Source organism: Leuciscus leuciscus (genome assembly GCF_965113295.1).
Source record: "Leuciscus leuciscus genome assembly, chromosome: 23".
Lineage (NCBI taxonomy): Eukaryota > Metazoa > Chordata > Actinopteri > Cypriniformes > Leuciscidae > Leuciscus > Leuciscus leuciscus.
In genome coordinates this window covers 14,361,200-14,422,147 of record NC_138747.1, presented here as the reverse complement: position 1 = coordinate 14,422,147, position 60,948 = coordinate 14,361,200, and the positions used below count along the sequence as shown (strand labels likewise).

At 37.5% G+C, this 60,948-nt stretch overlaps 1 protein-coding gene and 1 long non-coding RNA gene across 2 annotated transcripts; one reads left to right on the top strand and one right to left on the bottom strand.

Moving 5' to 3' along the window:
* Nucleotides 1-3,723: 3,723 nt before the first annotated feature.
* Nucleotides 3,724-47,855, bottom strand: mapkapk2a (MAPK activated protein kinase 2a). Its single transcript, XM_082156146.1, has 10 exons — nucleotides 47,171-47,855; nucleotides 13,487-13,626; nucleotides 6,719-6,783; nucleotides 6,525-6,604; nucleotides 6,304-6,430; nucleotides 6,132-6,207; nucleotides 5,872-5,996; nucleotides 5,652-5,737; nucleotides 5,459-5,539; nucleotides 3,724-5,332 (listed from the first exon to the last, which is right to left on the bottom strand). The coding sequence occupies exons 1-10, from the start codon at nucleotides 47,387-47,389 to the stop codon at nucleotides 5,183-5,185; spliced, it is 1,149 nt and encodes a 382-aa protein (XP_082012272.1). The 5' UTR covers nucleotides 47,390-47,855; the 3' UTR covers nucleotides 3,724-5,182.
* Nucleotides 10,206-12,395, top strand: LOC309488110. Its single transcript, XR_014202014.1, has 3 exons — nucleotides 10,206-10,560; nucleotides 10,598-11,229; nucleotides 11,597-12,395. It is a non-coding gene; the product is annotated as an uncharacterized lncRNA (long non-coding RNA).
* Nucleotides 47,856-60,948: the final 13,093 nt, after the last annotated feature.

Below are 60,948 nucleotides of genomic sequence, written 5' to 3'. Positions count from 1 at the left end.
TAGAGAGATTAAACTTTAAAGTCCCGCCCAAAAATCTTTCAAGTAAATTAGTTAGTTATTTAATTTGACCCATATAAGCTAAAAGCTAACATTTAAAGAAACTAGTAGTACACTACAGTAAAAATGTGCCTAGTTTCATTTATATTACGTGTAACGTGAACAATAAGCTGTAACTTTTTCAAAATGTTAAGATATCTTTATAAGACGAAAACATTAACGTTATATAGCCGTGCGTGTTTGTTGAGGAGATAAAGTAATAATATAACAGTATTATCACTAAGACAAAACACATAACTTACCAGGAATTCATGACCAATTACCATCTCTAAGCTACGGACAGTAGGCCTAACGTTACACCAAAAATCTTTTAAAAAAAATTTTTTTTTTTTTTGAGGTGCAGCTAAGTTATTCATATTAACTTAATAGAATTCTTTATCTACTAGTAAGCAGTAAACCCGTTGACACCTCACCTGAAAGTCTTTGACGTCGTAAGGATTTAGATTTGGCTTTATCTTCGGACTGCAGACTAAACATATAAATACTTTTACTTATTTCTGTTAATCTGAAACAACTCTTGAGAGAGTGGTGAAGCGTGGCGATGAACTAGGCGGGAAGTACCACTGTCTATGGGAACTAGGCTTGTTCGACTTGAACCGGCGCTGCACAGACCGATCGGTTTATGACATCAAAGTACCGCGAGAGCAATTCAAAAGCATAAAGAGCCGTCTGCTTTCTATTCGCTCTCGCGGTACTTTGATGTCATTCACCGATCGGTCTGTGGCTGTGCAGCGCTGGTTCAAGTCGAACAAGCCTAGACAGTGGCATAGTAGACTGTAACGTACAACTGGCTAATTGCGTGCGAAAAGGTTTCTGCCAGTTTGAAGGAACTGGCCAACTGTACAAACAAGCTCTGCCACTGGTTACATTTAAAAGCAAAAAGGAGAACCAGCGAAACTTCTAAGAGCTGAGTGAAATTGAAGAGGCCACAGAGAGAATAACAATTAAATATGAATAGAATATTAAGTATTAGAAACAATTAATTGCTCAAAAAAGGATAGTGGAAGTGTGCACTTAAAGGGATAGTTCACCCAAAAATGAAAATTACCCCAAATTTACTCACCCTCAAGCCATCCTAGGTCAGGTGTATATGACATTATTCTTTCAGACGAATACAATCGGAGTTATATAAAAAAAAATGTCCTGGCTCTTTCAAGCTTTATAATGGCAGTGAAGTCCGTAAAAGTTAATCTTTCCATCATAAAAGTGCTCCACACCTCCGGGGGGTAAATAAAGGACTTTTGAAGCAAAGCCATGCGTTTGTGTAAGAAAAATATCCATGTTTATAACTTTATCAACTAAAATAACTAGCTTCCGACAGACGGCCTTACGCATCGATTTACGGCAAAAGAGTAACGCCGCCTTCACACTGGCAGTTGAAATCCTAGATATCATATAATAAAGGCTAGATGACTTACGGCGGAGCCACTTCCGGCATCACCGGCGGCCATCTTACCACAGGGAAGCTGTGAATTAAGGTGAGTGATCAGCACGCACACAAATCCTCTTATCTCGCTGAAATCTTGACGGATTTACAAACGGTTTGATTTCTTACAAACGTTATTTACGTGGCTATAATTCTTTCAAATGGAAGTCCATTGTTATAATTATTCATATGTATGCAGTGTCATAACTACATCTCTGACGTTTATAACAAACCAAACCGTTTGAAAATCGGTAGAAAATTTAGCAAGTTATGGTTATTTAAAAGTACATGCACCATGTTACGAGTGAGCGAGCACCCTGTTGCAAGATGGCCGCCGTGTGCGGATGTCGACCTCCATTGGCCAGCAGCGCGCACGAGACATCTAGCCTTTATTATATGATATCTATGGTTGAAATCAGCTCCGATACGGCTACGAAATGACCGGAAGTCATCCATTTCCTATGGAGATTCGCAGACCGCATGCGAATGGGTTGTTTGAACCGTGAGAGGCGTCAAAGCTTACGCTACTCCTACATCCTACGTCATACATCGTCAAGTGTTACTCTTTTGGCGTGAGTCGACTTGCGTATCCGTCTGCCGGAAGCTAGTTATTTTAGTCGATTAAGTTTTAAATATGAATATTTTTCTTACACTAACACAACGCTTCACTTCAGAAGGCCTTTATTAACCCCCCAGAGTTAAACCCCACTTTTATGATGGATCCCCTTTAAATTACGAGACTAGTAGAGTAAACAGCAAGACCCGTTTTCAGAAAAAAACACTCAAGATGTTGGCCTTTAGCTTTCACAACCTGGATTCAGAAGCATAGCAAGGATGCAAGCCTATTCTTAACTTAAAGTCGACATGAAATCAAAATTGACCCTATTTACTTTGTTAGCGCATATTACTAGTCTTGTGGTGAACAATTAATCCGTGCAAGTTAATACACAGAAAAAAAAATTGTTTGCCGTGGTAATCTTTAATCAAAATCTGAAGTTACTTCCGGTCTGAAATGGCGTTCCTTTTCTGACGGCTTGGGTTGAAAAACGCTTAACCACTCCCCTCAAACCATTAGTCTGCTATGAGCAGCAGAGATGGAGAGGAGGAGCACTAAAGTAAAACGCTGCCCTCTGTTCAATATTCCGTTTCACTTGGAAATACGTCACAACACTGGAGAAAAGTCATTTGTAACTTCCGGTTCACGCGGACTTTAATGTTAATGTTAATCCCCTTAGCTTAAAAGGATAGTTCACCCCAAAATAAAAAACGTTGCAATTATTTACTCACCCTTATGTTAAGTTGTTCCAAACCTGTATTTAATAATTTTTTCTGCTGAACACAAAAGATATTTTGAAGAATATGTAACCAAACAGTTGATGGGGCCCATTTCCCCCCATACTACGGACGTCAATGGGGCCCATCAACTGTTCAAATTCATACAGGTTTGAAACAACTTCAGGGTGATTAATTGATAACATAATTTTCATTTTGGGGTGAACTATCCCTTTAAGGAAAATGCTGCATTTATAAAAAAAAGAAGAAAAGAAAAAAGGCCATCTTAGGCCATTTAAAAATCACAGTAAGGCTGGAAAGGTTAACAGAGGGTGAGAAAATGTGAAATCAGTTATTTAGATATCAGCAATTTATTAATTGGTTTGGGGGAGATGAGAATGATTACAAGATTTGCATGGTCAATTTCGTAGAGTGAACGAGAGGAAGAACCAAGTTAGTATGAGAATATAAATAGATAAAAAGACTTGTGAAAATACAGATCAGAAACTGTTCATACTAGGATTGGTGGTATTAACATAAATCTATGTTTAAATGAGACACAGGCAGTTGGGGTTTTTTTGTTGGTGTTTTAATCCAAAGTTGAAGCAGACCAAGACATACGTACAATAGTCAGATACTAAAAACAAGACATATATCTGCCTTTCCCTGTTAGTATAAAGTTCTGTGGGAATTCTAGTCTGTTTTTCAACTTGTCTGATACTGTAGTCTTTGCTTTGAAACATTAATGCATGAGGAAATCAAAGAAACTGCAAACATCAAATTTCCAGACTGACTAAAAAGATGCATTATTTGCAAGAGAGACACTGAAATCGTTTGGGAGATATCTGCTGTTTGAGAGTATACTCTGCATGTTCAACATTGTGAGCAGTAAATCATGTCCTTAAAAAAAAGAGGATCAATCACATGACCAATATGAAGTATAGTTGTTTTTTTCAAAAAAAAAAGAAAAAAAAATAGGAAAAATAAAACAAGACACAACCTTTCAGAGGACATCAATCAGTGCATCTAAAATCAATCCGTTGGATGCGTAGGATTCCCTTAAACATTTCATGAACATGAGGCCTAGAGGGCATTTCTTTGTTCCTTTATAAAACATCTGGTACCTAAAAGCTGCTCACATTCAAACACTTACTGCATGGTAGGCATGGAAAGCACACAAAACACAAACAAAAATGCACTGGCATAACGAAGAGTACAGTCGACGGTTATCACACTTCTCCAGCCAAAAGAACAACCATCTTGATCACTCTCACAAAGATCCCGTTTCATAATTCATTCATTATACACTTAAAAAAATACAAACGGGCTTTGCGGTTCAGGGTGGTGGATGAAAAACCAGTAGACTATATATATGTCTACTGATTATTTCAGTAGGTATTTGTGAAACTAAATGCCAGAGTATAGGTTAACATTCTTTACAAATCTCTGAAGAAAAAATAGCTGATAACAAATGCATAGGATTGATTCAAGGCAAATCAAAGCAGAGTGTGCAATCGAAGTATTTCCGAGCATGAATTAAGCAAAGGGCTGAAAAAATGTGCTAGACTGGCTTTCCATGGTAAGCTTGATCAAATACCAATGTGAAAGCGGAGCAAGCAATATGATTTTTTCCTCTCAATCTGATAACCAACATAAGGCTAATTGGATCTAAAGCTCAAAAAAGATCTTGTATTTTACTAGAGAGGACCCTGAACAATACTGACAGACAATTTCACAGTAAAGAACAGAGTGTGTTTACATTCAAAGAGTCATTTCAGAAATACATTTTCATCTGGACACTGATAGTGTCTCTTGGAACTAGTCTTACTGTAAAAGAGCATTCAAGTGCAGACATGAATGACAAACGTAATGAAGAACGAACAGGAAAGTTAGCACTTATGCATAAGCTCCTCAGAACATGAACAGTACAAAGGAAACTGAATAATCATGCTATTAAGGGGCAACTTATTTTACAAGAGGTCCCGTAACTCAGAATGGAACATCATTTAACAGTGGTAAATGCGTGTATAACTCATGAACTCATGTACCAATGGCTTTTGATTAAAAAAAAAAAAAAAAGAGAGAGAAAAAGGAAAAATAAAATGCAAAAGAAAGGTAACTAAATTAGCATTCTGATTACCCCACTAAACACCATGTGAAAAACAGAACTCGTGAACACTGTAAGGAGCAAATTAGTGGATGTCGGCTGCTTCACAACTCCAATATGTATAGTCTTGTTTCATAATTGTACAGCCCCTCTCTTTTGGTAGCAAAGTGGTGTATTAGTTACAAATGTTGAGTGATTAAAAAGAAATATATAAAATAAAAAAACGTTTTAACTCAGTTATTGCTTCCTTAAATCAAACATTTCAACTAATATACGAGTGTAAAATATGTGTGTGCATGTGCGACAGAGTGAACGTGTCCCTAGCAAGCAGGCGTCTCATTTTCAGGAGCCATATTATTAGCTTTCTTTCTCCTCTTCATCAGCAGCGGATTGGACGAGTCTTCAATCCTCTTGATTTTAATTTGCTCATAGTCGACTCTCATTGTTGCCAAGGCACTAGTCATTTCCTCCTGTGGAATACAGACATATTAACATGAATTAGAATGAAGATATGGATCTGAAGTGCAGTGATTGCAAAAAAATTCTGAAAATGGTCAGATGTTCTGAAAAGCCTTTTTTGTTGAGGGAGGCCTCACCTTGACATCCTCCCATGTGTCTTTCTCTTCTTTCAGAACACGGCTGGTGTGTAGGGGCGTCTGTGGTACCTCCATTGATTGCTATAGCCATGCAAAGCACCAAATAACATAGTAAGCCAAATATAATGTACAAAGGAAATCCATTTGTCTGAATCAACACAGTATCCATAAAATAATGCTAATATTCACTCACATTGATCCAGGGGTGGTTCATGAACTCTGTGATGGTCATCCTCTGTGTTGGCTCGGTTTTCAGTAATGTTCTGATGAGCTGTTTAGCTAAAATAGGAAGACTGAGTCACTCAAATCTATAATCATTCTTAGAAATGTGCAAAACAAATGACTTGAAGATAACAGTATTCTAGGAACGGTTTCTCAAGTCGCTTTCACAAAACAGGAACTTGACAAGATACCTTCCTCTGAGACTTCCGACCACTCAGGATTTGGAAACTCATATTGTCCCATACGGATTCGTTTCTTCATACCAGGGGATATAGCCAATCCATGGTTGGAATAGAAAGGTGGGTAACCACAGAGCCTGGAAGTTGAATAAAGTGAGAATTGCACTATATCAGACACACTTTAAAAGGTCAGGAGTCACAAAAACCATTTAAATAGAGGCCTACACAGAGAAAAATGGTGTATGCACAACAAACGAGACAGATTCACTTACAGAATATACATGATGACACCCAAAGACCACATGTCACAGGACTTGTCATACTTTTCTGGACCAAGTACCTCTGGGGCTATAACATGAAAAGTTTGAAAAAATGGAAAGGTTTCACGAGTGGGAACATATCTAATTATCAACATCCAAGTACTTATGATTATGATATTCTTACCAACATAATAAGGAGTATAGCAAGGGGTCGCCAGAGAGTTGTGTGTGGTCGTCTCCTTTGCAAACCCAAAGTCTGTCAGTTTGAGAAGGGCATTGGGCCTTTTAGAGGTATATAAGAGGTTCTCTGGCTGCAAAGTGGATTCACAGGCATATTCAGTTAAGAAAATGAGGAAGTCAAACAATTTTCCATCACTTCAATAGGGGTCATCATAAGACTCTCACCTTGACATCTCGGTGTGCGATGTTTATCGCATGTAAATACTGAATGGCCTCTCCTATACTCTTCATGATATCAGAAGCCTCTGAAAAGACAACAGAATAAGAAATCAGACAGAATATTCAGTGTTGTGAAAAAGGGCCTAATTACTATTTCAGTTGTTTGTATAAACTTTGCAAAGTAAGGGTAGACAACTTACCTCTCTCAGTGAATGCCTGGTCCCCTCTGTCCTGAATCCGACTGAACAGCTCACCCCCATCCATGCTTCAAAACACATTAAAAGCAAAAATCAGCAGGCATATTATAAAATACAAGTAACTTCATATTGGTGGAGATATTTTTTGTTAGATTATACAAAAAAGACAGTAAACTATATGACATTAAAACATAGTTAAGTGAAAAGACCTAAATCAAATTTTATTATTATTATTATTATTACTATTATTAACAACATTTGAAAATGAAGTAGCAGTAAATTCAGCCAAAGTGGATTTGAAATAGAAATAGTAGCTGGGGCAATGTTTCTTCAAGAGCAATTTATTATTATAAACTGCCGGATATAAGTCCTGACCTACCTCTGAAACTCTCATACAAATTACTTTGTTCAAATACATATAAAACCACATGAAGGGGGGATCTTTTCACCTTTGTCCCCATGTAATCATTGTGGTTATCATTTCCGATTACACGCAAACCGCTGCTAGATGTGCAAGTCAGGTGAGCTCCATTTCTTGAAAACTTGCCAGTTGCGAGAAATTGGGTCAGTTGGCTTAGAGAGACTTTCTCTCAACAGAAAAGAGAGGAAGATGGGGGAAGAGAGATAAAAGGGATACAAAGGAGAGGGATCAGCATAAGACTGCATGATTATGATTTTGTTAATGGGACAATGACTCAAAAAAACCATATTTAGTCTACTTGACTGGTTCTTGCACATCCATTATTGCAATAAAGCATGATAATACAATTGAAAGGAGTACACAATGTGCTGATAACTGTGTACATCTATGCAAATACGAAGAATCATACTGTTCTCATATCCCCACTACGGGTTACGGCGTGCAAGACGAGTTTCATTTCTACAGCTCACCTAGAACTGCAGTCAGTTTCACGTGAAATCATCAAACGCCTGACAGAGATAGAAAAACGCACTATGAGTTTGACAGACAGCTCACTGTGAGAAGGGGCTATGAACACAACCACAACACGTTTCACCACTTTCAATCTTACTAATCCCCAGACGTTGTGCGTCTCAGACAGTCGATATATATACACTATAGCTGAAAGTATTTTAAAAAAGAAAAAAGAAAAAAAAGAGAGCGTTAAGCGCTGAATATTGAAAGGCATGTGATTTATGGTACAAACCACTAAAGCCCCACTATAGTGTTGGGTTGCAAAATAATTTGTGTAATTTTTCTTAGAAAAGCCATATTTGAAGCTGAACAACAGTGTTGGCATTTTCCATTTCCATCACTTGCGGCACACTCAGTTCTGATGACCTGTAGATTCTGTTTCCTGCGAGCTGAGATGCCTATAGCTTGATTTCTTGTAATCTATTCATGATCTTCTGTAGTCTACGATATAGCCTACCTTCAACCAGCTTATCTTAATATTCGTACTATGACTAACAGGAGTGATATATTGATGATTCTATTAGATGATATCCTATGAGCCACAAATACCACACTATCACTCATGTCAGGAAGCTACTCACTCACTCATTTCTGTCATACAATTAGGGAAAGATTCAACGGTTTCTAAAGAAATACTACACTTCCCTATGAGTCTCTTACATTAAAATGATGTATGAAATCTTGCATCATCCATTAAACAATATTACTCTTAATAAAATACTATTTCTAAGACTGGCAAAAATAAAATGGACTGTAAAGCAGAAGCAAAGGAACATATTGATTCATTATTGTACCAATTAAATTAGCAATTGTGGAATTTAAAGGGATAGTTCACCCAAAAAAAAAAAATCCTGTCATCATTTACACACTAATTTAAAACTAAACAAGAAATTTAAAAGAATGTCAGTAATCAAACAGCTGACGATAGCCGGTCTGTCTGGTTACCAACATTCTTCTAATTATCTTCTTTTTAGTTCAACAGAAAAAACCAACTCACACAGGTTTGGAACATTTAAAAAAGAAAAAAAATTGGGTAAACTATCCAATAAACTATAAAAAAATAATAAAAAAATTGTACATAAGATTTTATTGTGTAGAAATGTACAGCAGGGAGAGGTCAACAAAAAACAGAACTGCCTCCTCTGTTCCTTAGTGCATTTAGATGAAGAAACTTTAGAAACTCAACATTTCTGGAGAACACGAGGGAGTGACCAACCTCCAGCACATAGGCGACCTTCCACAAAATTGTCCGCTAAAATTACTCTCCGCTAAATATCTGTAACCTTTATTGCACAATTAGTCAAGAGATGCTCCAGCTGTCGGTCATCAGAAGTCATTTGTCAGGATGCAGTGCTCCACATCATAAAGACTCCAGAAAACACTGTCTCTCCAAAAGACCTCACGAATAAACCTGTAGATTAGTATCATAAAAGGAATATTACTTACAGTAGCCAATTTGAATTCTGATATTATGAATTAACAGTAAATTTACATGCAAGCATCATCCGACAGACTTTTGACAGCTTTGTATTCCCGGCCACAGTCAATAGGATCGACAGAGGGTCAAAAGTGCATTATGAGTGTAAAACACCCCTCTGGAAGTTGTGTTGCATTGCCTCTTGTTAGAAAATGACTGCTAAGAATATTGCACTCCCAAAACAAGACAACCACCCATTAAAAGTCTAGTGAAGATTATCCTGGCCCATCTCTGATGACTAAAACAAAATAAAACAACTTAAATATTTCTAACCTCTAAGAATAATTTTCCCAAAAAGCCTAAAATTTTATTAAAAAACATCTGCTGATGAACAGTGGTGACGGGTGCAGTTTCTGACTTCCTACTACAAGACAGGCAGTAAAGAAAATGTCCTAGTCAGCGTGAGTGAGACCAAGAGAACGCACAAATCAAATAAATAGAAACTGGGAGGTGTGATTTCTGATCCTCGCATCATCATATCTGATACAATACGATAAGGTGAGCACAAGCACATCACTTTGATCTTTTCAATGAAAGCATGCAGTTCTGCTAGCCAAATCATGTTGAAACTAGACAAAATGGTGTCATGAACTTACATACAAGAAGATAATCAGCACAAAAGCAATAATAAAGAATCTAATACTAAAGATCTCAACCATGAAAATATTATGAATTTAGTGCAACGTTTGGGCACATACAGTATACACTCACCTAAAGGATTATTAGGAACACCTGTTCAATTTCTCATTAATGCAATTATCTAATCAACCAATCACATGGCAGTTGCTTCAATGCATTTAGGGGTGTGGTCCTGGTCAAGACGATCTCCTGAACTCCAAACTGAATGTCAGAATGGGAAAGAAAGGTGATTTAAGCAATTTTGAGCGTGGCATGGTTGTTGGTGCCAGACGGGCCGGTCTGAGTATTTCACAATCTGCTCAGTTACTGGGATTCTCACGCACAACCATTTCTAGGGTTTACAAAGAATGGTGTGAAAAGGGAAAAACATCCAGTATGCGGCAGTCCTGTGGGCGAATATGCCTTGTTGATGCTAGAGGTCAGAGGAGAATGGGCCGACTGATTCAAGCTGATTTGCAAAGAATGCTTTCAGCACCTTGTTGAATCAATGCCACGTAGAATTAAGGCAGTTCTGAAGGCGAAAGGGGGTCAAACACAGTATTAGTATGGTGTTCCTAATAATCCTTTAGGTGAGTGTATATTCCCATTTTGGCTGATGTGGTCTTTTTTTTGGCAAAAAATTAGCATGTTTGGATGTTAGACTGCATTTTCGGCAATCACATTAACTTTGTCCAAACAGTATATTAAAAACTTCAAGGTTTTGTACCTTTTTTTTTTTTTTTTTAACAGGTATACACCTATTTACAATATATACACAATGTACCTCATATAAAATGAGGGCAATATAAAATTTAAGTCCCCATGAAATAAAATTTTAGTATGAATGTGTTAGCCTTACTATTTATAAGCTAGTATGTTTCAAAACAACAACGAAATTAGCCTTTAGAAGACATAAGCCTTCAAAACTTAGTCTCTCATTTCTGCCAATGATTTTAATGACATCACTCTGCACTTCAGCTTCTCATCAGATTTTCTGTCCAATCAAGAACTCTCTCTCAAGAATCACTCTCTAGAACCTGAAGCATTCCTCCCCCTCAACTATAAATAGACCTTGAAGCTGCGGCTGAAATCGGTCACTTCTTCACACATTTACTATTTTCAATACAATGAAATGGCACATAATGCACTATATAGTAATTATGCTTTTCATTGGGACGAATGAAGTCTGATTTCACGTTAGTGTCACACGAACTTGCTGCAGCACACACAGTTTGCTTTGGTCCAGAGACACGATAACACAGAGTGGATCATGTGTGCGAGTCGGCACATTCCACAAATGTATCGGACCCATTTGAATTCTGCACAGAATGCTATATTTTAAAGCGATATGAAGGAGATATGCCATGGTTACAGATTAGGAGGAAACTTCGGCTTTACAGAGCTCAACCGCTCTGGCCGAGCTGTGACAAACTACATGCTATTGGCTATTTTAACAGTGCAGCGTTCTGGGTTGTACGTCAGAACGTAGGCTCACTATTGGCCGACGCTGATCATGTGTGTGATGCTGACCAATAGTGAGCCTACGTTCTGACGTATAACTCAGAAGCGCTGCACTACTCTACGTGAACTCACTCACTTGATTTAGAAGAGTTTCGGGAAGGAAAGAATGGTGGAGGAAAGAAGTGTTTTAGTAAAAAAAAAATTGACCAATAGTGAAAAACTCCATCAAGGTCACTTGCCACTGTTGCCTTTGGCTTGCTCAGTTGGGGATATTTTGGGGATATTTTATTTTATTTTATCAATCAATAAAATTCCTCTTGAAACAAACTTTGTTGTATTATTTTAATTTAATACTGTGAAGCTGCTTTGATACAATCTGTATTGTGAAAAGCGCTATACAAATAAACTTGACTTGACTCAGAGGCCCACACAGAAGAAAATGAATAGTTGAATAAAGTTGTTATTTTTGTTTGTTTTTTGCGCACAAAAAGTATTCTCGTCACTTGATAAACTTAAGGTTGAGCCACTGTAGTCACTTGGACTATTTTAACAGTGTATTTACTAACTTTTCTGGGCTGGCAGATATCAATTACCTTGCAGCCTATGCAGGAGTGAGCAAGCTCTCAGATTTCATCAAAAATATCTTAATTTGTGTTCCAAAGATGAACGAAAGTCTTACGGGGTTGGAACAACATGAGGGTGAGTTATTACTGACAGAATTTTCATTTTTGGGTGATCTAACCCTTTAAGTTAAATTTATTAAACACGGTTTTAGGAATTCAACTACTACTATTACTACTACCACTACTAATAATATAATATAATTATTATTATTAATATTAGTATTGTACTTGTTTGGCTTCCTAAAACACCAGTGTGAATGTAATGTAGACTGAGACACAATCAAAACTAAAAAGAATTTGAGTTCTATTTAAAGTCCAGGCATAAGTCAATGCAAAGACTTTTCTATTATTCTATAAATTGACTATTCTGTTCAATTTGGACAATGAAAATGGTTTGGAGCTCTTAATTTTGAACTGTCAAAGCACACCAGATTGATACATTTGGCTTTAAAATGTAAAACATTTTCTACTCACAAAATACTGTGGAAAAAACTGCTCAGTTGATTGATTCAAATCTCTGACTTAATGATAGATCTATAAATAAACAGGTCGTATACTTAAAAAAAATTTTTTTTTTTTTATTAAAACACTTCTTTCCTCCACCATTCTTTCCTTCCCGAAACTCTTCTAAATAATCAAATCAGTAGTTTGCAATTTAAGTAATCTATTGCAGACTTAACCAAATCACTATTATTTTGTGTCGTCATATGAAAACTTGCATCCATGCGACTTGCATTTTGATTACAGCAGGGACCGTCCCAATGAAGAAATCTGGGTTCAACTGCCTAGCACAGGAGCACACAATGGTGGTTGGCAGAGAAGGTTGGTACCAGTTAGCAATAGCATACATGTTGTAAAGTGTGGGAAACAACATCGTCTGGGTTATGCAACTTAAAGTCTATATGATGGAGAGGTCACCAACTAAGGAGGTACGTCATCAGACAAGGGAATTTTCAATTCACTCAAACATGATGGGGGCAAATAGGTGAATGAGTGTTTACCGTAAGTAACCTCCAAACACCTGCTGGTAAACTTTTTACACGGATGAGGCAACGAAACCTTGACAAAACATTACAAATGAGTTAAGGGGCTGCGTAAAAAAGTAACTAAATGAATCAAGGTTTTCATGACAATGCAATTCAGGACATACAGACACAATGCTCAGTGCATTGCAAATGTCAAGTCATTATATTGCTCATGAAATATTTACTCAAACTGTGACCAGCAAAATTGACATGATGTTTTGTTCCCATAATAATGACTGTACTGGTATATAAAAACTCTTAATGTCAAACATCATTTAACTTGTATTTATGGCAGAAACAAATGCCTGATGATTTTCTTAACATGTTTTACAGCCAGATGGATAAGAGCCACAACAGCAAAGGTTGCAGGTTTAATACCAAGTAGGGATGATCCAGGAAATAAAGACAGTGCCTGGTCATAGTGCTGATCAGCATTTAACATGGAGCAAATATCATATTCTGCTCTATGTAAACTGTTGAATGAAGAAAATGGAACATTCATATTCACAGAATTGTAAATTGCTTATGAATGGAAAGTTGATCAAAAGGAAGTGAAATGTAGAAATGACCACAAAAAAAAACAGGGCATTTTGTTATCTATACTGAAGACAGCAGAAGATGATGATGACTCACCACTCCATTACAATAAGAAGGCACTTCCTGTTTTGGTAGAGATTCTCATAGACGTCAACAATTCTGACGATATGGGTACAGGAGGAAGCCCGCCAGTGCATCTCCACCTCTCGTCTAGCTTTGGGACAGTCATGAAGCATCTACAATAGAGAACGAAAATGAGCATTAAAAACTAAAGTTTGTGAAAAATATTATTAATATTAATAATAAAATAAAAGCACAAAATAATATGACATATGGGGGGAAAAAGCACAGGAATTATATATACACTGTGTGTGTGTGTGTGTGTGTGTGTGTGTGTGTGTGTGTGTGTGTGTGTGTGTGTGTGTGTGTGTGTGTGTGTGTGTGTGTGTGTGTGTGTGTGTGTGTGTGTGTGTGTGTGTGTGTGTGTGTGTGTGTGTGTGTGTGTGTGTGTGTGGTTTAAAAGCGCAGAACAACCACATATGAATAGGTGTCGTTGAGAGGATTTCTGGAGTTTTGCCTCCCTCTAGTGGTAACAAAGTAATATGCAAGTCAAGGAACTGGATGATCAGACAATCCTGACAAAACTGATCAGATTCTAGTCCACTATGTATGTGTGAGATTGTGCCGATTTCATTAGATGATCATCCTCTAAGGAAATGGGATTTAAATCGCTTAGTACTTTCAGTTTTCACACTAAAATGATGCAGTGATACTCTTTAAATGAGTTTCATGAATGACCTCATAAATCCATTTGTAACGATTTAAGTTTCACACATCCCTTTTTTTCAAAAATAAAGCATGTAATTTACTGTAGGCAACTAGCCCAAATGCCCTTCATACGTTTTAAAAGGATGACCTTTTAAAATATACAGAACATTTATATGGTTGCGTAAAGTTAACAGCCACTTTCACTCCCAACTCACATTTCAGAGCCCTGGAAAATTAAGCAGTATTTTATGAATGCTAAGAGCAATGACATCATTGAAAATGTCAAATATAGACTCTCAATCCCAAGACCTGACTGAAACGTCACTGACAGCAGAATGTGGTCCAGTCGTAAAGCTAGGTTAAAAATAGCCCTCTTTCAACTCACTGAAAGAGACTTACAGACTCTTGTTTCTGAGATTTTTGCTTTTAGGATGATAGGTTAGGATGATAGGTTAGGATGATAGGTAGATAGTTTTAAATTCCAAATTAATATTAGGCCTCTATGAGACGAGGAACACATGATGCTTCCTATTATAAAGGAAACTCTGGAATGATATTCATGTTAATTCACACTAAAGCACTTGATTGAGTATAAATGGAAAGCACAAAGAAAAGGACTTATGAGATCCTATACTACACCAGCTATGTATGACAAGCAGTGGAAAGAATCCCTCTGGGGTGGGGGGCGGGGCTTCTTGTCCAGATAGCTGGCTTAGAGGTCTCAGGATTCCTCTTTTTGCACACCACCAAATCACGCCTGTCAAACCGCTTAAGGCGAGACACTACAGGTGAATAGGGTAAAAATTTTAACTAGCAGATATCACCATGAAACTTTCCCAGTTAATTACCGACAATAAGATGAGAAAAAAATTTATTACAAGTTTTCTATAATTTAATGTTTAAATATGCAAATTAGGCAATATCTAATTAAATATGTGCTATTTTGCATATATTTTAAAAAACGAAATCTGAGTATTGGATAAAGCCAGGTTAAAAATTATTTTTTCATTGTGTTCACATATTAGATGGGAAAAAAATTACAGAGGGATTTAAAGATATCTACTTTTGTTATCCTGTAAATCAGAATATACGGTCAATAGCCTTAAAAAAAATGATTTTCGCCATGTTTTTTGGAATAAAATGCCATATAAATCAGGCTAGGAATAATATATTTACAAATCCCTCTGTAAATGTCTTCATAATATAACTAGGTACAAGACTGGAAAGTTTGGTGTATATAGGTGGTACTGAAGTGGAGATTTCGTACTTGGAGTATGAGAGAAAGGTCATTTTGAGAAAACGGGCTTTAAAGATTTATCATCAGCCAATGAGATTGCGCATTCAGCCCTTTTACTTTCACGGTTGGTTGCTGATAAAAAGGAAATGACCATATTTGGATCCGACAGCATTGTAAAGGAGAGAGAGAGCTTTCTGGCGTGTGCGTGTGATGACAGGAAGAAGACAGAGATTGCGGAGCAGCGGGAGGATTAAGAACGGCAACTTTTGTTGAATTTATGAGAAATCTACAGACGCGAACAGAAAAGTGTAGTAAAATAAAGACCTAAATGTGTATTTCGGACTTTTTTTCACCACAAGTCTGAAAGAAGACATGTTATTGAAGACAAATATCCAAAAATCTCAAAATTGACCAGTAAAAAAAAAAACGATGTTTTAGCCTGCCGTGTCTCGCCTTAAATCTCACACCAGCCTACAGGGGGCTAAACAGCCTATTTGGCAGAGCTTTCAGGAACTTTCATTTGCTTCATGCCAACCAAGTATAGTGATTCAGACCTTCTTGACTACTGAGAGAAGATGGGTATCACAAACGTAAACGAAGATGGAAAAATATTAAAGATATGTAACATGCAGACACATCTGATGTTACCCACACACTGCACAACAAATGACAGCAGTCACAAAGCCTCTCCCTCACCAAAGCCATCTCTTCTCAAGCACAGAGAGATAGCTGCAATATTTAATTTCAAGGTGGCATTTCACTAATGCTCAGCAGATCACAACTTTTTTGTTCATCTTGGTAGAATATTCATTAGCCTATAGACCTGAATTACTCCACTCCTATTTGCTTACTGTCATTTCAAATACCTAAATAGGGTTTGTTAAATGTTTTTTGACATTTTAAAGCATTTTAAAATCACAGATGAGATAACCTACCGGTAAATATATCAATGTCCAATTCCACACTGTTGTAGAGCTGATCTGATGTGTGAAAGGGTAGACGACATGAAAATGGAAGCAGTGCGACTTACTATAATACATTTGAAACCATTAAAAAAAAGCAAAAACCTTGGTGAGCAAAACAGGTAGCATACATTAAGACATTAATAAGCTGTAAAAAAAAAAAAGTAAATACATCTAATACATTCTGTAGCCAACTAATTAGTGATGGACATTGGATATTTTTTCCTCATGTAATGTTACGTACTGATGTAAAAAAAACTTTTTTTACTTGATAAAACTTGAAAGGAGGAAGGGGTGATCAGGGGAGACGCACTTATACAGGTCTATTGTCTGAAAAGACTAACCCTGAGTCCTCTGATACCCCTTTTCCACCAAGGCAGTGCTGGTGCCGGTTCGGAGCCGGTGCCTACTCGCGAACCAGTTCTTTGTGTTTCGACAGCCAAAGAACCGGTTCTCGGCCAGGAAAATTGGTTCCAAAGCGGCACCAACTCTTTGCTGGACTAGAACCGTTCTTTAACCACGTCATGCTGGAGGCGGGGTTATTGTCGAACTTCTTCTCGAACGTAACCTCCGTCCGAACAGCACAAATGTGTTCTAAACGTCTTCTTCTGACCCCAATATAGGATCGCAAAGCAAGGAGAAACATTTGCAGAAAGACGATGTATTCCGCCATTGTAATTGTTATGTTTGAATTTGCGCCGCGTCTTTTAAATTCGAACGCATTATTCTCTAGAAGTGTACACACACCGGCGGTGCCTTTCGGCGTCTGTCCGCGGCGCCCAGCAACGGCTCAGGACCGTGTTCAAAATCCTGCCGCGCAACAGAGCGCCATTTAACCGACGTTACATAGTTTTATATTAAATTTGCATGTGTCTCATATCGTAGTTAATGTATACTGACTTCACCCTGTGCTGCAAGTTTTATATTCATTTACAGAAATCAGAAAATTGCTGATGTTATTGGATTTGCAGGTGGTGTACACCCCCTTAAGACGTAGCCTATGGCAACGTACACAGTGATGACGCCGTTCGCTGGGCTCTCTAGTCAGTGGAAAAACAAACAGGTTCTGAGAAGGTTCGCAAGTTGAACCAACTTTGAACCAGCACCAGTTCCGAACCAGTTCTTTTTTGGTGGAAAAGGGGTATGACAGAGATCAGTTAAGATCCAGTTCTTGGAGCCACCGGAAATCACTGTGGCTGTTTTAAGTAACTACAGACCTTGTAACATTTTAGAAAGCCATACACAATCCATACTAGCATAAATGCAAGAAGAACAAGAACTGTGCCAGGTCTGCGAAAACACTCAGGGTATTGTATCTAGATCTGAAATAAAGCACAGTCTGGTAAGTTGAGACACCTTATTGTTCAAGCGACATGTAATCATATGCTGAGCTGACGAACAGAAAGTGTTGCCAAGCCAACATAGACCAATTATTGCCGTCACTGGTCTAATTCCTGCTTTTTTGTGAAGACCAAGAAGAAAAGCTTGAAACACATCCCTCAGAAACAAAGAACAAGGTTTGATCTCTCTCAAACGCCATGCCAACTGAATGGCAATTTGCAAAGTGGAAAAAGCACATCTGCTCAAATGAAACAGTCTGACAATTAGTATTTTTTGGACAATTATGTACCAAACTGAAATTTCTTCTCCAAAACCAAGTGCCATTACAGTTTTCATTTATTTGGCACAAACTTTGCATAAAATTACAATTATATAATCAGGGCCTGAATTTCATTTTGGAAAATGGAGGGGATTCAGAATCCAGAAGCACAACTAAATAAATCTAAATACAAATGAAATAAAGAGTGCATTAAGGTTTTCAGGTAGGTCTAATTCAGGTACAGGAATTCTACAGAAATTTAACTATTTAAATGTTTAAATTCGCTAGCTTTTGTTCTTGGATTAACATTAAAGCTGCAGCCCATAGCTTTTTTGGGTTAAAAATGATCCAAAATAATTTGAGCAAGTACATAACCAGCCAGTGTTCAAAACTATCTGCTTGCCGTAGCCCGATTCAAAATGGTAAGCTTGTAATCATGTTTTTAATTCCAGTGGTACTGGTGGCTTTCCGCGGGAAATTCGAGCATGTCTTTGCGTCATTATGTCACATCTGTACACATAGGGAGTCTCGGCTAGTAGGCTATGTTGCCTGTGAGGATGTTGGTGGTGGAGATTTATAGCCTTTTCTCGCAGCACTTGATATAATTAAACATCAATTTGATGGCGGATCCAGAAAGGTTCAAACGACAATCACCAGTTACAACTGGAGATTCACCCGTTGTAAAACGCAAAAGACTTCGGACTTCGGAGTGGCTACAGAAATAAAGACACTGCAACCGTGTTCATGCGAAAACAAGGACAAATATCGGAAGAGCATTAAATGTAGTCACGCAATGCTGATGATGTTAACATTAACAATTTGAGAACAAAGTATAATTTGCACGGTTTGACGTGATATAAGCGATCGTTAGATTTAATCGGCGCCATTTACTGCAATGCTTTTTTCCCCTTAGTTGGTCAGAACAGAAGTGGATGTTGTTTAGACGACATTTTCCAGTGAAAATTCTTTTGTTCATATTTCCAAAAAGTAGGATCTGTGATTGCGAATGACAGTATCCACACCGGCGCGGTGATTGACAGCCGAACATTCTCCTCAAAACATTGGATTAATCCGCGCTGTGCCATGCCGAGGCACAACCCACGTAAAGTTGATAATTCTGCGAATAACTGCAATTGCAGATTTCGAACAGAGATGGCGACAAAGAGGAAAAACTACGGACTGCAGCTTTAATGACAGACAGCATCAGGTTTATTAGGCTGCTGTCACTTTAAGAGCTAATACACGGATCCAATACACTGATACACATGCGTTTTCTTTCTCAACTGTTTACATTCACTTAAAACATCACCGTCTGTGTTTGTGAATACTCGACAAGATGGGCATTTTTACATCATTTTGTGCGTATCTGACAGTTTAAGCGCAATAAGCCGTGAAAAGCACTCAGTTTGGTACTCGCGAGCTGTTTGAGAGGCAGCTTTGTGTGTGTGTGCTCTGGGCATGAGCGCACAGAAAACCGTCTTTCAGAGTACCACAGAATGCCTTAAAATCGAATCGAAATTTGACACGTGCATATGATTAACTTAAATAAAGACGCGACGTGCTTGTACAGAAGATGTGGTGATGTGAAGCCATGTGCGCAGAGAGAAGACGCGATAGCACTGAATCCCTCTCGCTGTTTATGAAATTTTCTCACAGAAAGTTTTCAAATTACTAATTTGATCTGGTAATCTGTGTGGATTAATCTGCTCATTCAACCATGAAGCTAATTGTATAAATGTTTGTGGGAATTTCCAGCCATATAAATGTGAAACCTGTGGGAATTAATAAAATGATGCGCAATACCCACACTCCCGCACCGAAATTCTAGCCCAAATAATGTTCACAGCATAAATGGCTTATAAAGAAATATGAACCGTTATACTTAAATTAAAGGCCCCCTGTAAATTAAGTCTCTGATGTTCCCAGCAAGGTTATTATAGTTTTGCTTTTTTAAATTAGTTTTTATTTTAATATCGTTTTCATCGTTTTTCGTTTAAATTCGTTTTCATTTAAATTTCAGTTTAGTTTTAGTTGGTTTCATTAATGTTTTGTTAGTTTTAGTTTAGTTTTTATTTTGCAAACACATTTTCTATTTAGTTTTTTATTTTATTTAGTTTCAGTTTTAGTAATTATAGTTCAGCAGAGCAAACAGAACACTTTCAGACCAAAGCGAGACGTTTAATTTCAGCAAAGTTTAATGTTTGAACAGATTCCAGTTAACTCTTGTGCAGAGATCTTAATAATAAAAATTAAATAATGGTTTGAGATTGAACAAAGCACCAAATAAATGGAACTTAAAAGTATACAAGAAAAAACTATGAAAAAGTCAGACAAACTAATTAATATTAAAGATTAAATCTTGTTAAACATGCCTAGTTTACTTTTTTCAGCTTTACAAATGTAGCAGAGTGACCATTGGTACATAAAAAAAACAAAAAAAACACGCTCAATTCATCTGACTACAGCCAACACAACCTGCTGTGAATCCAGTGTGATTAGGCTAAATAATGAAGTATCTATGCAGTGTGTACATGTTTTTCTATTCTGGTGGGGAATTAAACCTGAATTCACACAGACTCATGGGGACTCGGGACTCGCGTTACTGTCAGGACCTAAAGTGAGGAAACAAGCCTATAAATCATACACTGAGAATGAGAATTTTGAAAATGTAAAAATGTGTGTGTGTGGTGTCCTGGTATTCCCTACATTGGGGAAATGTCTCCACATGGATCATAATATTATTAGAAGTAAATGTTTTGCAAAAACAAAGATAACAGCACCTGTCAGCCTGTCAACCCCAGATTTTCCGCCAAAGTAAAGAGCTTCTTAATTACGAAAACAATTATTTATTTTTGCTAATTATTATTTTATTTCAGTTAGTTTAACTGTTGTTAGTTTAGTTTTTCATTTATTATGAATTTTTAAGTTTATTTCAGTTTACGAAAAAAAATTGACCAATAGTTTTAGTCTTAGTTTCAGTTATCGTTTACGAAAATAACCTTGGTCCCCAGAGTGTGTATGTGAAGTTTTAGCTGAAAAGACCCCACAAATGTTTTTTTACAGCATGTTAAAATTGCCAATTTTTGGGGGGTGAGCTAAAATGCGTCGTTTTTGTGTGTGTCCCTTTAAATGCAAATGAGCTGATGCCTCTGGCCCACTTTTTTAACAAAGTGCGCACTCTCCCTTTCATTACTGTCGTAACCAGAATCGCTCCAGAGACTGTAAGCTGGATAACGAACAAAACAGTTAGTACTACAGATCCATCCTCGAGTAACAGTGCAATCCAAAGTTATGGTGTAACAAATGATGTAGCATTCAGATGACAAATAAAAGTCTTGATTTCACTCACTTTTTTTTTTACTAGCAAAGAGGTGCTTTAAAGGGCACCTATTATGCAAAATTATTTTACATGGTGTCAGCTCACTCAGGAACAGCTCACTCAGGGCGGGTCTATGCTAATACAGCAATGTCAGTCAACAGTCGTGGGAGGGGCTTGTGCAAAAGTACATCACATTGCCCAGAATCTGAAAACAGCTTGTTCTGAGACACTGCTTATGATTAACGGGGATTTAAAAAAAGCACTGGGTGGATTTCTATCATTTATATGGTGGTTGTGTACACACACTGCCAACACACATTTATGTTCAAACACCATGTAAAATAATTTTGCATAATAGGTGCCCTTTAAAGCACCTCTTTGCTAGTAAAAAAAAAAGTGAGTGAAATCAAGACTTTTATTTGTCATCTGAATGCTACATCATTTGTTACACCATAACTTTGGATTGCACTGTCATTCTGAGTAAGGTTAAAGTGTATTCATGCTGTGACTGTGTAAATAAGGGAAAACTGCGTCATAAAGGTTCTGAAGGTGCACTGGGAGCAAGTAGCTTGCGTCACAGGAACAGAGATTTGAAGGGCAGCCACCTGTCCAGCCTGAATGCAACTAAAACAACATCTATATTAGATTGTAGTGACTAAGATATTAGATGTCATTAACAAATCTCCATGGATCACTGTGAGTGACAGGGAGGAAAGGACATATGGCAGACGGCACAAGCTTTGTTTTGCATGTGAAGGGGAATATGAAAGAAGGTGGAAATATGTTGTGTCTTGTGTGTGTGTGGGGGGGGGTTATCCAATGAAACATGTGGTGGGGCTGAGTGTGCTCCGATTTCACTGCCAAACCCCAAAGCAGCCTTGATATCCAGCTAATGTCCTGACAACAAACAACAATCTACGACTTCAACAGACACAAACAAATGAGACACTGACAGTGGCATACGAGTACAACGTTCAGGATAAACATACAAAGTCAAAGTATTTTTACAATAACAGCAATAAAAGCTGCATTATCTAGGTCTGTTAGTCCAACTATGCTAAAACCAGATTAAAGATTTTTACATGGCATCTTAAAAGAGACTAAATTTGCTTTAGACCAGTGGATCTCAACCTTTTGACTTCAAGGCCCCATTGTTCATGAAAATATTTAAAGGCCCTCCTCTCACTCACAATTTCTACCCCATAATATATCTTGATTTTTAGTTATCTTATTTTCATGCTTGTTTTCTTCATCTTGAGACCCCTTGGAAATGTGTTGAGGCCCCAGCAACCTGGCTGAGAACCACTGCTTTATACCAACTAAAATCAAACTTTTAAAGTGCATGTAAATAAAGACTGATAGTTCACTTAAAAATGATCATTTAGTCATCATTTACTCACCCTCATGTCACTAATTTTGTGTTCTGTAGAAGAAAAATTCATACAGGTTTAAAGGAACATGAGGGCGAGCAAATGACAAAACATGGATATAACATGGCACAAGTGTTGCATTAGTTCCAACCCTCCAACACATACCTGTAGTTTTCAAATAAGGTTGAAGGACTTGAGCAGAATCAGGTGTGTTTAATAAGGGTTGAAGCTAAACTCTGCCGGGCAGTGGCCCTCCAGGAACTGAGTTTTTCACCCCTATTATACAATGTTGTGCTCTTTTAGTTGTCACTTGTCAGTGTTTGATTTTGCAAAGGGACACATTTCTGTTAAAGGGATGGTTCGGAGTAAAATCAACCTAGTGTCCTTTGCACCATGACTTCGAGCCAAACATTCCCCCAGAAGCTTTTTTTTCCCTTGGTCGAACATTATTAAAGTTAGAGCTTATTTAGAGATATCAGCCGAATGGCTCAGTGCAGGCGCTAATGGAACCAAGGTTATATCTTGGAAATTACCCCACAAATAATGCCCAGAATGGTACCAAACTTATACAGTAGTACAAATAGGTTCTGTACTTATAAAACGAGGCATTGGACAGTTTGTAAGCACATCAGGAGTTTATTTAAACAACACTTGCCTGATGGCTCATGCTACCGCTAACCCGGACGTCGAGGTCACTTCAGTGATTTGGGAAAAGCACGTAAAAGTCCTGGCAGAAAGCGATGCATAAGGATGTAGTGTAACAACGCACTAATATTTTGTTGGTAGTACCAGTTTGCAACAATTATTAGTTAACACTAAGTTGTCAACACTTCGGGAAAAATAATAATTCATCGTTACACTACCTTCTAGTGTAGTGCTGCACGATATTGAAGAAAAACTTGATATGCGATAACTTGTTAAAGCATAAGCGTATTGCATATCAAATATCACATTTAGTGTGTAAAATCAATTACAGGGGGTAAAAAAGATTTTAGAAAGATGACAGCATCATTTTATTTTTACACAGAGATTGGTAGGTATATTAGTTACATCTGTTTACTTTAGCAATCTTTGTTGCATTATATGCCAATGGTGACAGTTCAAAAATGGGAAAAAGCAATTGGTTTTTTGAACTGTCACCATTGGCATATAATGCAACAAAGATTCCCAGAGATATGGAGATCTTGCCAAAAAACAAATATTTAGGTGAGCGGTACCATTTACACAATATACACTGACACAAAATGTAAAAACACATTTTATCTCTGAAGCACAGGACTTCTAACAAAAAAAAAAAAAAAATATATATATATATATACAGTGCCCTCCACAATTATTGAACCCCCTGGTAAATATGATCAAAATTGGCTGTAAAAAATAAATCTGCATCGATTATCCTTGTGATCTTTCATTCAAAAAATGTGCAAAATTCTAACCTTTCATTGAAGTAAAAGAATTGAAAGTGGGGGGAAATCACATTATGAAATAAATGTTTTTCTCCAAAACATGTTGGCCACAATTATTGAAACCCCTAGAATTTTTTACGAGTAAAATATCTCTGAAGTATATTCCCATTAATATTTACCTTTTTTAGTACACCAGGGTGACTAGGAACATGAAACTGTCCAGCTATGACTTCGTGTTTCACAGGAGTTTAAATATGAGGAAACACAAAGGCCAAATCCCCTTAATCATCCATCACAATGAGTAAAACCACAGAATACAGTTCTGATGCGTAGCAAAAGATTGTTGAGCATCACAAACTAGAAAGTGGCTGTAAGACAATAGCTAAAGAATTGAAAATCCCCATTTTGACCATCAGGGCAATAATTAAGAAGTTATAACCAACTAAAGATGTTATGAATCTGCCAGGAAAAGGACGTGTGTCTATACTGTCTTAATGCACGGCGAGTATGAAAGTTTGAGTGGCCAAAGACTCTCCAAGGATCACAGATGGAGAATTGCAGAGATTAGTTGAGTCTTGGGGTCAGAAAGCCTAAAAAAAAAATTATCAAACAACCCCTACATCCCCACATGTTGTTTGGGAGGGTTTAAAAAAAAACCTCCTCGCTCCTCCAAAAACAAATTCCAGCAAATTTAATTGTCAGACACGACTGGATCTTCAAACAACACAGGGTTCTGTGGTCAGATGAGACTAAAACAGAGCTTTTTGGCAGCAAACACACTAGATGGGTTTTGTGAACACAAGGATAAAAAGTACCCCATGTGTACAATTTACTATACCATTGGATCTTTAATGTTGTGGGCATATTTTTCTGCTGGAGGTCCTGGACTTCTTGTTCAGATACATGGCATTGTGGATTCTATCAAATATCAACAGATAAAAAATCAAAACCTGACGCCTTCTGCTAGAAATCTTATAATGGGCCGTGGTTGGATCTTCCATCAGGACAACGATCCAAAACAAACATCAAAATCAAAACAAAAATTTGTTGTGGAGCACAAAATGAAGCTTCTGCCATGACCGTCTCAGTCCCCTGACCTGATGAGTGGGCTGAACTGAAGAGGAGAAGCACCAACATGGATCTGGGAATCTGAAGGATCTGGAGAGATTCTGTGTGGAGGAATGGTCTCTGATCTCTTGTCAGTTATTCTCCAAACTCATCAGGCATTATAGGAGAAGAGTCAGAGCTGTTATCTTGGCAAAAGGAGATTGCAAAAAGTATTTAATAAAAGGGTTTCAATAATTGTGGCCAACGTGTTTTGGAGAAAAACATTTATTTCATAATGTGATTTTCCCCCCACTTTCAATTCTTTTACTTCAATGAAAGGTTAGAATTTTGCGCATTTTTTGAATGAAAGATCACAAGGATAATCGATGCAGATTTATTTTTTACAGCCAATTTTGATCATATTTACCAGGGGGTTCAATAATTGTGGAGGGCACTGTATATATATAAAAAAATAGACCAGTGATATTGGCCCCTTGAGTAACAAGGTTTGTTATCTGTGCAGTAACATAACATTAAAGTAAGGCAATGCTATTGTGCTAAGCACATCAAAAAGTAGCAACCTTCTGTTTCAATACGCTGGTCAAGCATTCACATCTGTGTGCTGTTATGTATACTATATACACTATAAAGAAATAAGTTCATTTAAAAACTAAAATGCTGAGTTGACCTATAAAAGTAAATCAAAATACTGTTTGTAATACTCTAATTACACTATCAAACAACTATGCCACCATCAGTGGTCAAGTACCGCTATCTTTAATACCAGTACCGGTACATATGCAGGAAAATCATGTCCATCTGTTATCAGTGTTTTCCCTTCATCCGCTCAGTGTGAGCATAGCAGATGTGGCCCATTCACCTTCCCGAGGCCCAGTACAAAAGATCCCCTCCGCAAGCACACAAAAGAGTGGGGTGAGGGGTTTCTAGAGGATGGGAAGGGAGGGCTGGAGATGGAGGGCCAGCATCTTCCACCTGCTTCTGTTTAGGAACTGAGGAGACAACAGCCTGTAAGCTACTTTAGTATTAAATGCTCTTTGTCCCTGAGGATGTGTTTGGGGAATGTGCGTGTGTGTGTGTGGGGGTGCGCGTGTTTGTGTGTGCGTGTTGACAAGCTATTGCTCATTGTGATGACTGGCCAGCCACGTGTCAGAGTAAACATGTTTGTGTCAAAGTATCTTGATCTGATTAAAGACATCTGCCAGCGACCCCTCTGACTTATCTCAAAAGGAGCTTTGTCTATGACATATAATAACAAAGACATCACAAATTACATCCTCATATTTTTCAGAACTGATTCCCTGTTATCATAAATTAATTCTCATCCCATTCCAGAACACGTCTACCAGCTTGTAATACTTACTGTCACTGCAGCTCTAATATGTGTTACTCCTTCCTTGTCTTCCTGTGTGACACAGTTTAGGAGTTTAGGGCCAGACACCCGGGCTTGAGCTCACATGAAGAGCTGTGGAAAGTGAATTTGCCTGGAGTTCACTCCCTTGCTGCCAAAACAACATGTCATCTGGAAACCCACAACAGCACTTAGTCACCACAGGAAATGGATAACAAATGAACTTTCTAGAAAAGAACTGTCTCGGAAATTACTTATTCACAAGATTGTCACAATGTTTTGAGAGTGGCATCTTTATCTAAATGCACTAATCCCTAAAATATGGTGTGCCAAACTTTTTTTTTTAATTGACCACTGTAGGTCAAGGGCCAGATTGAACTAAATGTCATTATACGAGGGCCAATAACTTTATAGTTAATAAGAACGCATACACAAAACATTCTCTTCTGTGGGCGTATCACAGAAACTTTCTGTCTACAATTAAGATCTGACAAATTAATTTTGGATTTTTTACAAATTTGTTTTAAAGAAGCAAATCTTATATTGATTTAGGATTCTTATCCTATCTTATAAAATCTCATCTTATCTGTAGGAAATTGTAAACCCCTCCATCGAGTTTGGTAATCAACTCTCAGGTCTGTTACCAAGCAACCAACTATGCACAAACAGCTGCTGTGAAGTAAAATGGAAGGACTCAGATAACAGAAATAACAGATTAAAATGGAGAAACAAATTAAGTGGTGCTTTTCATTAAGTAAAGTTGAGATAAGCTTGGTAGAAAAGGTAAAGCCTAATTCTTTTGTTTCATTGGAGTCTGTAATTATTTGTCAGAGTTTTGTTGTTAAAGTGCAGCACATCATTTGGGTGTTCACAGAGTCTTTCCACCATCAAACGTCGTTGTTCTTCATCTTCTATCATTAAAAAATGTGACGTCATTCTCAGACAAGGCTATTATGTGATTTTTATAGTTGGCTTTCAAATACTTTTGAAGTTAGGACACCAGTGGGGTTGTCCTAAAGTTAAGAGCGTTTTTAGGATTTTTTTGTGGAGTTCAGATGCTTCTGTAATACCATTTTCCTATCTGTAGTTAAGATAAGATTATGCACTTAAGAAATGTCATTTTGTAATAGCTTTTGTCCTAAATGTGCTTTGTAATAGCTTTTGTCCTAACTAAAATTGCCATGGTTACCAAACAGATAAGATAGAATTCTAAAGTTAGGCCGTGTGTCCACCAAAGCGTTTTTAGCCAGCTGAAAACGCTAGGCGCTCTGCTAAAAACGCTCAGCTGTGGGCGCTTGAGAGCGTTTTTTCAGTTGAGACGCTTCGTTGCTATGATACACAGTATCCGCGGCACAGTTTACTTGTAACTGATGTCGCAGATAATTTGTCTAAAAAATTGTTTTCAAATTGACGTTGTGGTAATCCGGGGATGTCATCTGGTAAAGACAACTATGTTCGGAGACCAGCAATATTAATTTTTCATCCATTTTTTTTCCCCGTTTAGCTCTGCTGGTTGATGTCGTTGTACAAGCAGAATGTGACAGTTGGTCGGTGTGGTTTTAGTTCCACCCCTCCTCCACTGTGATTGGATGGTTGGGTAAAAAGTGACAGTTATGAGCGCTGCGTTTTACCCAAAGTTGAACATTCTTCAACTCTTGGCGACCTGTAAAAAACGCAGAACGCTCTGCGCTTCAGCGTGAAAAAGACACTCAGCGCCTCGCTGCGCTCATGGCGTTTTAAAAACGCGGCGCTCCCATTGAAAACAATTGAAAAAGCACGCCAGCCACCAGTAAAAACACTTTGGTGGACACACGGCCTTAGGGATCTTTCTGTAATGCGCCCCCTGGTGCCTGTTAAGTCCAGAATCAACTTTATACAGCCATAATATCCAAAACTGGGGTAAAATAAAAGGAAACATTAAATTCATACCTGTAACATTCATTAATTAGATCAAACTAATTTCAGACTTTTTATTTTTATTTTTTTTATACATGAACCCTAAAATAGGGCTGGACGATAAAACAGTATCTGTATTTATTGACAGTACACCATTGTCGGTAACAGTATAAAAATGTTCGATATAGCGCTCTGTTTTCATTAAAATGCGTGCATCGCCCGTAAATCTTAGGGGCCATTCACATGTCGTGTCTAAAAATGCGTGGAAAGTGCTGCTGTGCCGCTGTCTCCTTTGCAAAGATCCCACTCCACATCATGTTGACTGAAGGTGCGTTCCATTTGAACGTGATTCGTAAGTGGACTGCAAAGTTGAAGATTGTGCGACCAGCACAACGTTGCCCAACATCAAATGGCAAACGTAATGAAAGCAGAACGAAAACTGCGTTACTCGTTATTTTGTGCTTCAAGCTCAGTTTGGACCAATGTCAGTGCAGCGCAAGCCGACCTTGATCAAGCGTAGTGTTGCACGGTGTACCGATACTTCAAAAGTATCGCGATACTCGGAAATTAAAAACGTCACGATACCTAAATTTATCAGTATCGATACTTACATTTTTTTTTTGAAAAAACGCCTCCCTATGGACGTCTGTGTTTTTTTCCTGACGCACGCAGCAAAGAACCTGCCGCTGTCAGTGTCATGTGACAAAACACTACAGCGAGATGGCTGCATGTGCGAGCACAAGTGGTCCACGACTCGTAGAAAAAGATGACGCGAGGAGTGACATATGGAAGTACGTTGCCTACCTTGCTCTGTTGCACGGTGCACCGATACTTCAAAAGTAAATAGGAAATGAAAAACGTCACGATTCCTTAATTTATTAGTATCATACTTCTAAGAATGACCACGTTCCAGATTTGTAAGGCCGGCGACACACTGTCTGCGTGTCGTGTCCGTTTTTATTTCGGCTCCCATGTTAACTGCCTGCGTGACACACGCGTCTGGGCGCAGCTCGAGGCGCGCGGAAAACGCGTGTATGCTATAAATATAACCAACGCCTATTTTTCACGCGACACGCAAGCCTGTTGGAAGCGTTTCCAGGCAAAATAGAATAGGAAAAGATGTTTCTATGTCATTTTGACACGAATACATATTAATAAATGACATTTTGATGTTTGAAAGTTTTGACATAAATACAATATAAATGTAATTTTAAAAAATATTATCGATTTTCAAATATTGCACCTCTCAATACAGAACGAATTATTCTGTAGCCTATTGTTGTCTTTGCTGCTATATATTTATGTTTAACATGAAGTATAGGCCTTCCACAACTCTCTCCCCACATGTCAAATATATCACCAATGAGGCTTATCATATGTTACCAATATTAAACATTGTTTAATATAATCGCTGTTCATATTTTTATTCAAAGTTCAGAATCAAGATAAAGCTCTTATGTTTCTTATGATAAATGAGATAATGCTGCTAAATGTATCTTTTTTTTTTTTCTTGAATGTCATTGCTCTAATTTATTTTTTATATTTCATATTTCATATTTTGTTCAAATGTTTAATATATCTGCTGTTCATATGTTCATTTATTAGTGTGTTATATGATTAGAATGTTGTCCCGGTTTTAAAATAAAGCACAGCAGTGATATTTGAGAGTGTTTCTCCCTTTTCAGGAAAAGTATCGAAAAAGTATCGAAATCGCAATACTTGACTTGGTATCGGTATCGAAACAATAATTTTGGTATCGTGACAACACTAATCAAGCGACACTGTTACACAGCGCTAAGATCCAGTAAAGAAAGCATTTGAATTCGCCACAGAAGTAATAACATTGCTGTGAGATCTAGTGAGAAACCATTCAAATGTATCCGTTATTAACGGATACATTTATAAACATACAATTATATAAGCGAATTTATAAGCGATTCAATTATAAACAGATTATTTGGGTGTAAACCAAATGTGACACAGCTATTGACCTTTACATTACATAAAAAAAAAAAAAAAAATTGTAATTAGGGAAAATTAAAATCAGACAACAGTGGGATGCACCAACACCACCACTCTGTAATAAGCATACAAGCACTGGAGACCGGAAACAAAAGCACATGAGAGGAAGTTGTGTCTTCCGCTGTGTATTTAGTTCAGTGAACTCTGACCTTAAAAGTTTGACCAATGGAGAATTTAAGCATTGCAGTGACCTTTCGATTGAATTAAAAAATTACAATAAGATCAATGCAAGTTGCATTTACAAAAAAAAAATTTCATTTCATGCTGACTTTAACCAGGTTTTACAGCATGAAATGGCTCATATCCTACATCGTGAGCTAGGAAGGGAAAAGGGAGCAATTTCAGAAACTCAGAGACCTGTAGTTTACAGTCAAGCTTTAATGAAATGCCATAATTTGCACAAAAAGAAAGACAAATATCACTTTGAAGTGCCATTGTCTTCTCACTACAAAATTTCTCCACCAGGTGTCCTTACATGTAAAAGAATGCATTCAACGGTTAGAAGTTTCACTTCTTCAAGTCCGCCAAACATCCTTCCCCCACTTCCTCCAGTTGACAGCGCAGTTATGCGTTGAGACATTATAGCTCGCTACACTGACCCATCTGATTCCCACTTCTCATAAATGCGATCTGAAAAACTGCAACCAAATCTGACACTCCACTGATGTAATTTCCCTGTGTTATCAGATGACATTTCAGTGTAAATCACCTTCACTGAACTAATGATAATGATCCTATCAGCAGTCATGACTCTCAATTTGCTTGGCTAAGTCATCCATTTTCCCTTAGGGGTTTTCCACCTGTCTCACATGTTGAGAGATGGGAAACTCCTTAGTGGATGTGGTCAATTAACTTCAATGAAAATGGAGGGAGATCCACACATGGGATTGCTCCTGTCAAAGTCTAATAAGCTGATTTCATATTCTTTAAGCTGGGTTTCTCCAGAGTAAAAACCTTCCATCTTTACTAAAATAAAAAGAGAACGCTTTTGTGTAGTCAAGCTGGTCTGGTGTCTGTGGGACATGTGAGATCTTGTGGGTGGAGAGGTGAGATCTTTCTGATCTAAATAGAAAGCCTACAAAACACAAACTGTCACTTTAATCAGTGACTAGTATAATATGGAAGGAAAAGAAGTAGCATACACAGAGCGTGAGTAACTGTTTCCCTTACCACAAAACAAGGTCAAAATGTAAAAAAATGACCACGGCCATGACATTTGGTCATACCACAACAGTTTCTAATTCATGCCATGTTCCAACCTAAAATTTATAACATAATCGTAGAATTTTAAAAGTCTGTCAGCAGCAAGCACAATACCCAAAAAAAAAAAGAAAAAAAAAAGTCACTACATTTAAAATTTAAGCTATGTATTTGCCAGTTTACCCACAGGTGAGGTTCAAGGGTTGGTTTACTACTGAAAAAAAAAAAAATTCGTAGGAGCAAGTACAGCCATTTGTAACCATGTCAGCCACAGCCACTTTCATACATGAAGACCAAATGCAAAAATACCAGGTGTCTCTTCCACAACCTACTTTAAGCTACAGAATGTCATAGCAACCCTCACCAAAGCCACAATACGGATGTGTGAACACCCTGCCTAGGTGGGCGGATGTGACAAGCCTTTTTTTAACATGTCCAGAACAGCTGAGGAATGATTAACATGCCTCTCATGATTATGAAATTTTGGTTGACGATTAATTGCGATACAAATATTTGTGATTAACATCTGTTAAAATCACAACTTCTAAGTCTATTTCAGTGATTTACAAATCCTGGCCACACATTTCTTTATAACACAATCATGCATTTTTCCTCTTCCTGCCAACATGCAAAAAATACTGCCTGTTTATAACCACAAATCATGAATGAGCAGAAAGCTCTTTAATGGCACACACAGGAGTTAACAGAAGATCTGAAAAAAGATTGATCTTTTACTAATAGCTACTCAGCAGTCAAAGGACTCAATTATGATAAATTATAATGGACAGTCGTTTTTCATTTGAAGATGAATGTAAATCCAATACATGCAATTAACAGATCGCATAAAGGGAACCAATTTCAGACACAGCCTTCAATGAGGGTGAATCACATGACTTCCTTGTTTAAAGGGATAGTTCAGGATTTTAGACATGAATCTCTATAGCTTCCCCATAAGCAGTGTGGTGCATTGACCATGACTTACCCCCGACAGCGTCCTGTGAGCCGAGCTCCGGTCCAGTTTTGGTCAAGATGAAATTAGTCCGGCAAGTTTGCTGGGGTCACGTCAATAAAGTTTTTTTCTTCTCAAATCAATATGTGTTCAAAAGAGTGATATATTTGCAGCACAAAACCGCTGTCTATGGAGAGGTCAGACCTCGTAATGGCTTGGCACTATTTTCTTCCCCGTCATATCACTGCGCGCTGCCGCTACCTACAGCCAGCTGGGAGCCGCGCACGTGTCACTTTGTTTACAGCTCGTAAAGAGAACGATAACATGTCTGACTACAGCAGCGACGATGACAACATTGACTTCGACACACAGCCAAAAGGATATCTTTACGAACCTGAATACACAGATGACGAGTTACGCCAGATGGAGTTAGAAAGGACAGAAAGAGAGAGGATGGACAGAGAAGTTGAACAAGTTGAAGCTGGAGCCACAGCTGCTGCAGTGAGACATCGAGTGGCCGACAAATGGTGGTGTCGCTCTTGGTGAGTAGCTATGTTAGCTCGTTCGTGTAGCTGTTCTGAGCACGTAAACACTGCTGTAAACACTGCCGAATAACTGAAAAAGTGGTGTGCGCCTGCGCAGCTCGCAGCTGGCTGTAGGTAGCGGCAGCGTGCAGTGATATGACAGGGGAGAAAATAGTGCCAAGCCATTACGAGGTCTGACCTCTCCATAGACAACGTTTTAGTGACGCAAATATATCACTCTTTTGAACACATTGATTTGAGAAGAAAAAAGCTTTATTGCCGTGACCCCAGCAATCTTGCCGGACTAATTTCATCTTGACCAAAACTGGACCGGAGCTCGGCTCACAGGACGCTGTCGGGGGTAAGTCATGGTCAATGCACCACACTGCTTATGGGGAAGCTATAGAGATTCATGTCTAAAATCCTGAACTATCCCTTTAAGAGGTTGTAAAGGACACTAAGCAATGCGTCACAAGCTTCGTTTTGCAGAAAAATGTCATTGCCTTCAGCCTTTCTGACAGATTGTGTTTTCTGATCATTCCAAAGTGCTTGTGTAAACAAGCTAACATGTCTCTTGACATGTACATACCCTAATCCCTTCCCTTTGGTGACATATTGTTGAAGAGCAAGCTGAAGCTGACTTCATTGACCTGATTGAGTTTATAGGCCTAATACAAGACAAGCAAGTGAGAAGATGGAATAAATTAAAAAGCAATGAATTTTCAACACTTTAATAGTGACACTGTGGGAAATTATGAAACTGAAAGTACAAAAAAAAAAAGCCACTCAAAAGGGAAGACAATTTAAGATTAATTCAAACATAGTTACATAAAAGATATGATAACTTTAAGGTCACTAGCATTTCTTTTTGAACCATAAACTGATCTTTCTTGTTCAATTTTAGAAATATGTTTCAGGGCATGTTGATGCAACAGAGAATACTTTTGTCCTTTTGCTCAGAGGGCATGGCCTAGACAAAAGATAGAACCCAGCAAGGATAAAGTACAGCGGCCAAGAAGTGCAAAACAAATAACAAATCCAAAAACAAAACAACAGATTATAAACACAACGGCTAAAAAACAAAACAACTCAGAAAACACAACGACAATTCGCACGTCAGACAAAACGGAAAAGGTAGGTATATTTTAAGAATTAAATACTTACCACTGATTAAGGACAAATCTGTCAATCAAGACATGCAGAAAGTACAGCAGGCTGCAGCAGTAGACATAAAAAAATATATACACTTGTTTACACTACAATGCACAGGGCAAAGGTGACATCAGAAGAAATATTCATGATTCTGAAGCTGTCCAGAATAATGTTAGACACATGCTTGCATGCTCTGTCACTGACTACATATTTAAAATAATGTAGGCCCTTTTTTACTGGTAAAATCAGACATTTGGCATTATCAGGACCCGCAAATATTCCCCCACAGCATTATTATACATAATATTCAACATTAGAGTAGTTAGGCTGTGTAATGTAGTAATGTCACTGAAATCCTAACATTTCTTTTTCTTTTCTCACATACAGTACACTCACGCTCTCCCGACTCCCGGACTCCATGTCCTGTCTCTGCCTCTATTAATGCACTTACATGATACGAATAAACCATCTAAAATGCTTTGAATCATTATAGTGCTAAAACTAAAAAAGTGATTTAAAGTGAGAGTGCCGCTCCAGCGCGTTTGCGTGTCAAAATGACTATTCCAACACTTTAAAGGGTTCGCAAATGTTTATTTGGTTTTCATTTACTCACTCTCATGTTGTTCTTGTGCATCACACATATCCATATGAACGTCCGTGTTTAGTTTGAGCGTTGTAAATATGTTCATCATATGTGACCCGATCTGGCGAAATGAGTCGGAAGTCGCAACGTTCCATTTTAAGAAATGTGCCGATTATGTGGAAAAACAATGAAATAATATTTTTTATTTTATTTTATTTTTTGTGCTAAATTTCAAAGAACAGACATTCAAAAACAATCTCCTAAAGTTTCGTAGTCCAGATAATTGAGTAAAGGTATTTAAATGACTATTAAAGTTTACAAAGTTGACTAAATTCGCTGGAAATGAATATTGCTTTTCTCAACTCCTCTCCTCACCTCTGAGCATATCCCGGGAATCCCCTCAAACGTCTCTGCTCTCCAAATATGGTGTTACACGTTGTATAGAACCAATCAAAAAGCTTAGAAATGTACACAAACGCTGATCATTTGTCAATGGGAAGCCCCATTTCGACTGACCGGCACGCGATTGGTCCAGCCATCCTCCTGTCAGACTCGCAGCGCTCTGGGTAAACAAGCTAGCAGATCTCCTCAGAAAGATTAAATATTATTCATTTGAGAAATGTCGCTGTCAAAAGAGAGCAAAGTCGCCAAAAAGTCGCCAAAAGCGTTGAACTCACTGGAGGCTTCTAACCTAAGCTCTGCTGCTGGTCATCAAGAGTGGCTAAAGGCCAATTTATACTTCTGCGTCGGGTGCGCGTAGAAGGTACGGCGTAGCATACGCATTAACGTGTACCATACGTCGTACCCTTCGCCGTACCCTGACGCGCACCTCCTCAAAAATGTAACTACGCGTCGCGGCGACGCGGACCGCAAGATCTGTGATTGGTCGGCTGGATAGCATCGCGTTTCCTTCTACGCATTTCCGGAATGATCTTCTGCACTCTGCACCGCCCGCCCGCCATTTTTAAATTCCGAAGATCAGTGAAGAGCCATGGAAATAGACCAAGTGACCGAGAGATTGCTTGAAGAAGTGCGGAAATACAGCCATCTGTATGACTCCTTCAGTCGCCATTGCTCGTAGAAACCTAAACTCAAAACAGCCGCGAGGAATGTAAACACAGTGGAACTGGAACATTAAAACCCACCCGCGCCAACTAGCGTTTCGGCGGTGTAACTGCAGAGCAACACAGACATTCGCAGAAGTATAAATGCTCACGACGGCGTCGCCTACGTGCGTACCCTACGACGTACACTATGGCGTACACTCGACGCAGAAGTATAAATTGGCCTTAAGGCTAGTCAGTGATTTTTTTTAAATCTGGAGACGTGTCATCCCCTCTGATGACAGTGACAGCCCTGTGGTATTTATCGTGTATGGATGTGAGTGAGTGCAATTATTCTGTGAGTGTATTTATCTGCAAGGAGAATCCATTACAATGTGTTTGATTTATTTTAACCCAAAATGTAACTGTTGGTATCTCCGTTATGAACATGTTACACTGTTATTGTGAACTAGCCTACACAAAGATATGATTGCATAGGCTAACATTATTTGTTCTATGTTTCCTTGTCTCTCTGCCTCTCTCACTTTCTCTCTCTCTCTCTCTCTCACACACACACACACACACACACACACACACACACACACACACACACACACAGACACACACAGACACACACAGACACACACAGACACACACAGACACACACAGACACACACAGACACACACAGACACACACAGACACACACAGACACACCCTCTCTCAAGCAAAACTGTAGCACCTCTGTTCAATCTTTCTGATTTTAGTAAATGTTTGTAAAAGTGCCTTTTAAATTATTTATTCAAATAAACATTTTAAAATAATTTGAGCTTCAGCCTGGCATAATAGCATATATTAATGTCTTTGGTCAAATTAAGCTGTACAATAAATAGTTCATCCCTTTAAATGCAATGGATTTTGAAAGATATCAACAAAAAACGGGCAAAAAACTTTAAAAGCGATTTTCTCAGGTTTTCAATTGGAAAAAGAGGGCAGACGACCATAATTCAAATGTGTATATCTTTACAACCATTCAAGGTATGACTTTGACTAGGATATCAGTTGAAAGCTTATGGTCTCCTCTTTATACCAAAATCTCAATTTTGAAGTTTGGGTCACTGTGACTCATTTTGCTGGATCAGGTCACATATAAAGAGCTCATGTCTCTTCAGAAGACTTGGATTAACTGCTTGATTTATTATTTTTATGATGCCTTTATTCACTTTTTTCTGGATCTTTTAAGTTTTGGGGGAAGAGACTTTAAATAGAGGGTCACAAATCCAGAAATCTCTCAGGTTTCACAAAAAAACATTCATTTGTGTTTAGAAGAGGAACGAAAACCTTGTAGGTTTAAAGCAACGAGAGGGTGAGTACATGACAGATTTTTAATTTTAGCGTGAACTATACCTTATAAATACAGTAAGCTACAGTAAGTCTTGGATAAAAAAAAAAACCTCTATAAATATTTTGCGGCAGAGAAACAAGCATCTAGCCATCTTTAGAATTGTGTGTTTGAACTTCCACCTTGCGGTAGCACTGTCATTTCTATGGCATCTCTGTCGAAGAGTAATTAGCTGGTGAAGTGGATTTACTTATTGTAGAGTTAACAAAAGTTATCATGAGCATTGTAATGTTTGAAGCAGAAATTTTTAAACGGGCAGTTCAACAAATCAAAAAAGATGAATGAACGAGCGGTTCATTCATAAATCCACAAGATCTTACTTGAAAGACAGAACACAATGGCCTTCATTTATCAAAAGTGCGTACACCATATTTCCAGCGTACACCCAAAACCACGGTGACTGAGATTTATCAATATGGACGTTGGCGTACGGCAGGCTCAAATCCTACGCCAGCTCAGGAGGTGGTGTACATGTACGCACGTTTTGAGTTAGTGCGGAAATGCGCAGAAAAACTAAAAGATATGATATATTATGACCCACTGTAAAAAAACAACAACATAGTAATTATAAACTTCAGTGTTTATTTTTGTGCAACATGGACTTCAATGTTTAATTTGTGTGACTTTACCAAAGCATTTGATTTGTAGGCATATGTATTCCTTCAGTTGCGAGTCTGTGCGCTACCTGACGTTTCAGGGTTAGGCCCGGCAGGTGCGCACGGACTGGGTTCAGTAATGAAAGGCTTTCAATGACCAAAAAATTATTCAGACTGACAAAATAATAAAAATGACATTCTTTTAAATATAAATAATAATATAAATAATAATAACGACATTCTTCCAAATAACAATAAGCGTCATTAATAATAAAAATCATAATAATAAGAATATTACAAATTGTCATGCAATTATTAATGTGAATGAATGGTACTCCACATCACATCATCATTACTTGTACACCCCAATACATATGACGTGATACGAAATTAAATGCTAATTGTTTCAAAACACGTGCTGTAAAATAATGCATTGTGATAGGTCATTTGCTCATCCAAACAGCTATTTAAACTGGATTTCCATCGTAATTTGGGTCCATATTTTGTTTTTGTGGACGCCTTTAATCCCACTCTTTAAACTCCCAAATAAAACAATTTTGTTTCTTTCCACTTCCCTGGTGATGGTCTCGACCTCCACGTCGGAGAAGTTTCTCTTCTTTGCCATCTTCTGTGTGTCCATGGCGTAAAATCAGGGCGTGGGGGAAGCGGAGACTTGAATATATAGGGGCGTGTTATTCTAATGACGATCGTTTTCTGCCGCGGCATTTATCAAGGGCAGGTATTGCGTACACCTGGATTTCAAAGGTACGCACAGCTTCATAAATCAGGCGGTGAGAGGAGTGTAAGCATAATCTTACGGCAACATATACGCCCGTTTCTACGCAAGAATGATAAATGAGGGCCACTGAGCGCAGCGCTGAAAAGGGGCGAGGCTACATAAGGTCTATATGGCTATAGAGACTAGGCCTATATATGACTAACTTGATGCATATCGTTCACACATCACCGATACACATATAATCTCATTTAAATATCACAATATTTCAATATAACAACATTATTACACCCATAAAGTGAACAGTCAGAAAAAGAAAAAAAAAGGGGGAAAAATAAATAAATACAATATAACAAAATACAATATAACAAAGTTACAATTAAAGGTCTAACAATAGCATTCAGGTACAGAAAAGTAATAATTAAATGTTAAAGAACACTGTATAGTGTTCACTGTATAAATGTAATATATATTAATCTTTGTTATAGATCTATCGTTGTTTTTAGTTGTTTGACAACATTAATGACAAACAGCAGCAGGGGCCTGTACCATGAAGGTAGCTGAACAAACTCGAGGTTACAGGATTAGTTTTGAGTTGACAAAACCAAACCGATGCAATCAGGCTTTATTGGTACCATGATGCAGCTCATCAACTTTCTCTATCAACTCAGGCTTTGATCCTTAAGCTATGATTACCCCACGCGCGCGTGCACATAAAAGAGTGACGTCGACACTGAACAACCAATCGCGGGTAGAGCGAGAGCGATATATTTTTCCGCGGAGGAGCAAGAGATAATCATTCAGAATTACGATGACTTTAAATATGTATTTCAAGCTCGAAACAATACGGTCTCTGCTGCCAAAGCAAGAGAAGACTGTTGGAGAAAGATTGCTGATTGTTAATGTGCAAGTTAAACAAATACGTTCTATATTTATGTAAAATTATGTATGTGTAGCCTATATGTGTAATATAGCCTATAGCCTATTTTTATAATATATAAAAAATGATACATGCACATTTTTTATATATTATAAAAATAGGCTATATTACACATACATACATAATTTTACATAAATATAGAACGTATTTGTACTACTAAGAAAGCTAGGGAATCCTATCATAAGATTAAAAGAATAATAATAAAGATTTAAAATAATTCTTAACATGTAATATATTGTATAGTACATTTGTGCAATTTGCTTTTTTTTTTTTATAAAAAAATGTGTTCATGTGATGTCACCCTATCAATATATCTTACCGGCAATTTTATAAAAGCCCTCTTTTATGGACATGGCCGATAAATGTCCAGGGAACACTATTAATGAAACTATTCATGTACTCCTGCAGAGCGAGGACCACCTTACAAATGGTTCGACAAACCGTGTTTTCCCCTATAGCTTCTGTGCATCACCCACCGTGCAGGAATGTACCACTTGCAACAAAAAAAAACGCAATACCATTTGCGGTACAGTAAGTGCATGAATTCGACGTGTTAAATTCTTTATGTGCGGCTCAAGAAGTTCGCAAAGATAAGACATTCCTTCCGCGGAAAATCTGTAGGCTATCTTTCATACAAGTAACTATCAGGAAAGGCAAGGGGATTTTGTCTGGCTAAAAACTCTTTCTCTACGAAGTGCTCGTCAAACAATTTGCGCTGAGATGTCACAGGATTTGGAAGAAAAGGTGAAGTCATTGCAACAGACACTGGGAATAAGTTACGTCACCTATATGTTTCTTTGCTCTCAGCTGATTGGTCAAACTTCAGTCTGAGATCTTGAATCCAGAACATAACCTGCCCCGGAGCAGGTTAGCCGTGCAGCGTAAGATACCGTGGCAACGAACACCGATTAAAGCCGAGCTACTTTCATAGTACCTAAAACCAAGGGTTGGCGGAAACTAAACTGAAACATAGCTGGCTAGCCACCTAAACCGGCTTCATGGTACAGGCCCCAGGTATTTATAGGCTGTTGTCACATCAGACCTAATGCACGAATCCAATGATACACATCCAATTTTGTTTCTCAACTGTTTACATTCATTTAAGACATAATCAACTGTTTACGAGAATACTTGCAGATATGGGTATTTTGACAATTTTGTGTGTACGTGTCCATTCATGCGAAAGACGACAAAAAAGATAAATCAATTCTGTGTTCGAGTGCAGTCTAAAACACATCTCTCTGTGTGTGCGGCTGTGCACACAGATAGAATGGAGTACCGATCGAGTTCTTTCACCTCTTATCGAGCTGGAATTGTTTAAAATCGCTTGAATGTGTAAATTGGCAAGACAAACGTGCAAATTCCACTTACTCACATGCAAATGATAAACGTTCACTCTATGATGGTTAAACTTTGCAATCAGCGAATCACGTGTGCATAACCGGCAGGCCTGATCTTTATGGATCACAGATAAACTACGATCCGTTACACCCCTAAAATTAGGCTTTACCTGGCTCACTGGCACTATTTTTTTCCCTCTGATCTAGACATGTGCCGGTATTCGGTAATGCGATAAATCGCGGTAATGAATATGCACGATATTGTTATCGCGGGCACTTCAAAATACCGTGAAAAATAATAGATCCGAATTTAGATTTTTAGAACGCGCATTAGCTTATTTTCCATCAACCGCTTAAACAAACTGCGCAAAACACGTGCGCATTCTGATGTAAACAATCGCCACGTGTATAAGCATGCGGCCGGTGCGCACTTCTAGTCTAATGTAAACAGTCCTCACATGGAGAAGCAGCATGGCGGAAGGAGGAACGCCGCCGCCGATCTATCCGGATCCATCCCGCTTCTAAAAGCAGAGCTGCCAACTCGACGCATTCAGCGCGAGACTCCTCATACGCTCACGCCACACATCCGTTTTCTCACGCAGAGAAAAATCGCGGAGCAAAGAGGACACGAAGACCGTCAAACAAGACAGAGCAGGTTACTTTTGATATGAAACAGTAGAACAATTGTGTCACAGAAAGTTACATTTAAACTATTTAATGACCAGCAGCATGTTAGATGACTAAAACATATAGATAAAGAGGAGTATTTTGCTGAATATGTGCACTGCACTTTACATATTTATTATATTTTTACTTGTGTCATTACATAATTGTTATTATAATGAAAACCACATTATATTTGATTTAATTAGTTATTTGTAACCTTTAAAAATACCAGCTGGTTACATAGCATTATGTGAGATATTTTTTTTCATGAGAAAAAAATAACGTGGGCTATCTACTGTAGCCTTCCTAATATTTATCCAAAATAAGTCAATATTGAATCAAGATTTAAATCAAATCCCAAGTATTGAATTGAAATCGTTAAATTTGTGTTAAGCAATACAAACAGTAGCCTACCAGTCATTGTACCATGTAATCATTGTAACATGTTGTCACTAAACTTAATAAAATTCTGTTTAGTTACCAAATGTTTTGACAATCACAATTACACCTTGTGATGCAAGTTTTATTTTATTTTTTACATCCCCCCCAAATCCATCTGTTTCTCATGTGCAATTCAAATACCGTGATAATACCGTATACCGTGATAAAAGATCACTCAGTTAATCGCAGCATGAAAATGTGATACCGGCACATGCCTACTCTGATCTCAGCTTTCTCATGTAATGAGAAAGGAACATTAGTTTGTCCACGTTGTCAGGGAGAAGTGAGCTCAGTGTCTTGCTTTTAAAGCTGGCCTTTGAGATGGCATGGACATGGAAAATAAGTTAAACATGTTGTGCAGTAAGCACAGTACTAATTCAGCTTCCACACTAAGCACAAACACTTGGATATGCGCCTTCTTTTAGCACATATTTAGGTCAATGTTAACGTTAAAGAGAGTGGCCATATAAAGTGGGTAACGTTAGGCATGATAAGTCAAGTTTGAGGTTACACATCACCTTTTCACAGACATACTTTAATCTCTAGAAATGTTCCCACATTTTGGATTTAGTTGTTTAGTCAACTATTAGGGGACAGCCATAATGAAATGCTTTATATTTTTTACTTGAGATTAACAATTTGTGGCCTAATGGTTAGAGAGTCAGACATGTACCCCAAAGGTTGCACGGTTTGCAGTCTACTCACAGCTCCTAATGTGTGTGTACTAACTTGGATGGGTTAAATGCAGAGAACAAATTTTGTCTAAGCTAGCTGTAATCTATTCTACAGACTAGGTCTAACATCCATGCAGAATTTCCTTCAAAATCAGGCACACATCCCAAATCAGACACAGGATGGACTTTGGGTTAACTCATATAAATGTTTGACTTTTTTTTTACACTAATAATAAAACAAATCTGGTAGGATCTCAGGGCACACTGCACCTGTTGTCTTTAGTGTTTGGGTGTTCTTCACAAATACCGCTCACTTAAACCAAAGGCTGCTTTGATATTACTAACAATTGTGTTTAAAAACAGCATGCATACTATCCCTGAAATAATTTATATCTCATCAAAAACACAAACAAACTGCAAATCATAATAATTTTATTATACTGAAACAGACAGCATAACAAAATGAAAGTTACTTTCTGAATCTGAGCTATCGATATTCGGCAGTGATATTATATCAATCTGATTAAGAGAGACAGTTAGACAGGATATCCTCAAATGAACCTCACTGTTACTGATCCCACGGACAGAAAAAATAAAGCACCTGAGAACAGGCACCATGTGGCATTTAATCCTCAACTTAATCAGCAAAATATATCAGAGGTTGCACCCTAGGCTTGTATGTCTGATGCAGGGATCACAGAGGAATACAATTTGTTGAAGAAAAACATCAGAAGTGATTTGTTCTGTTTATCTCTGAAAAATCTTGGAACTCCATGTCAGTCAGTTTACTTAAGATGTGTTGGTATTTGCACACAACATGCTAATAAACACATAGAATGGGTTAAGCATAAAAAAAGGGAAAAAAAGAAGCATGTTTAAAGGCTTTTGTTGCAAACATGTCTCCCGACAGAACATCGAAAGAATTTTGCCTTTAGAACAGAACTGCAACTGGCTTTGAACGCAGACTTTATAGATACTTCACAAGTTTAAACCTGCACATTCATGAATTAAACATCACAGTGAGTCCTCAAAGCGAATTATTCCTTGGCTTGAAAACAAGACCGTTCTTTTCTTCCTCATGTATCAAATTACACAAAATGATGATACCTGTGGATCAAGCTGAACATTTAACACAGATAAAGTGGGTCACAAGCACGAGTAAAAAAAAAAAATAAAAAAAATAAATAAAAAAAAAGCCAATTTCTCAAACACAAGGAAATGCACTGTTAACAAAATTGTGCTCAGTAGTGGACTGGACAGCTCCTCGGGTCAAACTTATTTTACTAATGGGTATTTTACTATATAGGCAAGTCAGCTATGACTCAATTTTCCCCCAAACATACAGATCAAAAGCAAGCTGACACACAAACACAATTCACAACGAATATCTGTGTCCATAACTCAGATCATAAACTCCAAACTCCACGCTCCAAACTGCCATCAGCAGCAATCTCATGCTTCACAGTCCCCCACTCTTTTCCTGCCTCCCACAAGTGTGCAATGGTCCTTTGCAGCTACAAATAGCCAGGCCGTGTGTGGTGATGAATGTGGGGCTGAGCCAGATCTGTCACCGGAGAGCACAGAGATCATTCAGCACGATGACAGAAAGCCAGCCAGGGTGCTGACATCATCAGTGGCCCTGGAAGATCAACAGGGCTTTCCTTCAACATATAATCACCCTATCCCACCAAGCTGAAGCAAAATCAAATGCTGGATCTTACAGTAGTGCCCTTCATCTATCTTTGTGATTATAATCACAGCAACATTTTGGGGAGACAAAAAAAAAAGACCTCAGCCAAATAAATGTTATAAAGGGGTGAATGAACACCTCCACATTTCTACTCTGCTGCTATAGCAGCACAGACAGTGAGTGGGAAGAGGCCAACCACAGAAGTGGATTGTTTTAACCTTTGAGACATACATTTTTGCCCGAAGTCTTGTTGACTGCCTTTTAACTCAAAACGAATGGGTCTAAGTACTGCTGTTGTGATTAATCATAATTCATTTTCGATTTGAAAACAAGATAATCGAGGTAAAAAGATTATTGGGCCACTGCCACATTCCGTCTAGCGTACCTTCCTTTTATTCACAGTGGCGTGCTTTCATTCCTCCCTAAAAGCCCAAACTTAACATCCAAATCAGCCAAATTAGCGAGTGTTGTAAAACGCCTACCGTTGCTAAACTGCGGGACGTGCTTGATATTAAGCACTGTTATTAGCGCATTAAGCCGCAAAAGAGACTGTTCACCCTTCTTTCTGTGCCCAGAGCCAAACGTGGCAAATGAGCTTTGTATAGGCTACACACCTAAACCAGTACACACACAAAAATGCCTTTTTGGAGAGTATTCATGTAAACACAATGGGTCCTATGTCTTAAGTAAACATACACAGTAAACACATGTACCAGTATATTGGATCCATGCATTAGCCTAGCTCTTAAAGTGACAGATGCCTAATAAACCTGCTGCAGTCTGTCATTAATGATAAACAACAAATGACAAAGGAAAATCACTCACTGATCATGACTGAATAACTTGAGTAGCTTTAATAAGGATGAATCTAGGCTTATATTTAAAGTGTACAGTAAGACTATGCAGTGTTAAATGTAGTGTTATTTTATATTTGATTATGAATTGATTGATTTTTTTTTTATTTAATCTTCAATATATTATTCCACTATTAGTAGCCTACATCTTCCTGAAAAACTTTAAAAACTTTATTTAATTTGTATTTTTGTTCTGTTATATTTATATATTTATTTCTTTGTTCTTATTATTTTAAGGGCCTTTTTCTTATATCAGTTATCCTATTAGTTTTTGCTGAAAAATGTATTATTGTGAAGTTTCACTGATATTTAAAATTACTAATTTTGTGAAATAAGACTTTGATCACCCACCAATAATCATGTTAAATAATCATGATTTCAATATTGACCAAAAAATTATAATGATTATGACTTTTGCTATAATCGAGCAGCCCTAGGTATAAGTAGAAATAAAATACAAAACACAATCACTTTGAAAGAAGCAGAAGTCATCACAGTTCTACTGATAAGACTTCACATAAGACTAATATAATGGAAATATGGAAGTATATTTTATCATGATGTGAGGTTGTGGTGAGCAGAAATCAAGGGTAAGGTAACAACAATACAGAGCTATAGCTACAATTAGAGATGGGCCATGTAGTTAAGCAAAATACTTTTTGTGTAATGATATAGGCTAAGGCTACTGTGCATTGTTAAAACAACTTTTGAATTTGATGTTGATTTTATAATTAACAGCCATAACTGTTCAAAAACATCATTTATGTTAATTAATTAATTTAATTTAAGTGACATTAATGAGATAACATGCTGCGTTTTTTGAATTATTACAAAAAATGCACACAAAAAGGTAAAATATAGGCTATCCCTGAAAATCTATTCCAAGGTGGGAAATGTTGACCCTTAATAAATAAATAAAATGTCTGATAAATAATTTCTCATTTTGATATGGCATGTAAATATATATGGCATGTAAATATATATGGCATGTAAATATATATGTGTGTGTGTGTGTGTGTGTGTGTGTGTGTGTGTGTGTGTGTGTGTGTGTGTGTGTGTGTGTGTGTGTGTGTGTGTGTGTGTGTGTGTGTGTGTGTGTGTGTAATTTTGCCTACATTTTATCGGACTGTAAAGAGGAAGATGGGAGGAAGCAGCAATGGGATGAAAAAGTGGAAAGGACCTCTCGGGTTGCCCAAAGCATTACAAGACCATATTTCAGAGCACTGACCACAAGGCTATGGCTCCAAACCTGACAATTTTAACCACATGCCCAAACACATGTACCCTAAATGATACCTGATAAGTTTAGTATGCAAACAGTTAGGTTACTAGGAGAACATGTGGGACAAAATAACTCAAAGTCAACCAAACACAGGCCACTATTACAAACAACCAAAAAAATAAACATAAAAAAATGTCACCTGCCAACTTCATCAACATACTACTCTGTGAACTGACACACCCAACAGACCAAAACCAGATCCACCTTCCTGTTTTTGCGTAACTAGGAGCGGATTTGCGTCAATCCAGATGAAATAAATACTCCTGATGGAGGGGGAACGTCTTATGTCATTCTCTGCCCTCTCCTCCAAGCCATTCTGCCCAATACAGTCGTTAATATCAAAGGCCAGCTGGAACAGGAACCTGCCACCTGGTTCTTAATAAAACAGATGGCTTTCTAATTTCCATTGTGCTCTTAAAATGAATGATTAACTCAATCCCAAATCACTGTGTACTCTGGAAGAACACCTGTAGAAAGCTTACCTGATTACTTTTAAATCCCTTAAACATAACTCACAAAGACAAACACTCCAAATGAAGAATAAAACACTGGTTTTAGGTTTTATGAATATGAGAGAGTGGACAGATGGTCTTTTAAACAGCTAAAGAATAATTCTGACGTGTGTTTTACTTATTAAAAAGCACCCAAAAAACGATAAACCCCTAAACATGTTCATAAGGTTAAACAGCAGATTTATAAATGTCTCAATCTTACCTTTAAAGCATACTTTTCCCCACTCCTCTTGTGAAATATCTCCAGAACCCTGCCATTGATGCCCAGTCCCAGGACCTGACTTGTGACCTTGTAGTCGTCGATTATGGCATTTTTCTTGATCTGAAGTGAGGCTTTACCCAACATGAATTGGGCTGGATTCTGTTGTTGCTGCTGTTGCTGGTTTGGAAACTTCGGCGGACTGTTGGCGTTAGTCAACATTTCCCACCTCTTTTCTTCCTTTACTTAAACAACTAACGTTAGCTACTTCTCCCGAACTTCAGTCCTTCTTTGGCAACACCCAAGGCGAAGATTTGCCTCAGAGAGCTCGACTCCAGGGACATAAACTATGTTTAAAAGCAATAAAACTGACACAAACCCTCTGACGCGCCGTTATTTCGGTTTCTTGGTGACTAACGTTAGCTAAGCTAGCTAATATCCATGTCGTTGGTCAACCCACCAATTCAGGGCTCGGATAGTTAAAAGGTGACTTACATAAACTCACTTCAAGGTTAAAAGACTTCGAAATGTCACCGGCTATTTGAAAGAGCCGCCGAACGAATTAAAAACACAAATGTAGAGTTAAAAAGTCGGTAATAACATGCGCTGTAACACTAGTCTTCTGCGAGAAGCGCACTGGCCTTTCGCGACTTTCGGCCAGCCAGCGTCTTACTGCTCTGACGTCATGGCGGAGTTCGGAATGCCTGATTTCTTAAAGGAGCCATCACCGTCTGAAAATGCCGGTAAACTGAACATTTTTAAATATGAAATTATTAATATATGTGAAATTGTGAATATTAAATGTTAAACTATCGACTATAAATATATGCTCTGTTCTGCACTAAAAAAAAAAAAAAAAAGGCGCGCGATGTTGCCATAGTAGGCAATGCCTTTGTTGACAGCATTCGAATGAAGTTTGTTATGAATGTTAAAAGATTATGTAAGGACATAAAATAATATAGCCCTACAAGAAGCCCAATCTATCCCATCCCAACGCCTTTAAATACATTCACTGGTCGTTTATTTTTATTTATTTTTTATATTTGTACATTATTAGTAGTAGGCCTATTAGTATTATTGGTTATTATACCATTGTTATGTAATTGCGTTATGTTCCATTCATTTCATGTAGCTATCTCTTTACCTAGTTTACGTTCTGTATATTATTTTACTTGGCCTGTTTTGTAAATGCCCGAACATGCCAATAAAGTTTTGACTTTTAGACTGTATTTCTGTGGGTTATAGGATACAACAATAGGCATATGTGACGATAAATGAGCGCCTGTTTTCATTTACAAATGTAGCCAGCATTCGAATGAAGGTCGCATAATTTGTTATTATCCTGTTAGGACTAATCGCTATGTTAAAATAATATGTAAGCTACAAAAAGAAAAAGGAAAAAGTCTCTTCCCATTCACTGATTACTGATATCTTATTTTTATTTAATATTTGTATATATTTATTTTATTTTCCACTTGATCTCATTATCTCTTTACATTTACATTTGTGGAGTTGGTTATTATTTTTAATTTCGCCAAATATCAATAGGTGTCGCTGTTGGGTAAAATGAAAGGAAAGGGTGAAGTGAATAGGTATAGCCGCAAGAGGGCGGAGTCTGCAAGCGTTTCAAAGGTAGCTACGCCTGTTATTTAAAAGTGAATTCAATTAACATAATTAATTTAAAATAAAAATGTCTTATAACACAAATCTAATAATAGTAATAATCTTTCCATTACTTTCCAAGAAAGATTAGCACTAAATGTAAACCAGATAATCAGAAAAGACGCAAGAGGGCGCTTTAGATTAATTCACCCTTTGACCATAGCAGATTTGAAATTATTTCAACACTCTTGTTTTTGTATTATGAAATAGGCACAGAACAGATTTATAAATTGTATTTTGCCAAAGGATCTGAATCATTAACAAATAGCTTTAATAATCAGCTGGTATTATTGAGAAATGAATGAAATCCTCCTTATTTCATTTCTGGCTATGCATGTGCTCTTTTAGCAAACAAAACAACTCAGACATGTAAATTGTAAAAAATAAAATAAAAACACATTCTATTTTCATGTGATTGCTTTTGGGACATGTTTTTTTTAATCACGTGTCTGTTGTTGACGTGAATAAACCATTGTTTCACTTGAGTATGATCAAAAGTCAAACTGTAATAAAGAGATTATTAAAATATGCACACAAATGATCCACATAAGCGACCTTCGTTAGCAAGTAGACATATTGTAAAACACACTTTTTCGTGTTCAGGTCGAGATGGGTGTTATTTTGGCAAATATTTAATCAAACTTCACATGGTTCATTGAGCATACAGCTCTCCTTTTCACATACTCACGCCTTAACACTTTTAAGGGGCCCTGTGGCTCTTATCAGTGTGTCAGTCAGCAATATTTCACACTTGCAGTCCTTTTTCTGATAGAGGTTGGGACCAAGCATGGTACCAAGCAGATAACTAGAATTGAAAAAAAAAAATGAAAAGAGACAGAAATCCCTCTGGTCAAACCGTTATTACGGTTTTTTTTTTTTGGTTTTTTTTTGATGGTTGGAGACAGTGTTTATTTGTTGTATACCATATTGCTAGTCGGTTGTGAAAATTATAAATGTTGAGGAACTATTTATTTATTTATTTATTTTTGCTGGTGTCCATGACTAAATCCACCAAAGGCCCTTTTATTTCTCCTTGCAGTCTAGCCTATTACTCCCATTTCACAGCTTTCTAAATTCTACAGAGGATCTATATTGCATTTAATGATTTAGCAAATGCTTTTATCCAAAGCGACTTACAAAGGAAAGAAATAAAATCAGATTTGTACTCTCATGTCTAATCCTTTCACATGTGCAGGGAAATTTGCAGTCCAGAGCATATACGAGCCAAGGCACATTTACAGAGTCTATTTACGGCAACCTGCTTCCAGTCGCGCTTGCTTCCCAAAAGCTAAAAACAACCGAGCCCAGTGGAGAACTTTATATTGAGAGGAGGATTTGATTTCACACATAGTCTGTTGAAAACGAACTTGGCTTGTTTGTGTGGACAGATGTGTGTGTGAACCCTCTGCACCCAACCAATTCAACCAGTGTTTACCATATGTCATCCACCTCCTGCTAATGGCAGGAACAATATGACTGACTAACACAGACAGATAAAGCTGCCATGCAACTGTGTTTTTCACCCCAGACATTTTAGATTTGTTTTGAAACAAGAAAATGCCTGTGCATTGAAAGTGTCTTTTGCTTACACCAATCAGATCCCAGGTAGTTAGCATGTCTTCCCCCTCTCGCAAACCCAGAAGTCAGCTCGACATGTTCCAATTTATCCAGAGACTGTGTAATTTAGGCGCTGTAGCTTATGCGCCTCAGACGCGGCAGTCATGGCCTAGTGGTTAGGGAGTTGAACTGGTAACCCAAAGGTTGCTGGTTCGATTCCAGAACCGGTGGGAAATGACTGAGGTGCCCTTGAGCAAGGCACCTAACCCCTAATCGCTCCCCGGGCGCCACACAAAGGCTGCCCGCTGCTCTGGGTGTGTGTATCCACGTTTGCAGTGTCTGTGTGTTAACTACTCACTACTCTGCTCCTAATGTGTGTGCATTAACTTGGATGGGTTAAATGCAGAGGTCAAATTCCAAGTATGGGTTACCATACTTGGCCATCACCTTTCACTTTCACTTTTTTTTCACTTTGCTGGCTTTCACGGTGCTATATTAACATTAAGGCCAAACATATTAAGTAGATAGACTCGAATGTTAGAAATGCTACTGTCATAAAACTTTATACCATTAGACAGCAATACATTAGCTATGCAAAATGTTCATGATCTCTTTCTTGGTCACTTTCCAGTCTGCATGTGACAGTGTCATTGCTAAAGTGGAATTTTATATGGTGATGCACCATCTCACGGAAAGTACAAAAGGGGAGTTTGCCATCATATTTTATTTATTTTATTAATGCATTTTTCATGAGTATTTCATGATTATTTTATTTGTTTAAGTCCAGAACCATAGTGAATATTTATTTATTATGTGACAAAGTTCGCCATTAAAAGCTTTTATTATGCTGCATTTATTATACAGTAAGTGAGGTGAACATCATAAAAGCATCAATATCTGAAAAAATACAACATACATAAGAGTAAACACACTAATAAGGAACTTCTACAGAGTTTCCTGCCCATAAAATTGCTGGGTATCTGGTAGGTCACATGATTCTGTGGAATTTCCCCTCAGAAAGCCACATACTCTTAAGGAACATAGAATAAAAGCATTGTTGAGAAGGGAAGCGCTTTGCACAGTCATTTTGTCATGGCCTCAGGCCAGAGCAAGAGATTATTGATAAGAAAGATATAAGGAACAAGGGTCAGAGGAAAGGATGTCATCACCAAAATCAATATTTAATATAAAAATACAATAACAAATGAGCTCAGTCATTGTGCAAATGTGTCTGAACAGCAGATGTTGTTTTTTTTGTTTCCATGACAATGCATTCTGATAATCCTTCGAAATAATTTTAGATACAATTATATCATCCTTTATTTAATTTAGATATCAACCAGTTTTCAGCTTAAATAAAAGCAAATTACATTATTGTGGCCTAATGTCTACTAATAGACATCTTTACTAGAAAAGGTCTAAAGATACTATGTTCTACTTTTGTTAAGAAAAGTTTAGATTTTTTTGCTATTTCAACAAAGCAATTCATACCGAAATTGTTTAAAAAGATCTCTTTTTGAGATGCACACAGTTTGTATTTTGATTGACTCCAGTTACAGAACAAATTTAATTGTACTTCATATCCTAAAATGGTCACTTCTGGAAGCCAATTTCCACCTCAAAAAAAAAAAAAAATTTATTCTGATATAAAGTTTAAAATAAGTAATATCACATTATGAGATACTGTGAAATATACAGTTGCAATTGCCAGATTAAAAGTTGCATCGTGAAATGAGTTGCATTTGTGGGATATGAGAGATATAAAGTCTATAAAAATGAAAATAAAATAAAATTTTACTCAGAAAAACATCCATAGTTTTTCACACAGACAACCAGTAAAGACAGTTTATTGATCTCATCCATCCATCCATCCATTCTTAAAAACTGCTTATCCTCTGTGGGTTGTGGACACAGGTTGTTCATTGAAAGCTATTCCAATCTGAAGACTAAACTGAATGCTAAACAATCAGATCCTTTGTGTTTGAGTGTTTGAAACAGTCCCACAATGATTTTATTGGTGCACAATTAAGGGTGCTTACAAAATGCAATGAAGGGCAGGTTAGTAGGGCACCACAGGGGCTTTGTGGACGGTTGCAGCGCTTGCACGTTTGAGTCACATGAAAATGCCTGTCGTCTCCCCCTTGTGTCATTTCCATAAACAACAAAGGGCCTGATGGTGGAAATTTGTTAGCCTACTTCTGGGTGCCAGGTTTCCTTGTATCTCACTCAGCTAGAAAAACTGCCCCACTTTACACTTCACTTCTCAGTCACAGGAGCAAACTGATGACATGGCTAAAATGCTCCAGTTGTCATGTACAACTGATTTGGGATTGTTTTTCCGAAAGGGCCTCAGATAAACTTTCAAGCAAGTCTACATAGCTTCAGACCCAGTAACCCAGGTTGGCAAAGGCTACAAAATAGCAAACAGATTTAAACTTGTCATCTCTTCAGTGACAATTAACAATGACCTACATATATTGAATCATCCAAAATTTTCCTCAAATTTATTTCTAGTGCTTTTCACAATAAAGTTTCCAAATGTAAAAATGTCAAATCCAAGAGTAACAGTAAAAAATGTTGGATGCAATGTTATTGCAAAATAAACTTTAAGATATTACGATATATGAAAGGTGATTTACTAAGGTTTGCGCTCGTCAGTGTACTGGTGTTTGCACCATTGTTTACCGCCCCAAAAAAGCATGTCTTAAGCCACATGCTAATTTGCGCTGTCCTTGGTAGATTGCGTTAGTCATTATGGAAATGATCCGGCTGCTTCCGTGTTCTTTCATTTGCACGTCGTCAGTAGATCACGCGCAGAACTTTCCACTCCCATCTGAGCTTTTTTGGAATTGCGCTCTCATGCTAATTTGCCCTGTTTAGTAAATCTGGCCCATAATGGTACAAATGGTTACACCAGTAGGTGGCGACAAGTGACTATCTTCAAGAGTGAATCATTTTAATAATTTTAATCAGAAACGAAAGAAGTGACTGGCAGGAGTCATTGAATCATTTACTCGATTTGTTAAAGGTGCAATGCGCAAGTCTCTGAGTTTTTGCAGAACTATGCCCCCTCTGGCGACAAGCGAAACTGCAACCAGAGGTGTGCACGCTCATTCCGTCCCGAATCCCTCTTATTTATTTTACTGTACAGGATTTTAGAGGCAATCGCAGTGATCAGAGAAGGGCTCATTCAGCCCATCAGGCAATTGTTTAAGCATGTATGGGTTAGAAAAACGGGTATTTTTAACATGAAATGTTGCGCATTGCACCTTTAATGCATATCATGCAGAAACAAAACACCTGTTGATCGCTGTTAAGAGGGGTCTGCTGTGGTTTTGTTTGGAACAATTTTTCTTTTGGTAGAGCAAAACTACATATATTATTAATATAAAACCTATTATTAAAATAAAATATATTTATGAAAATAATAGCTTCATATATCATTGTCTTTGTCAAATTAGAAAACATATTATCTTATTACAGTATCATCTGTCATACCACTATTTTTGCTGCAGTGTTTGAGTAGCTTACGTTTAGGCTTTCCAGCCTATCAGCATAGATTGTCTATCCAATCAATGAGGAACGAACGCTGACGTACAACAGATCCACACACCTGCTGTCGACTCTCTCTTTCCATACCCAGCTGATCTCTAATCAGTTCTGGTCTGAAGCAATGAGGAAATGTGAGTCCTCATGTGAGGCTACAGATCTATCGGTTCATGCATTAGGTCCCTGTGCTTCTGGGCACAGACGCCAAATCCTTCTGATCCTGCATTTAGATTACAAGAGTCACTTGTGTGCAAGATTATCCTGAAACGTAAGCCACCCCTATATGCTACAATGTTTGTGGATAATCTATCTAACTTCAGGCAAGTATTTTAAGGTAGATCACAGATTTTGAAACCCAGAGCCTTTAACTGTCCCACATTCAAACTTAAGTTTTCCTATTGCCCATTCTTCTCCAGTAGAGGCCTCAAAGTCTAAGCACTTATTTACGTCCGTATTTCTTTACATTGACTGGTACAACGTCAGTGCAGTAGCTCACTAATTCTTGACCTGTCCTGAGTCACGTTTCAACATTTGACACTCCGGCCTGCAAAACCACAGCCTACTGCCCTAGATAAAATATAAGGCGGCTTTTTCCATATAATCAACTCTGGACTCATATTCAAAATAAATAAATAAACAAAAATAAGAACTTAAAAAGAACAGTAATAATAAAAACAAAAATTATACATATTATAGTAAATAAAATTATAATTTAAATAATTCATTAAAGGAACACTCCACCGTTTTTTGAAATAGGGCTTATTCACCTTCTTTCCTACATTTAGATAGGTGGGCAAATGCATTTTTGTCTCAGTGCATGCATTGTTTTAGTTTGACAGGGTTGGCGCTAGCTTAGCTTAGCATAATGAATGGAATCCTTTGTTGCCAGCTAGCATGTCCTGAGTAAAAGTGATATAAAAAATAAATAAAAACCACCTAATTACTTCTTGTGGCCTGCGTATTCACAACAAGTACAAATAGCGATGCAGATTAACACTAGGCGATTTCCTATGCAGATTTTGACTTGGGACTATATTAGGGGGAAGCACAGGCGAAGCACTGCTACTTGGGCGCAGAGATATCACGCCCAAGTAGCAGTGCTTCGCCTGTGCTTCCCCCTAATATAGTCCTTAATATATAAGTCAATATCTGCCTAGGAAATCGCCTAGTGTTAATCTGCATCGCTATTTGTACTTGTTGTGAATACGCAGGCCACAAGAAGTAATTAGGTAGGGTTTTTTGTTTTTTTTATATCACTTTTATTCAGGACATGCTAGCTGGCAACAAAGGATTCCATTCATTATGCTAAGCTAAGCTCACGCCGACCCTGTCAAACTAAAACAATGCATGCACTGAGACAAAAATGCATTTGCAACGCCAGCTATCTAAATGTGGGAAAGAAGGTGAATAAGCCCTATTTCAAAAAATGGTGGAGTGTTCCTTTAAATTAAATGAACTCTTGAAATGATAACTGCAAAACTGAAACTGCAAATTTACTGTTAAATCATTCAAATGGATTTAAAATAGATTTATAATTTTTTAGTGCATGCATTTTGAATGCTGACCACCTGGGCTACATTTATTCCTCCTATCTGGCATGGTGTTGGCCCATCAGACATACTGCGCAGACCTTGAATGGGCGATCCCAGAGACTCCGCTCATGCATACACAATATGGCCATCTTGGGGCATTTGCCAAAGGCCATCTGAGGTGTTTCCTTATCATTCTTGCATGAATGGTAACCTCTCTCTAAACTAATCCCTCTCCATGTCGTGCAGAGGAGATAGTTATATATAAACTGCCATGCCTCAGACATCTGCATACGTATCACATTCTAATATTGCTGCAAATACAAGCCTCACGTTTCAGTGTAGATTTCACTGGCTAATAGGATTAAATGAATTACCGCTTGCAAGGTCTCTTGGCCAATTAGACTTCAACTCAAACAGATGTCTCCTGTGCAGAGTTTTCCACGGCAGACTGGAAAGTATACAAAATGCGATGCAGTCTAACTTTGAACTATAGAAATACACTGGATTACACCTCAGTTCAAATATTTACACCTTGTTTTTTGTGGTCAGCAATGCAAAATGCTAATGCAGACTGAGCAATACTGTAGCCGGTTTCAGTAGAAGTCACAAGGGAAAGCCGCAAATTAACTTCCTTAATCTCACAAGAGAATAAACGCAACCCTTTGCTTTAGACCAGTTGAATGGCTTCATTTGAATTACATGACAAGAATGTAGCTTGACTAGATACATACATTTAAAATGTTTTGAACTCTTTATCAAGGATAACTTATAATTCAGTGTATCAGGATGGCAAAGATAGAGATGTGCTGTAAGTGCAAGCTGCATTATTCACAAGATGGCTAAAAGCACACTTACCAGTTTTGTTCTACAACGTTATTAGCTCTTACATAAAACTATTATCGTTTCTGCATGCTTAATAGCAAAACCGAATGGCATTTACTTGAGTTAACTAAAGAGCTGAATTATTTAGAGATATCTCATACTGATGGCTCTGTGGTGTTTTACTCTAATCTCTTTTACAGAGGCTTGCACAGTTGTTTTTAGTATTGTTTGTTTTATTGCAGAAGACGAATAGAATTGTGGAACCAAGTATTAAATGTGATTTCACTTTCAGTGTCCTCATGTCTGATAACATTTTAATGCAGCACAAAATAATGCAGACTACTTAGATGTTTATGAGCAGAGTAAGAGTAATTGTAATAAGAGTCATTAATTTTATTTTCCAGGACTGTGAATTTTCCAGACTTGGAAGTCACAGATTTAAATGTCTCTGACATTTCCAGGCTTTTCTCATTTCTCCGCTCATACAAAGAATTCATCATTTTTGCATACATATTATTTTAGAGTAATATTACATTTAATTTTACAGGTGAATAAAATATTTCATAGTTATATGCTACTACAATTTTTGTTGTTGTTTATTTTGTAGCAGTGTTTTTGATATGACTTGTATATGAGAAATGTAACTAATATAACATAACGGACATTCTAGGCTTTTAGGGTTGGTCCAAACTGGATTACATCTATTCTCAACTCACACATAATTTGTGACCCTGGACCACAAAACCAGTCATAAGTCGCACGGGTATATTTGTGGCATACCCATTGTATAGGTCAAAATGATCGATTTTTGTTTTATGCAAAAAACCATTAGGATATTAAGCAAAGATCATGATCCATGAAGATGTTTTGTAAATTTCCTACCTTAAATATATCAAAAATGTATTTTTGTGAGTGGATGCAGCAAAATCGGCAACAGATTTGACAACTTTAAAGGAGATTTTCTCAATATTATTTTTATTTTGCATCCTCAGATTCCAGATTTTCAAATAGTTTTATCTCTGCCAAATATTGTCCTATCCTAACAAACCATACATCAATGAAAAGCTTATTTATTATATATATTATACTTATATACACATCTCAATAAAAAAAAAAAAAAAAAAGACTGGTTTTGTGCTCCAGGGTCACATTTGGTGTTTATTGTAACCTAAGCAAAATATGAGTTTAAATACTTTGTCTCACCAAAAAACAAAAATGATTACCCGAAAACCTTTTGTTTCATTTTTTATTTGATCTTAAATCACACGTCACAGAGTATACTATGGCAGTTTGGTGTAAATTTGGCCTTCCGTCTGCTTGTGACGGGTGTTTAATCCCTGATCAAGTGTCTGTAATTGCTGTGACTCTAATAGAGCGGATGAGCCGGACTCCCTCGCTTACCGTGATCTGGCAACTGCCTTGTTTCCTTTTACCAACTGATCCATGACCAGCTGTGCTGACCCAATTAATTATCATTATCAGTCTAATATATGCCGCAAAACTGACCTTGGACTAGTGGAAAAGGAGACTCGCGAACAGCATCCTGTCATGAGCAGACGGATATAGGGTCCTTCAAGGCCTTGCTTTGAGCCCATTCCTGCTGACATGGGAAAGCTCTCAGCGGTCAGTGTGGAAGGAGAACAAAGCTGAGCTGCTCCTTCAGCATGCCAACAGCTGCTCGGCAGGAGGCCTGGCCATAGACAGCATGGGATTTTTTTTCACCACTTGCTCACATGCAACAAACAAAGAAAACAAACACAGACATCTGAACACACACACACAATTTCTCCCTCCGACAAATACACACATACATGGCCCTACATTTTTCCAACCTGACAAGTTTTTCTAATGATTTTTAAAGGAATAGGCAGCTAATATATGTAACGAAAGAAACTCTTGACGTCTGACATATCTGACCTTGACACATTCATGACATTAATGAGGGATGAAGCCATGCATTTGTAAATGATTCATCCTTTGGAGTCAAATTGTCACAATTTGCTGGTCAGTAAACATGACGATGGAGAATACAACAGTCATAAACTGACACTCAGGAGAATACAGGAACAGGAAAGAGAAACACTAACCAAACATACCACATTAACACAAGACAAAACACTGAGGAGAACTAAAGGCTTAAATACACAAGGAGAGCTAATAAGAAAACTAAATAAACAACAGGTGAACGTAATCAGTAACCAAGGGAACAAACTGGAACACACTAGAAAACTAGGACTGTGTTCGAAATCGCCAACTATACCCTCAATCACTATTCCCTACTAGAAGGGCTGCCGCTTATTGCAGTTTGTGCTTGCTGTTTAACAATCATTTGAAACTTAGTGAACTGGCAGCTCCAGTAGTAGGCCTATAACTCTATCATGGAAATTAGCATGTATTAATCTTAATTAAACAATTTAATAAACAATTAAAAAGGAATGTATTCCTGTATTAGCCTATATTATGCTGTAGCTTTATTGAACCAGCGAAAATGGATGGATGAATTCAGCGGGAATACGCGGGAATTCATTCGGCATGTGACTCTCACTGTGCATTATGGGTATTCTCTAGCCATTGAGCGTACATCGGTTGTACACTCGTTATTGCGGTGTAGTGTTGTCAAAAGAAACTGAAATTTAAAAATGTGACGATACCAGCATTTCCCTAGCATTTTGAGCGCTGTTGAACGGATTCTCTGGTTGGCCATTGTGTTCACGCGCTCAAAATATATGTCTGTGATTGGCTACAATGATCAACGCTTCAAAAACATGTTGTAAATAGACATCTTTGACGCTCTTCACCGAACGCTTACACAGATACACATGGGAGTGTTTGAAAGCAGGAGTCTATCAGCGAATCCGTAAAATGTAACAAAAGATTTTTTATTATTTTTATTATTATTACTTACGATTCATCAAAGAATCCTGAAAAAAGTCATGGTTTGCACAAAAATAATAAGCAGCCCAATTGTTTTCAAAATTGATAATAAGAAATGTTTCTTGAGCATCAAATCATTTTATTAGAATGATTTCTGAGGGATCATGTGACTGGAGTAATGGTTGCTTTGCCTTCACTGGAATAAATTACATTTAAAAATATATTAAAAATAGTTTTTAGTAATTTCACAATATGACTGTTCACATAAATGCAGCCTTGGTGAGCATAAAATTCTTACCATTGCCAGACTTTTGAACTGTAGTTTATAAACAAGACTATAAATAGGTGGAGTTAATGACTTGAGTCATAAAATGCTTTTTATAACCACAAAGGTCATGTTATGGAGGGCTGAAGATCCCTTTTGATAGCACACCTGACCCAATACTGAATCTGATTAAAGGTGAAGCCGCGGAGCATTGCAAAGACCTACAAAGAATCTTTTTAATATATTAACAATTTGTTGATACTTTTTAAGGGGCCCCATTATCACAGGACCCAGACCAACATTTCTGTTTTTGTCCTCAGCTATCAACAGCCCTGACCTCTTTAAAAGCATCCGGTTGCACTTTATTTTACAGTAGGCCTACGTGTACTTGCAGTGTACTACCTAAGAAATTACTGGGAAATAGGTAACTACATGGGTTAAGGTTAGGTTCAAGGTTAGTAGTTATTACCCACTTATTGTGATTACTATAATAAGTAGACAGTATGTTCATGGGGAACAAGATTGTGAAAATAAAGTGATACCAAGCATCTTTTTAAAAGTTCAAACCTGCTGATCCCTGTACAGACAATGGTAAAGTTGCTAGATCTGTATTATTATTCATATTATTCAGTGAACCATAGGGAGGATAACTCTTCCCTGAAGGGAATGGCAGGACTGAAAGTCACCTGTAATCTTGTCCAGGATGGTTTTTATGCATTGCAGCCTCCTAACTGAAACCTGACACTGGCTACAAATAACTTGTTTACCTAGCAACAGTGATGCTAAGCAACAAGCTTCCTGCGAAATTAGACAATGTCCATGCACAATATGTTCTGCTCGGGTCAGTTTGATCTGTACTGCATATAAAATAAATTTAAAGATGTGCAATACTAATCTAAAAATAGTAATAAAATAGAATAGAATAAAATGGATAAATGTTGCCTTACATAAATTGTTGCTGTCAGATCCCTGCACTAAATATGTTGTGGTGAAATACAGCATGATTTAACAGTTATTCTATAATAATAATCTATCTACGGTTAATAAGTCAGCTATAAAACTTGGGCATGACTTAACAGAAGAAAAAAAGTAGACTTTAAAAACTATTTTAACTCAGAAATTCACTCAGTAATTTTCACGAATTACAAAGAAACTGCAAGTAACATTGAATTAAGCAACATTTTTAAGTAGAAAGACTGAAAGGAAGTAAAACATACTGCATTCATCTTTGTTTTATTTACAACTACAAAGTTTTAAATGTTGAAATTTTACCACATTTATTTGTTTTGTGGCATCTGGAATTCATTTTCTACTTAAAACCAAGTGCTCAAATTCAGATGTTGATTATTGCCCTTATTGTGATTTGGGTTACACTTTATTTTAAGGCATCTTTGTTGTGTAATAGATACATTTAAAAGGATAGTTCACCCAAAAATGAAAATTAGCCCATGATTTATTCACCCTGAAGGTATAGGTGTACATGACATTATTCTTTCAGACAAATACAATCGGAGTTATAT

Excerpts from the sequence above, each read along its gene's own strand:
- mapkapk2a (XM_082156146.1), bottom strand. The coding sequence starts at position 47,389 with ATGTTGACTAACGCCAACAGTCCGCCGAAGTTTCCAAACCAGCAACAG. Across the intron at positions 13,627-47,170 it reads GGGAAAAGTATGCTTTAAAG|ATGCTTCATGACTGTCCCAA; the intron begins GTAAGATTGAGA and ends TCTCTATTGTAG. Across the intron at positions 5,540-5,651 it reads TGAACCACCCCTGGATCAAT|CAATCAATGGAGGTACCACA; the intron begins GTGAGTGAATAT and ends GCATGGCTATAG.